The sequence below is a fragment of the Macaca nemestrina genome, unplaced genomic scaffold (genome assembly GCF_043159975.1).
Source record: "Macaca nemestrina isolate mMacNem1 unplaced genomic scaffold, mMacNem.hap1 Scaffold_60, whole genome shotgun sequence".
In the NCBI taxonomy this organism is placed as follows: Eukaryota; Metazoa; Chordata; class Mammalia; order Primates; family Cercopithecidae; genus Macaca; species Macaca nemestrina.
Window position 1 is genome coordinate 147,370 of NW_027257767.1, and position 72,089 is coordinate 219,458.

Here is a 72,089-nt window from a genome sequence, read left to right on the forward strand (position 1 = left end):
CAACCCCTTCCCTCTCCTCCAACTTGATGAGAACACACAGTTATCATTTTCACACTGATTCTCTACATGACAGGGGTGTTTTTCAGTCTCCTGCAGATAATGAGGCCCAGTGTGGTACAGGTTCTTGCCCGAGGTCACACAGCATGTAACTGGCAGAGTCAGGGTTTCACCCAGGTCTCCTAGCCCCACTGTACTACTGTCCCATAGGTGAATCAGCTCAGCATCTAGGGGCTGAACAGCTATTGCTTGCCAAGTCCTGTGGGGCCATCAGAGGGACTGATAAGGGCCTTGCCCTTGGGAGCCCTTGGTCTAGTAGGGGTGATTGACAAGTCAATGCCTTTCATCAGTGTGCTCAACATACACTGGACAAGTGCCTACTGTGTGCTGCAGAGTGAAGATGCAGCAACCTTAGACCCTTCCTGAGCTCACAGTGACTGCTGGCACAGTTGCCTGTGGGGCAGCATGCTTGGAACAGTGCAGGAGACACTGAGAAGGTGCCAGCATTGTACCAGATACAGGTATGATTGGTGCGTTTTTACAGAGTGCTGATTGGTGCACTGTCACGTCATAATTTGGGCAAGGAGTCAAGAGCCCAGGTTTCACTCCTTGTCCAACCTGTCCAGAGCCTTGGCACTGCCTGGCTCCCCAGATGAGATTGCCAAGTTCAGAATCCTTCCTAAGACAATCTTCTGTGAAGGGATCTGAAAGTTCTGGGCTCCCGTCCTGAACAAGGTGTCAGGAAACCCTGCGTCCTAGTCTGTCATCCAGGGCACCAAGAGGGAATCTGCCAGGTCAAGGTGGGAGGAAACTGGGCTGGCATGTCAGGACAGGTCTGATCAGGTTGGGCTGAAGCTCTGGTGGTGTTTGCTGCTCTGCTGGAAAATGGCTTAATAAGAGTCTCCCAGGCTCTCTGGTTTCTGTAGGCCATGAGCTTGCCCCACGTCATGTACAGAAAGTAGATTTAGCTCAGATGCTGAGGGGCAGGGCATGGCTGGGGTCGTACTAGGGTTGTTATGCATCTGCCCGGTACCATGCAGGGACCATCTGCTGCAGGGATCATCCACTGCAGGTTTCATGGGATTCTCTGGGCAACGACTCCTCTGTGCTCTGCCCCTCGCCATCTGAGCTAAATTCACTTGCTCTATCCTGGCCTCTCCTCTCTGTCTTGGTCCCTACCTCTGAGTTCTAAAGAACTCAGCCTACTCTACTGACCACTTCTTTTCTGCCCCATCCCCACTCCCTATAGCCCTGCTCCCTGCCTTCTTGTGGCCTCATGAATGAGGAGTCCTTCCTTAAATTATCTACTCTTCCACTTTTTAAAAGTTCTTGTTTGCCTCTTCCCTCCATTTGGAAGGGTCCAGGGGCTGCATTTGCTCCTGGGAAAGTGGACATCTCTCTGGGGCAGAGGGACCCCAGGTATCCGTGATCACCAATGCTCTGCAGGCGGAATCGATTCCTTAAGGGACAGACACAGCCCTGCCTGGGCTCCCTCCCTACATGGACTCCATCTTTGTCGCTCTTGCGTTATTCAGCCCAGTGTCTGGTCACATCTTCTGTCACTCAGGGGCCAAAGGGGCATGGCCTAAGACCTTATCCAATCACTGTCGCCGTGTTGGGAGCTATCCAATCAGGCACGCAGGGGGAGAGGACCTAGCGGCTTCAGGCACATGCTGGGGCCTTCGCCTCTCGCTGTGCCGCAATCTCCAGGTTCCGTTCTTTACTGCTGTGTCTCTGCTCCTTCAGGCCCAGCCTAGGTGGCCCTGTGACCTGCAGGTGTTGAGAGATCCATGCTTAAGACGCCAGGGCCCCCTGAAAGCCTAGAAATGGTGAGTGTGCGGGGCCTGGTATCCTGAGAAGCGGCGGGATGTCTGGAAGTGGCTGGAACAGCCTGTGGCAGGACCTGGGTTCCCTCAGGCCTCAAGATGGCGGCTGGGCCCACCTTGGGACCCGCATCCTGTCCCAACCTTGCACGGTGACCTCGCCCTGTCCGCAGCACTCGGTCGCCTGGATGGTGAGGGTGGGCAGGAGGGTCCTTGGGAGAGCTCCAATTGGGGGTGTGGGGCTTGTGCGAGGGGAGCTATCGTCCGGGGTCGCCTGTCCCTTCTTTCTCCTGTTAAACCTTAAAGGGCATCACTGCAAAAATGTTAAATAATTTATTGGAGCAAAGAGCAGTTCAAGAATTGTCCAGCACCAAGCCATGGTTTCTGGTCCACAGGAGGGGCTTGAAGGAGTAGCTTTTAAATAAGGTGCATGAGGATGGAAACCCAATTCAGTAAATGATTGGGGACAGTTATGTAGTTGTCTTATCTATACAATCGAGGTGGAAATTTTCTAGTTATGTGATCAGAGGTTAATTGGCAGTTTGTGGTGGGTTAAGCCTGAATTTTGTTTCCCTCTGAGGAAGTAATTTACAAGAAGAGTTAGATTATTTTTTTAACATAGGAACACAGGGCACTAGAGCTATCTCAGTCTAATTGCCTGCTGTTTAATTATTATAACGCTCCTCAGGGGAATGGTTTTCCCTTGCATTTTCAAAATGTGTCTCAAGCAGGATCTCAAGTCTAGCCGCCTGTTCCCCCAGTCTAACTCTGGATTGCAGTAAAATACTAAATTTCCGGTCGGGTGCGGTGGCTCACACCTGTAATTCCAGCACTTTGGGGAGCTGAGGCGGGTGGATCACGAGGTCAGGCATTGGATACCAGTGTGGCCAACATAGTGAAACCCCCGTCTCTACTACCAAAAAAAAAAAAAAAATAGCCGGGTGTGGTGGCGGGCGCATGTAATCCCAGCCACTCGGGACGCTGAGGCAGGAAAATCGCTTGAACCTGGAAGGCGGAGGTTGCAGTGAGCTGAGATCATGCCACTGCACTCCAGCCGGGGCAACAGTGTGAGACTGTGTCTCAAAAAAAGAAAAAAAAAAGGGGGGGTGGGGGAAAAAACAAACACCTAAATTTCCAGTTCCTTCTGACATTCCCAAATGCTAATTTTCCCTCCATAATTCACAAGATTATCAACTATTAGTCCTTTATTGTACATTTCAGACACACTATTGTAATTATTTTTTCACAAAGCATTGGATGGCACTTTATAAGATATTTGTTCTCTGTCTGTAAACATTTCATAGGAAAGCAGAGAACAATCCCCTGATACTGCTTTAAAAAATCTCTGTGCCTCTCTTCCTTTTATTTTCCGTAGGCACAAACTTCTTATCAGAATGTCTTTGGGTTGAGGTTTCTCTTTAGAAACTTTACAAGTTGATGTGTCCTCAGCCCCCTCCTGTCTTTTCCTGGTTCTGGGCTTCAGTACTATCTGGGGATGGCCCAAGATACTCATCATGGCTATGTCTGCCGGAGTGCGTAGTGTGTATCAGCCTCGGGGTTATTTCCTCACAGAGAACAACCTGAGAGGTATGGAGTGCAGTCTCTCCAGGGAGCAAGTGGAGGCCCTGGGTCTTAGACGAGTCTCCTCGCATATATATGGTGCCTCTAAAAAGCTAAGCCCTTGGGACATTTAGTTTGTCTTCACTTTACCCAGCTTCCGTTTCTTGAGACATGTTTTGTTGGTCAGCCAATCAGATGCTGGTTTTGAGGAGAAAAGAGAAAAATGATTCCTGCCCTCTGGATTCTCTCAGATTTCTGAAAGGAAAAAAAAAGTATATCAAAGGACAAGGAAAACCCATCCGAAAGAGATGGTGCAAGAACCTGCAAAGTAAAATGCACCTGGGTCGTTCACCCACTGGTGCACAGTGCCTCGTGCCCTGGGAGGGTGGGCACTGAGCACTTCAGTGAGCAGGATGCGAGGATCTATGTCACTGGATGGCCTGACCTCACATGAGTCACAGGTCTGTGTTGCACTCAACACTGCCACCACCTGGTGTTGCCACCTTGAAAGAATTTGCTCACTTATTTAAACTTCAGTTTTTAAACTGTAAATTTGTTTTATTGGTAGAACTAGGAAGATAAGACAACATTTACAAAGGGCATGAAAGAGGTGGATTTGAGAAAAAATTAGATATCTAGTCAGGAATTCCAATTGTTAAAAATATTGGATTTACCTTTTTTGTTTTCCAGAGGGAGTGTAGGAAGTTTCTCAGTCTGTTCTTGTTTAGGGGGTGATTTCAAATAGAATCCCAGGGCTTAGCTGTGGGAACAATATCAAGGAAAAGAGTAGTGAAAATGTCTTCCGCTAAGATTGTATGACTTGAATACCTTTCCATAAGAAAATGTGGTAGATTAATTGGTGAATTGCATAGATTCATGAAAACATCAGTTCCTCTTTTTGCAGGGTGAATTTGTGACAGTAGATAGCTCTGTCCCATGTCTGTTATCTTGATTTCTGAGTTTAATGCTGAATTTTATGAGATGGACTTGACACCCCCTAAAAGTGTTCTTGTGTAACAAATTGTTTACTAAATGAGTTGTTGTGGAAAAATTGTGTGTTTATTGTCTGAAAGGGATAAGTGCTTCTGCTTTTCTTGTTGAGGTATGAAATGTAAGCACATTAAAATGTCCTTCCCTTACATATAAACACTGTGTTTGAGAAATATTGTTGAATTTTTCAAAGACTGGTGTTTTCTCATTTAAAACTAAGTGAGTAACCCTAACTGGGAAGTTGAAGCCTGAGCCCAGTGATCCCAAGCTAAGGCCAATATTGAGTCTGCAAAAGGAGTTCACTGGAGGCCCAGTTAATTCCTCCTGGGGAGTCGCCCCTGCAGGTGTCCCAGTCTGGTCACTCCAACCATGGAAGAAGGTTTTAAACTGAGAGAAGCTACAGAGCTCTGGAAAAGTAGGTATCCACAGGCAGATGCAGTTGGGTTTAGAGTGGAAGGGGATTGAAAGGGTCGTTCTGAGGATGGAATTGTTATTTTCCTAGGGCTGTTTCTAGAGTTTGCCAAACAAAACAAAGTCGGATTTAGGGAAGAAGTTAGTTTCAAAGGAGTATTGCAACAGGGGGAAGTGCCAAGTATAAGATCTTTGCAGATCCCAAAAGTTAGGCAGACAAGGGCTTTCTTTCATAGGGAGGAACAGACAAGATTAGAATGAAGATTGGAGGAGGTCAGAACGGAGGATGACAAAACAGATTCCAGATCAGAGAATGTTTCACCCTAAAGTCAGTGTGTTCTTAGGAGGTACATACACCGAGGTTGTATGTTGACTCAGACTAAGGACAGGACAAAGTTCAGGGACCTGGGAGAGGGAGAGGAACATAAGCAATGTTTATATAAGAAGTATTTTGTTTTGGGCCAGGTGCAATGGTTACGCCTGTAATCCCAACACTTTCGGAGTCTGAGGGATGGATCACCTGAGGTCAGGAGTTTGAGACCAGCATGGCCAACATGGTGAAACCCCGTCTCTACTAAAAGTACAAAAATTAGCCAGGTGGAGTGGCACATGCCTCTAATCCCAGCTATTTAGGAGGCTGAGGCAGGAGAATTGCTTGAAACCTGGAGATGGAGGTTGCAGTGAGCTGACATTGTGCCACTGTACTCAGGCTGGATGACAGAGTGAGACTCCATCTCAAAAAAAAAAAAAAAGAAGAAGTATTTTGTTTTGACCACTGAAGACAAAATTGTTCAGCCTATTCTTCATGAGAGAAAGATGGAAATTTTCAGAGTGCGTGTGTGTGGCTATATGATAGGCAAAAAGGGAGCATCATCTAAGTCATAACTGGAAGAGTGTTGTGTTTCTTTTTATTAAGCTGTTCCTGGAGGACACAAAGGATGGGAATGTCATTAATCATAGTTATTAACCAGGATTACCTAGGAGTCGAGTCTTTCCCCACCACTTTTCTTTGTCCTATACATCTCTTCCATTTATCTCTTCCCAAGTCGAATCTGTTAACATAAACTGGTAAATATTAAGGGCAGTGTTTTTCTGAGTTCTGTGAGAAGTTCTGTCAAATTACTGAACTTGAAAGGGGATTATGGGAGTTGTCAGTTTAGAGGCAGTAGCTCAGATGTATAGACAGGGCCCCGGGGCTTGTGACTGGCATCTACAGTAAGGGTGATGGTGTGGAACTGAGCCCTGAACTTGTGGGGCCTGTGCTGACTCTAGATATTGTCAGAATTGAAATTTTGGCACCCAGCTGGTGTTGGGGAATTGCTTAGTGTTCAGCAAACTCCATAGATTTGGTGTTAGAGGAGCATCACAGGGGCCTGGGTTTGAGACTCCAGGTGTCCGGGGAAGGTCATCTCTGCTCTCCTGCACACAGCCTTTCACACTGCACATTATCCTGTGTTTGTGGGTCTCTTACCAGGGAGAGAGGGGACTGAGAACTTAGAGGAAAGGAGTGCTGATAACAAGCCCTCTCCTCTCACAGCTGCAGTCGCATGATTCCCACCCACTAGGGAACATACCCACTACGCATTCCTGTGGCCACACTTCTCCCAGGCCTAGGCCCCGTCCTCAGGAATTGTACTATGGCACTTTTGCTCCTTAAGTTTCTTGCCAGAAACCCACAAAAGTACTTAGAGGACTCCCGGTACATCTCCACCCTGACACCAAATTTGTAGCAGCAACTGATTAGCTCTGCCAAACTGGAGTTCTGGACAACCCAATTATAATCTCATCCACCACATGGACACAGGAGTAAATCAGAATATAGTCCCACGTGGGCCACTGTGTATAGCACAAACCAATCTTTCCACCTTCCTTGCACTCTCCCCAACCTGTGGATTTCTGATAGCATCTTTCTCTCTTCTGCTTCCCCTCTCACAAACCATCTTTCATGCGTATACTGTGTACCCAGGACCACCCCTTATATACCTGAATCCAGTGCCTACCAAATTTCAGATATCCAGGAGCCATGTCCCTAGACCTGGCCACTGAAGGTGAAAATGCGAGTCAGAAATAAGAGGATTAATCTTTGAAAGTAAGGGAAGAGATTTTGTTCTTTTTCCTTTTCTTAAAGCATTTATATGTATTTTTTCTGCTTTTTTAAATATATGAAAATTATTTTAACAGCTAAATCAACCTTTTGTCATTCTTTTTTGACTCAGGATTTTCTTTAGGACCTGAGAACCATGGCTTTGTTCTATTTCTGATTTGGCAAAGCTCATTTTATTTTTATTTTTCTATTTTCTATCTTTTAAAGTAGACATGGATTTGTTTAGGATAAACTCATTTTAAAAGCACACAAAACTTGAGCACAAAGAATAGGATTAAATTCAGCAATACAGAGTGATGAAGAGTAAAAGCCACTGAGTATCTTTCCTTTGACAGAAAACTGATCATCTAAGGTGATGACTTAGTATTTGGAGACTGTAGTACTTACATTGCAAAAGCAAGAAGAGTTTAGTGTATGAATCGAACAGTGGAATGCATAGCTGTACCTTTGTTTCTGTTTATTACATAAGATCAGTTTGCACAGTTTTGTGTAGTCTTTAGTAGACAACTGCACCCATGTAAATTAAATAGTATTTCATACAATAGTGTGAATATAAGGTCACAATATTTATTTTGGACAAACCCCTGATATTAAAATTATAGTAATTTTAATATCATTATTGCTTATTGTTTTGAAATATAAAGCATTTTAACTTAAGGTTACAGATAATTTTAGAAAATACAGCATAGATTAAGACTAGTCTGTTAAATATTTATAGTTATTTATATCTATTGTCTAAAGAAAATTCACTACCTCATTGTTACAGTAGATATTAGTCTGACATACTGCTTAATTGATCCCATAGGTATAATTATATGTCAGCAAGATTTTGGAGTCTATTCTTCTATTTTACTAAAGTAGGAATGCAGCTATTACAGAACAAATAGATACAGGTGATGCAGCCACCCACGGATCATAACAGCTCGTCAGCTGGCATTGTTGCAAGCTCAGATCTACTCATCTAGATGAACAAAGTCGGCTTCCAGTTCTTCATCAGAAAGTGCTGGTGGGGGTTGTCAGATGTGTTTCAATGTAGATGCCCAATCCAATGGCCAGCAGATGAGAGATCAGCATAGATGGAAGAAAAACTTTAAGACATTCTGCTGAGAATAATTTCCCTTTGTTCATAACACTAGTTTCTCATGCTGAGAGCAGCTGTGCACTTGGAGTGTTTAAAGGGGAACTGCTTCAGGGAATATTTTCTGGCCAACGTGACTAATCTCATATCTAACCTAAGTTTTTCTTTAAGATGCTTTCAACTTCTTTCTTTTCTCAATACAATCTTCCTCAGACTGAGAGCTGTTTTTCTCTCCAATCCTTTGGGTATCTGTTTCAGAAGACCTCTTAGTGTCTCTTGGTGCCTTTGAGAGGTGGGCTGTCACAGTGACAACCCTTGGAGCTGCTCTATCCAGACTCATGCTGGGAATCCAGCAGTTTTTTCCTTTGTCAGCCATATAAACAGAAACCGAGGCTGAAACTCTCCTGTTTCCATTATTGAGAAAATACAATTCTGCCCAGGAGCCCTTCAGCCTCTTCTCCTGCAGCTCAGGGACCCCACTCTATGATGTAGCACTGGGGTGCAGCTGTGACAGTTGGGGTTCACATGGGATATGGGCTGCCTGCTGTGGGCTGTGGACTGTGCCTCAGTGGCAGATAATAGAGGTCAAGAGAGGACACAGGCTGCCAGGAGCGGGCAAGCAGGAGTACTGCAGGCCAGCGCTCACGGAGTAGGTACCCATTGCTTTGATGTATAAATAGCCAAGAAGATAGCAAACTGTTCAATAGTACCTGTAGCAGAGTGGGAGGCTACCTTCTGCAGGCATCAGGCTCCAAGTTGCAAAACTACTTCCTGTCATAATGATGAAGTTTATTATTTTTTGAATATGGCCAACTAGCATACACAGATACCCACCCCCCATTACCAGGTAAATTTAGGGTGAACTATGTATGACAAATGGTGCTGTCAGGTCCTCCACTTGTGGACTAATGATGGTGACCTTGTTTCTATTTTTGCACTCTCCTAAGCAGATTGCCTTTCAATGAGCCAGTCACATTCCGGTTTAACTGTGTGATACAATAGCTTTTTTTCTGTTCTATTATTGTGGAGCTTTTCTGGGGTTTCCCCAATTTTGCTTTTAATTATATTCTCCAAACACTGTCTAGAATTGCCAGACATGATATAAACATATAAAGTTCCCACCACACTTCTCACTGGAGGGGCCTTTCCCTGTCAGGCTTCCAGCCAATCCACAACTGTGCTACAAAGTGCATGCTGCCCCCACAGTACACAGGCAGAATGGTGTCTCTGCCTATTTGGGATCTATAGTCCTCTAAAGTCACTTCTAGAGAGTTTTTAGACCATATTTCTACAAACTCCACAGGGCAGTGATCAACCATTCCACCTCTTTCAGTGACCCCAGTATCATCAGACCTGAAACTGATCCAGAGGCCACACGGCCCAGAAACAGTCAGGATAACCCATGTGCATTGATAGGAGAAGAATCTCAACTTTCTCCTTTCTCTTCTTGTCCAAATGCCCACACATGTGCAAATAACACCTGCTGCTTTTCTACCCAAGACCTAAAACTATGCTCTGAATTCTGATTCCAGATCTTGAGATTTGAGAAAAGAGAAAAACTTTTATTTGAGGAATTCAAATTTTAGGCCCAGAGAGATGCTAAGATGAGGCCACAATCATGTCGTACTGCCTTGAGCTATGCATTCATCTCTTGAAACTGGTTGCTATTGCCACACCTAGCTGTACATTAACCTAATAATCCCACACTGGACACTACACCCCACACCCGATAGCTTAACAATATATAGCCAATCAGTAATGTTATTTCTGTAAATCAGTAAGAATTCCTCACAAACAACTCTGTATCAGCCCACTACTTGTCCTTTACTTTTGCCTTTACAAATCCACTTGTAACTGCTGCTAATTGAAGTGTGTATTGAGGGCAGCTTGAATCTATGCTCCCAGGTTGCAATCCTCAAGCTTGACCCAAAACTCTACTTCTATGAATGTTGCCTCAGTTTTTTCCTCTTTTCTTTCTTCCTTTCTTCCTTTCCTCCTTTCCTCCTTTTCTTCTTTCCTCCTTTCTTCCTTTCCTCTTTTCTTCCTTCCTTCCTTCCTTTCTCTCTCTCTCTCTCTCCTTTTTTTTCTTTTTGAGGTGGAGTTTTGCTCTGGTGCCCAGGCTGGAGTGCAGTGGCACGATCTTGGCTCACTGCAACCTCTGCCTCCCAGGTTCAAGTGATTCTCTTGCCTCAGCCTCCTGAGTAGCTGGGACTACAGGCGTGTGCCACCATGCCTGGTTAATATTTTGTATTTTTAGTAGAGATGGGGTTTCACCGTGTTAGTCAGGATGGTCTCGATCTCCTGACCTCATGATCTGCCTGCCTCTGCCTCCTAAAGTGCTAGGATTATAGGTGTGAGCCACCGCACCTGGCTGCTTTTTTCCTTTTCAGTCAACATACTATTTAGAGGGTGCAGTCTCTTTGAGTGGATCTTTCCTTTGGTTTTACTCTGCTTGCTGTAACACCCAAGAATGCAGAAACAGGTGGATCCTACCTAGAACCTGCACGTAAGAACTGGCCACCATCTGGGATTTACAAAACAGGGCTAGACTAAAGATTGAGAATGTACAGAAAACCCACAGGAGACATTTTCTTCATAGTGAGGTCAACATTGACATCTTAAAGTCCCCCTTTCAGAATGTGTCCCTTTGAGCTTTCCAGATCTTGTCCAGTGACTTGCTGCAGATAAGCGAGGGGCTTCTGATGTATATAAAATCTGATGGCAGAATCTGTCAGTATAAACAAGCATCGTTAAACCAAAATTAAAATTCTGAGGCCTTCCCAACCATCTGAATGGACCCTTCCTCTTGGCCAGGGCATTCCAAAGTGAACGTGAAAGATTAGCTCAGGCTATGACAGGAATTGGGGGTTAGACATGCTTCGTTATGACCTCTTCCCTTTGGAATTTGGGAAAAGCCAACCAAAGTTAACATCAACACAGACCTTTAGTCTTATAAGAAACATTTATACTCTATTAGTTTTGAAGCCTGTGACCTGGAGGCTTCATCTGCATTATAAATCTGTGGTCTGCACAACCCCTTATCATGACCCAGACATTCCTTTATATTGATAATAACTCTTTCAACCAATTACCAATCAGAAAACTGTTAAATCTACCTGTAACATGAAAGCTCCAGTTTTGAGTTCTCGTGTGCTTATGGGCTGGCCCAATGTATATCTTATATGTATTTGATTAATGTCTCATGTCTCTCTAAAATATGCAAAACCAAGCTTCACCAAGACAACCTTGGGCACATGTTCTCCAGGTCTCCTGAGGGCTGTGTCGTGGGCCATGGTCACTCTAATTTTGCTCAGAGTAAATCTATTCAAATGTTTTACAGAGTTTGACTCTTTTTTTTCATCACATCTTAGCAGTGAGAGGTCAATGCCATATAATAATTAGAGCTATGACCACAACTACATCTTCCTGTAAAATGTGATACTAGAGTACAGTATTCTTGTCCTTCCTCTTTCCTAAGAACTAGCTAATTAGGATGGGTGATACCACATCTGGATCCAAGTTCTGGAGCTCCACCAGGACAATTCGATTTTCTGTTTAGAGTCAGGTTAAGTCTCTCTTGCCTGGATCACCATGTGGCTGTAATCTCAGGGTCACTGGGAACCGTCTCACAATGACCTGTGTGTCTGTGGGACATTTGAGGATGTCCTGTGCAGACTTGGACCAGGCTGACAAGAGTGTCTAATTCTGGTTCCATCTCAGAGTAAGATAAGTGAGGCACCCAGTGTTTGTTTCTCTCCTCATGGAAGGAAGCTCCTTGGTTGGTATCCGGAGGAGAGTTTCTCCAGTTTCTTGGTATTTGGGTGAAAAACAAGGAGGAGGTCTGGAGACTCAAACTGATAAACCAATTGCCTCCACCTCATATGCCATGAGAAAAACAGGTGAAGCAGTTATGGTCCCTACCATCTAGGAACTTTCAGTCTGGAGCAACCAGATAAATGGTAGAATTCAGCACCATGTGGTCAGTACAATGAAGGGAGGTGTGCAGGGGACTTGGGCTTCATTGGCACCACATCCCTTATGCTGTTGTGACTTCTGATGTCACCACCTGAAGGGCTATTCATACACAGAAGAGTTGTGATGGTTGTTGTTGCTATTTCTAGTGTTTTTTATGTGTTCTTGCTAAGAACACATATTTAGCTTTTAGTAAAATTGTCCTAGAGAACCCTAAGGGCTTTGGTTAAATTTCTTGGTATTATATGTTATAAAATAGACAAAGAGGTAGCTAAAATAGATTAAAATTACACAAACTCTTAGGCTTAGGAAAGAGAACTGGAAATACCCCGGGAGCTTTGAGAACATAATTCTACATAGGACCCTCTCCTTGCCCCAGCCCTGTCCAGATTCACCCTCTTCTGGGCCTCATCTAGTTCTGGAATCTCTCCTCACAAAACAGAGGAGATCAGAGTTTTGGGTGGTGGCTCCTGCTGCCTCTCCAGAACTTGTGCTCAAAGTTTCCTGAAACTCAAAAGTAGATAAATGGAATCAATTTACTGTATATTTTGGAGCCTTAATTTCTTTCTTTTTCATTGAAGCCAGGGCTTGTAGAGACATCCCACCCAGCAACTTATGTTCTATTTCTGCAGATCCAGTAATTGCTCCACAAGTCACAAGAAAGTAAACACAAACATAACAATGAGAAATCTCTCTGAACTACACTTTACCCTTCCTTTCTATATTCCTATGGTCTATATTTATCTTTCATTCTATATATTTTCTTTTCAAAATCAATGATGAGGAAACAGAAGAAGAAATAAAAATGCTGGGTCCTTCATCTAAATCCTAGAAATTATTGAACACTTAATACCCAACTCCCAGGCTGTTATGAGGATTAAGTCACATAATGTGGATTCCCAGAACAGTGCTCCTTAACATACTTCTGGGCACATATCATCTGCTTAATAAGCATTGCATTAGTGAATCTGTACGTGTTATTTTCCAAATGCAGACTTGCTCAGACATTGCTGTTTTTGCCTCCGTCTGTGAACCTTAAAATGCCATCAAAGAATGTGATCTTTCACGATGGAGATTTGTTGTCTTCATTTGGATCATATGTACTTGTGACAACAGTGCTGGGTGTAAGGGTCTCTGTGCTGTGCCTACTTTCTTCAGCTGAGTGCTGCTAATAGGTCCAGGGGGAACAACATCAGCATTGACAGGGGACCATTCATAGACCCTTTCAAAACCTGCAGAATCACATTACGTATGATGGGGCTAAGATTACCAAATGATTTATATGCACAGTGAAGCTGGAAAGACAATGCTTGGCAAAGTGGTTCTCAGCCCGAGCTTCTAATTAGGATCACACGGCCAGTTTGAAGAAACCTCTTGCCTTGTGCCCTCCCTCAGAGGCTGTCTTTTGGTCTGGGTGGAAGCATCCATGTTGTTTTAATTAAATGCCTCATGTAACTCTGAGGTGAGGCCAGGGTCAAGCACAAGGGTTTCAAGATACATCATGAGAGTTGAGTTCAACCTTTGCTCCAGAAAGTGGTCATAGGGCCTGCTCTCCTTGGGTTTGGTAGGGTCAAGTCAGTGCAGCACATATTCCCATTGCTGCAGCAGAAATTTCTGGCTCTGTGCTAGGTGAAGGCACCTGAGGGCAAGAAAAGAGAAACTGACATTTTGATCTTTGAGGAGGACCTCATTGTTCTCAAATCTCTTGTGTTATAAAAGACAGAAGGGGTGGGCTTTTTCTGAACATCTAGGTCCTTCTGCCTGTTGTGGTGACAGCAGGTGAGTGGATTGTGCTGATGCTTTTAAAGTCATAGTCTCAAGATTCAGGTGTGAGTTTTCCGAAGAAACCTGTGAGGGAATCCCAGAGGAAGAAGAAGAAGAAGAAATGGCTTGTTCTCTGGTGAATGTCTTAGATTGAGCTGCGTCCACTCTGCTTCCTGGAATTCCATGTGTTTAGAACTAGCAAACCTTTACTCCTCTATTTGTGCTGTTCCTCCTTAAAGAATTTGTTTCATCTATTTTTTTTCTCTTTTCTTCTAATAGTCAGGGGCTTCTGGAAATTTTCTTTGCTATATACCAGAGCCTTCTCCACATTCTCTTTATCTCGCCTTCTTACAAGCCATGCAGAATTCTCACCATGAATTTATGACCTGTAATATTTAAAATGTTCCCTTTATGGCTGTTGAACATGAGAAGGTGTGGATAATCAAGATTCCTATTGGGGAAGGGCTGGAGCCCTTGTATATTAGTGAAGAAGGAGAACATGTACTGTTTAGGTTCCATCTGTGTTTCTCATCAGCTCTGTGCAGAAGAGGATTAAGAAAATACACATTTGAACAGAATGGCATTTATTGCCCAGATTAATTCAGAAAGTTCTAAGAAAAATAAGTTGGAGATACTTACTCTCTAGGATGCTAAGTAAAGACTATTTAAATACACTATTAGAGATTACAGAACACGGGAGCTATCTGTTGCTTGGACTTTTCATATACTCGACGTCTTTTGATGATTAGATTGAGATTATAGCTTACCTTTTGGGGGGGTCAGTATCACAGCAGTGGTGATGTGTCCTCTGCCTCAGCACACAATAAAAACTTGTCCTGTTATAGTTGGTGTTAATTTCATTCACTTGGAGAAAGAGATCTCTGACAGATTTTTCTGCTATAGAATTAATTGCCTTTCCCTTTATTATTTAGTACCTTGGGGGCACTTACCAGCTGATGTGCATAAACCATCACATTTAATTTGGAAGCTCCCCTGTCTTCTTTGATTCTCTTTACAAGTATCTTTCTTTGAAAAATGAAGGATCTCATTGTTTACCTGTCAGAAAAACTGGGATAAGCCCAGGCTCTGCCACTGACTGGGTGTTTAACACAACATTCTTTGTAGGCCAGAAACGTTAGCATCACTGGTGAGTTTGTTAGAAATTCAGAAACTCAGGCTTTATCCCAGATCTCCTGAAACAAAATCTGCATAATCAGATCTTCAGTTTATTGTTGTGCATATTAAAATTTGAGCAGTACCCTCTATTTAGCCATGACTTTTTCATCTGAAAAATACATACAACTTACTCTGTACGATGTAAATATAGTCCTCAAAAATGTATGTCTGTGTTCATGCTCTTAATGTTATATTTTATTATACGGAAAAGCATACGCTGATACACTGGTGTTAGAGATCTTATTCCATCCTCTTTCCTCCAGGAGATAATATTTCTGTGTTGAAAAGTATTTTATTAGGTGACTCTAGGCAATCATACAAGTCGCAATCAGTCCTCTTCACTCTTTTCATCTTGAGTCAAATTAAGAATTATGCCTATGGCCACTTGATAAACATGTGTTTGTGTACATTTTTTTGTGTTTGTTTTTTTCAGAGACTGTTGACATTCAGGGATGTGGCCATAGAATTCTCTGTGGAGGAGTGGCAATGTCTGGACACTGCTCAGCAGGATTTGTATAGGAATGTGATGTTAGAGAACTACAGAAACCTGGTCTCCCTGGGTGAGGATAATTTCAATAAATTTTTCCTAATATACCACAAGGGTTTCATTTCCGTCCTTTGTAGAATGTTTTTTGTAGTTTCTGCTTTCCATGAATGTATTTTAGATTCCTTCTTTCAAGACCATCTTGGAGATTCGTTGTTGTAGAAAAGAAATTCTTGAAGATGTTCTATTTTTACCTGAACTTTCCCCTTTCCTGAGCTGATCTGTGTTTTTAATTATAGATAAGTGGTAATTCCAGAAGTTTGGTGGCCTAAAATATTGTTGCCCACACCTGAAAATCCTATTGCCCCCACTAATTTTTGATTCAGTAATAATGGGTAGTGGAGCTAAAGACCCAGAAATTTAAAATGTGTCCTAAATATTCTGGAGGTTCTGTCATGAAACAGTATTTGGGGATTTTCTAGACTTCTATTATGTCTTCTTTTCCCTACTAAAGATAGTACTAGGTTGATAATTGGAAAATCACAGCAACAATTACTTTTTAAAATAAAACAGGTATTGCTGTCTCTAAGCCAGAGCTGATCACCTGTCTGGAAGAAAGGAAAGAGCCTTGGAATGTGAAGAGACATGAGACAGTAGCAAAACACCCAGGTAAGTGAGAGTGAATGAAGCAGATGGCACAGCAGATGACAGATGAGAGGTCCAAGGTCAATGAGGAAGCCAGACCTTAAAATGTGATTTGGGAGGCCTGCCTTTCAATGGAAATAGTTTGTGAGAAGCCTGGGTTTCTTTCTCTTTCTCTCATACAGGGGCATCTTCTGTCTCATGCCCTTAAATGCTCTATGGATTCTACTTTCCCTTTAGTGATCCTCCTTCATGTTTACATTGAGAGGCAAAGTCCTTTTCATGGCATATGAGGGACTGCATGATCTGACTGCTTTTCTGTTGCCTTTAGGGACATACAAATATATATTTTTAGAAACCATGGCAAGCCATTTTTAAGTTCCCCTTTTGAATCATGGCTGAAATTTGTGAGAGTAGTGGTGATATTGGGATTTGTTTCAGAAATTCCAGGAACACCAGGGACAGGTGTTATGAGTTTTCTGCTTTAAAATTTTCTTCACCTATGAGGTTTCAAATGTGTTTCTACAGAAATTCATACTCGGTAATTTCATCAGAATACTAAGCATATGCCCAAACTAAAAAAAAAATCTAATATGATTTTACTTCACTTTTTTTAGTATGAACTGAGTTGGTCATTTAAGGTCTACATGCCCTAATTCCTTAACTGTAAGATAGTTTAATTTATCTACTCTGTACATTGCTCAAATATACTATGCCATTAGGGAGCTTACAACGTTGCTGAGCACATATTAAAGTCCCATTTGTGACCTTATTTTTAATAACTATTATTTTATAATTTTATCTTGTTTAATATGAAGCTTACCTGGACTGTGTCATTCATGTGCCTGTGTATATATGTATGTGCATATATATTGCGGATTTTTTACAAATTACTTTTGTATAACTACATATTTTTTGTGTATAATGTAATGACTTGCTATGTGTATACCCTGTGAAATAATTAGTACGATCACATTAACAGACATGTCTACTCTTAGTACCTTTTTTTGTAGTGAGAACACCTGTTTACTGCCTTAGCAAATTTTAAGCATACAAAACATTGTTAACAGTAGTCATGAAGCTATGTATTATATCCTTAAAACTTATTCATCTTATAACTGAAAGTTTGTATCCTTCATTTTCCTCACCTCCAGTCCCTGGCAACTAACACTGGACTCTGAGTTTATAAGTTCAGCCTTTTCATATTTCTTGTATAAGTGAAAACAAGCAGTATTTCTCTTAATGTGCATTTCTTATTTCATGTAGTACAATGTCCTTCAGGTTCATCCATGTTGTTGAAATGGCAAGATTCCATTATGTTTTATGGCTGAATAATATTCTATTGTCTATTTGGTCCATAATTACTTTATCCATTTGGCATTCACAAACATGTAGGGTTTTTTATATATTTGAAATTGTGAATAATGCAGTGAACTTGGGAGTGCAAATGTTTCTTGGAAATATTTGCTTTGTTTCCTTTGATTATATACCCAAAAGTGGGATTGCTAGATTGCCTGACACTTCTGTTTTTCAGATAACATTCATATTGGTTTTTATATTGACTCTACCAATTTAAAACTCTCCAGGAGTGTATAGAATTTTTTTTCACATTCTTATCAATAATCGTTATATTTATTTACATATATATGTAAAGATGTGTGTGTATGTGTGTATATGTATATAGCTCATATAGAGATAGATATATCTATACAACTCTATTCCATCCTAACAGATGTGAGGTGATAGCTCATCATGGTTTTGATTTGCAGTTGCCTGATGATTGGTGATGTTTTGTAACTTTTCATGTATTTGTTGGCCATTTGTGTCTTCATTTTAAAATATGAATTCAGTCTTTTGCCTATTTTTCAATTGGGTTATTTTTATTATTGTTTTGGCTTTGGATTTGCCTAGTTCCTTATTTTTCATATATTATTCTCTTACATGTATAGTTTGCAAGTATTTTCTCCCATTTCATAAATTTATTTTATTCTATTTTCTGTGCAAAAGCTTTATAGTTTGATGCAATTCAGCTTGTTTATATCTCTTTTTGCTGCTGTACTTTTGGTGTTGAGGCAAAAAGAATATATTGCTAGGACTATCAAGATTTCTTCCTATTTTTTAGGAGTTTTCAGGATTCATGTCTTGTATTTAAGTCTTCAATCAAGGTAATTTTTCATATGGTGTAAGAAAAAGAATCTAATTTTAATGTTTTGCTTGTGGGTATCCAGTTTCCCCAGATCTGAGTACTGAAGACACTATACATTTTTCACTGTGTGTTTTTGGTGCACTTGTTTAGGGTTGACCTTGTATGCATGGGTTTATTTCCGGGCTCTCTATTCTGTTCTGTTGGTTTTTGTGTCCATTTTTTTCCATGCTTATCATCCCATTTTTCTTAGTGTAGTCTTTAAATATAGTTTGAAATCATAAAGTATGATGTCTCTTTGCTTTGTATTTTTTCCTCAAGATTACTCTGGCTATTCAGATCTATTGTACTTTCATATACATTTTAGGATTGTATTTTGTATTACTGTGCAAAAAGCCACTGGAATTGTGATAGGGACTTCACTGAATCTATAGATGACTTTGGATAATATGGTACTTTAACAATATTTATTCTTCCAATCTATAAATGTGGGATAAATTTATGTTTCTTGTATCTTCTTCAGTTTCTTTCATCAATACCTATATCTTTCAGTATAAAGATCTTTTACCTCCTTGGTTAGATTTGTTCCTTAGAAATTTATCACTTTAATGTTATTTTAAATGAGATTGTTTTCTGCTTTTTTAAATCAGGTAGTTTGATGTTCGTGCATGAAACCATAACTGATATTTGTATGTTAATTTTATATTTTACTAATATATGGAGTGCATTTATTAGCTTAGACAGATTTTGGCTTACTGTTTATAGTTTTCTGTATATAGCATCATGTCATCTACAAACAGCAACATTTTTTCTTGTCTTCAACTTGAATAACTTTTCAAATAATTTTACTTGACAAATTTTGTCACATACTTTCAGTGCTATGTTAAAATAAAAGCATTGGTGGTGGGTACAATGTGGCCTTGCATTGGTGCCTGTGAATCTGAAGAAGCAAACACCTTTTCAAGTTTTTATAATCTGGTTCCAAGAGGTAAAGATCTTCTCTTGTTGGTTCCCCCAGGGGATGGGATGCCCTCAGGGTTTGTAGTGAATAGGGGTTGTAGCTGGGTCACAAGGCTGCTGGGTCTGCCTTCGGTTGTCTTGTTACCAGGGTCTTGGGTGATTGTGATCCCTGTCTTATTCCTGGGCAGACTGGATTTCCTTCAGAACTTGGGTCCATAGGGCAGAAACAAGGACAGATGTCTGTAGTTAAGTCTATATATGGTGGGTCTTATTATCAGGGTGTGGATGAGTGTGTGGCTCCCAGTGAGCACCTGGGCGGGTTTTCCCAGGTCACTGTGTGGCTTGCTAAATGGACAGGACTGGCCATGAGCTGTGACAAAGGAAGCTAGAACTGAGTCACTGAACTGTTTCAGGGACCACAGTAAAGGCCAAGGTCTGCAGGCCTTGGGTGTCTCTTCCAAGGTCTCTGGACAGACAGGACGATTCCCAGACTGTGCCTGAGTTTCAAATGGTTATAGAGTCTGTTCAGTATTCTCAGTGGGATCGAGTTGGGTAGACCATTTCTTGCTGTGTAGCCAAAACCAGGAGTCGTCTAGTTTGCCACCTGAATGAGGGCCTGCCTTCTACAATGGATGCTTCTCAATCTCGAGCTTTAGCAGGGTTTCACAACTTCCCCCCTGGATCCCAAATGTTTCTTAAAGGTACGCTTTTTGACATGGGACCTTGCTATATTTCCAGGCTGATGTGGAACTTCTGGCCTGAAGCAACCTTCCTGTATCATTTAGTTGTGATTACAGGTGTGAGCCATGCTCACTCTCTCATAAAGACACTTTTATCAGGGATAACCTACACTTTTTTTGTGGCTATGGGATCATACAGAAGCCAGGCACCATCTATTCTAACAGTGTACTGATGTAAGTTTCTTGAATGCTTTGTTTCTATTTTCTATTTCAGAGTTGTAATTTTATATTCAGACATTCAGAACAATATGCCAGAATTTACATGTGATGTCTGAAGCATATCAGATAATCAGTAGGCACCTCGTATTTACCAGTCACTTGTAAAATTTTTACTGCAGGCAAAAAGGAATCATAGGATTTCCACCCACTTTCTTCAGTCTACATCTAAATGATAATATGATTTATTTCCAAATACTTATTTTATATATCAGTGACTCTCACTTTATTTTACAAAACATATATAGTTTTTTCTATTTAGAAATGTAACACTATTATATGCTTCTAAAGGTTAAATTACAACAGTATTATTTTGTGTAAGAATAGCATCAATATATTAAAACATACTAAAAATTACCTTTCATGTCTTTTAAATGCTTACTCATTAAAATATTTTTATTAGAACCTTTTATTTATGGTATAGTGCAGTTTCTATGAAATTTTACTGCCATACACTCCATATCAATGATTTAAAATACCTGCTTTCCATGAGTGCACATGGTTGATAATTTTAGTTATTTGGACAAATACTTTTTAAATGGTACATCAATGTTGCATTTCACATTTTATGGGTAAATATTTATCTTACTAAATTTTGAAATTTCATTTTTTGTATAGAATTTTGACATCAGTTTACTGTTTTTTTGTTTCATTTATGTGTTACAATTTTAGACAATGTGCAACTTCGAATGTACATTTTATGTCAGTATGGGGTTTAATTAAAAGATGAATCAGCCATATGCCTATCATAGTTAAGTTATATGTATGTGATTTTACCTATAAATATGACTCTAGTTTTGTTATGGCTTATCTACTATATTTGTTTTCTTGGTTGACTTACCCTGTCCAGGTGACTGGTAGTCATTTAAATTATTTTTCACTTATTTTCACCATGTGTTTAATGAATTTTTTTTTGTACAAGAGAAACACTTTTGTGATTTGAAGGTAATTTTTGGAAAGTTTTATTTCTGTATGACTTTTTAGTTATCCTTTGAAAAAAGTTTAATTGTCATGAAAATACAAAACATAAAATTTACCATTTTAATTGTTTTTAAGTGTACACTTTATGGCCAGGTATGGTGGCTCATGCCTGTAATCCTAGCACTTTGGGAGGCTGAGGAAGGAGCATTGCTTGAACCCACGAGTGTGAGACCAGCCTGAGCAACATATGGAGACCCGATATCTACAACAAATTAGAAAACTTAGCTGGGTATGGTGGCGTGTGCTTCTAATTTCAGATACCTGGGAGGCTGAGGTGGGAGGATCACTTGAGCCTGAGAGTTGGAGATGGCAGTAAGCTGTGGTCACATCACTGCACTCTAACCCAGGCAACAGATTGAGACCCAGTCTTTAAAAAGTGTAAATTTCAGTCATGATAACTATATTGTGATACAAAAGGCCTCTAGAACTTTTACATCTTGCAAAACTAAAACTCAATACACGTTAAGTAACAACTGCCCATTTTACCCTCTCTCCAGCCCTGGACAAACACCCTTCCACTTTCTGTTTCTGAGTTTGACTACTAAAGATATCTCATATAAGTGAAATCAGATAGTATAATGACTCTGTTACTGGCTTATTTCAGTTGACAGAATATTTTCAAAGTTTATTTTGAAATGTGACAAGATATCCTTTAATAATATTCCCTTGTGTGTATACAGCACTTTTAAAAATGTGTTTGTCCAGGGACATAAAGATTGTTTCTGCCTTTTGGTTTTTGTGAATAATGATACAACAAACATGGATATTCAAATGTTTTCCAGGTCAGGTGTTGAATATTTTGGATGTAGATTCAGAAGTGGGATTGCTGGATTATAGGATGCTTTCCTTTTTAATATTTTGAGGAGTATTCATAATATTTTTTAGCTACATTTTTTTCACATGGGTTTTAATTTCTTCACATCCTCAACAAACTTGATATTTCTTTTTAAAGTTGTAATGGCCAGTCTAATGGTTGTGAGGTGATTTTGTTGCATTTATCTACAAATTAGTAATTTTAAGCGTCCTTTCAAATGCTTTTTGCCATTTTTATGTATTTTTGGAGAAATGTCAGTTCAGTCTTTTGTCTATTTTTAAATCAAGTTATTCAACTTTTGTTGATTTTTAAGAATTATTTATGCTACATATTAACTCCCATCACATGTGGTTTGCAAATATTTTCACCCATTTCTTAAGTGACATTGTTACTCCACCAAATGTTTCCTTCGATGTGCAGAAATTTTGAAGTATAATGTAATACAATTTTTCTGTTCTGTGTTGCTCATGAATTTGATGTCATATCCAAGAAATCAGTACCAAGACCAATGTCATATCTTACCCCTGTTTTTTCTTCTAAGAGTTATATTATTTATATATTTTGAAGTTTAGCTATTTTGTTAAAAACTTCTTTTGTATATGGTACAAGGAAAGAATCCAACTTAAGTTTTTCAGTGTAGATATTCAGTTTTCAGCATCATTTATCTGTCTTTGTTTCAGTAGCACATTGCTTTTCTTCTTGTAGCTTCATTCTTGTAGTTTCATTCCATTTTGGTCAGAAGACATACATTGTATGATTTTGGTCTTCCTAAGTTTAATAAGACTTGTTATGTGTCTTACCAGAATGAAGAATATGGTGTATTCTGTTGTTTTTGACTGGAGAGTTCCGTACATGTCTGTTACGTCTAATTGGTCTATGGTAAGGTTTGGATGTTTGTCCTCTCCATATCTTGGTTGAAATGTGATCCCCAGTGTTAGAGGTGGGGTCTGGTGTGAGGTGTTCGGGTCATGGGAGAGAATCCCTCATGAATGAACTGGCACCATCCCCTTGGTGATGAGTGAGTTCTCACTCTTTTAGTTCCCACGAGAGCTAGTTGTTTAAGGGCATTCGGCACATCTGCCTTGAACATGCTCCCTCTTTCACCATGTGAAATGTTTGGTCCTCCTTTGCCTTCTGTCATGATTCTAAGGTTACTGAGACCCTCACCAAAAGCAGATGCTGTCACCATGCTTCTTTTATAGACTGCAGAACCATGAGTCAAATAAACCTCTTTATAAATTACTCCATCTCAGGTATTCATTCATAGTAATGTAAAATGGACTAATAGAATCTGTAATGTTATCCAGGTTTTCTTTTGTTTATCTTCTTTTTTTTTATTTCTCATTTATTTATTTACCTTACAAGTTGAAACTCTTCAATTAAAACTATTGTCTATGATTGGAGTAACCTCACACAGTAGAGTAGTCTATTGTAGTAAATGCCTACTCTGTTCTTGCCATGTTTTATCACTTTAATGTATAAGGCAACCATATGTGATGGGCACTATCATCACAGAAAACAAGTGGCAGACCTGGGACTTAAATCTATAAAGTGTTGCAAACACAAATCTTTTCAGACGTGGCTAATATAAATGACAAAATTAGGCCAAGAGTGAGGCAGTACGAACTGGTGAGGACTATTACTTTTCCTTTTTGTTTTTATAGATTTAAATTATGTTTAACAAGGGCAAATAAAACTTAAGAAACATAGTAATTTATGTTAGCAAAACAATCATTGAAATACTCAAACGTAAGAAAATAATGAATGGATTTTAAAATTTCAGAGAATTTAAGAAGGAACTTAGAAAAATACCTTTGATGTTCAGAATCACTTATAGGAAGAGTCAGAAAAGTAGAGAAAATGAAGACACATTTATGTCATAAAGAATACAGAGTGGACAATACAAGATTAGAAGTCAAGTTTTGGGAAGTACCACTAAAAGGTGTTTATTTTATTCCCTGATAAAACTATCTCCTTGGTGACATTACTTGAAACATAGGCTTTTCACACACAAAGACAGGGTATTTTGAGAGGTAAAGAAATAGGCTTTCCTATCAGACAAAGAAATGGAATATGGAAGAAATGTACTGAAAAGAGAATGCTTTTGTTTATCTTCTACCTGATCAGCATTTCTCTCCTTTAGTTATATTTTCTGATCAAATTTTAAAATAAATTTTAAAATAAATTTCTACAAAACAATGTAACATTGGGATTTTGATAGAGATTATTTTGAATTTGTTCACCACTGTGGGTTATACTGACATGTTAACAAAATTAAATTATTTGACCCTTGAGCAAGAGTATGTTGTAGAGTGTGTTTAGTTTTATACTTTCTATTCTGGTTTTTCTATTCATTACTGAAAATGGGATCTTGGTGTCTGCAGTTACTATGTTGTTGTACATTTCTTTCTTCATATCTGTCAATATTTGCTTCATATATTTGGGAGCCTGATTTTATAGTTACATATACATATAGATAGTTATAACAGTTACAAATTCCTAGTAAGTAGACTTATTTTACCATTATATAATATCAGTCTTTGCCTCTCGTTCTGGTTTTTGACTTAAAGTGTGTTTTCTCTAATATAATTATGACCACATGACCCATTCATGGTTACTATTTGCATGGATTTTTAAAATTCTGCTTCCAGCCTGTTTGACTGTTTAAAGTGAGTCTCTTGTAGATTGTGTATTTTATAATATTGTTTGTTTAGCCATTGTATTTCTTTAAGTAGTTTACACTGTTTTTATTGAAACAATTTCTTAAGAAATGAATGTACTACTACTATTTTGGTTCTTACTGTTTTCTCTTTTTCTTGTAGATAGGTTTTCCCTCATCTCCTGTTTGACTGCCTTCATTTTTGTTCTGTTGTTTTTTAGTGACAAGTTTTGATTATTTTGTCATTTTATTTTGCATACTTTCTATGAATATTTTCTTTGCGAGCACCTTGAATAATGGAGATTACATAAAACATCTTAATGTTATAACAATGTATTTTGATCTCATAACAACTTCAATCAAATATGAAAACTGTAGCTCTTTACACCCTTTAGTTTGTTATTAAATTCACAAGTTATTTTTTATTGTATATCTAGTAACAGATTTATACAAATTTATATATTTTTTCAAACTCTATAGCAGAATTTTAGTTTTATGCACCATCATTACGATAGTAAACAATTCTATATCTGTTTATATATTTACATTTAATGAAGAGCTTTATATTTTGAATATGGATTTATGATATTGTGTGGCATTACTTTGATTTTCAACATAGTGGATTCTTTCTAGCATTTTTTAAAGGCAAGGTCTCATTATGTTGCCCAGACTGGTCACGAACTCCTGGCCTCAAGCAATCCTCCTATATTGTCCTTCCAAATTTCTGGGATTATAGGCATGAGCTGCTAGTTGTGGCGCAGTTTTGCATTTCTTGTGGGAGTGTACTAGCAGTGATGAACACCCTTACATTTTGTTTATTTTGGAAAGTCTTTATTTTTCCCTTATTTTTGAAGTAACTTTCTAGATCAAGTATTCTTGGTTGATAGTGTTTTTATTTTCATCACGTTCAAATACGAGAAACTCTTGGCCCCTTTATTCTTCAAATAACCTTTGTATTTTTTTTTTTCCTATGTTACCCTTCTAGGAGTTTTTTCATGAATGTATTTTTCTACTTGCTGGTATCTGATAAGTTTCAAATTTCATGTTTTAATTTTGTTTTGAAATTTTGTATTTCTGTGTTTTGTGTTTTACAGTATGCTTCTTGACATCAGGTAATTCTTTTAGTTTTTATTTTATAATTTTTTTTGAGATGGAGTCTCACTCTGTCACCCAGGCTGCAGTGCTTTGATGTGATCTCAGCTCACTGCAAAATCTGCCTCCTGGGTTCAAGTGATTCTCCTGCCTCATTTTCCCAAGGAGCTGGTATTTCAGGTGTGCACCACTGTGCCCGGCTAATTTTTTTTTTTTCTTTTTGAGAAGGAGTTTCACTCTTGTTGCCCCGTCTAGCATGCAATGGTGTGATCTCAGCTCACCACAACCTCCGCCTCCCGGATTTAAGTGATTCTCCTGCCTCAGCCTCCTGTATAGCTGGGATTACAGGCACCTGCCACCACACCTGGCTAATTTTGTATTTTTTGTAGAGACAGGGTTGGTCAGGTTGGTCTCGAACACATGACTTCAGATGATCAGCCTGCCTTGGCCTCCCAAAGTGCTAGGATTACAGGCATGAGTCACGACACCTGGCCAATTTTTATATTTTTAGTAGAGATGGCGTTTCACCACTTTGGCCAGGCTGGTCTTGAACTTCTGACCTCAGGGGATCCTCCCATCTAGGCCTCCCAAAGTGCTGGGATTATAGGCATGAGCCATTGTGTCTAGCCATTTTATATTGTCATTTTGTAAGGCAATATTCAGCTCTACACTTTTAAGACAGTGTGGGGCAAAAGTCAAATATGAGTCAGCCATATGTCTGTTCCCAATATAATTATCTCTGTGTTTATTTGCTTGTGTAAATATTCCCCCTGTAGTGTCTATGACTTTTATATTCTGTTGTTTGGTTTTCAGTGGTTGTTTTATGCTGCTCAGATGAGTAATCATAGAAATTATCTTAATTTCAATATCTATTGGTCAACTTACATTATTTTTGTGTGGGAGAAACACCTGTGATTTGAAGATAATTTTTAAAAAGCATCATAGCTCTGTATCTCCTTTAGGTATTATTATTTATTTTTAATTATCAAAAACACATAACTTGAAATTTACAATCTGAAATATTTTTAAGCATTCAGTTAATCATGCCAAGTATATTCATATTGTTATGCAACATATCTCTAGAATGTTTTCGTCTTGCAAAACTAAATCGCAATACACGCTAAAGTGCTACCAATTTCCCCCACTGCCTGGTCCTCTACAAATACTACTGCTTTCTCTGTGTTTCTACGTCCTTTAGATACCTCATATAAATGGATTAATACAGTCTCTGTCTATTTGTGGTGGTCTTATTTCCTTTTGCATAATGCTGTCAAGATGTATCTTTGTTATAGCTGTTAGAATATTTTCTACTTTTTGAAAACTGAGTAATATCCCATTATTTTTATATTCTATATTATATTTATCCATTCATTTGCTGAGGGAACTTTGGGTTGCTCTCATCTATTGGCATTCATTAATAAATAACACTTCATGTGACTGTATATGTGACAGTTTATATTTGTGCTGTATTATATTTTATTGGTCTAGTTATTCATTCACCTTTATGCCCATACTAAACTGTTTTAATTACTATAGCTTTATAATGTCTTTTGAAATCAAGAACTGTGATACCGCCAACACAGTTCCTGCTTTTAAAGATGGTTGGTCACTTCACTGTGCCTTGAAATTCTATATGACTTTTTGGTTGCTGTCTCTATTTCTGCAAAAATGAAATTAGAATTTTAGAAGGAATTGCATTGAACCTGTAGATCACATTGGGCAGTGTGGGCATTTTCACAATATTAATTATACCAACTTTTGAAGAAGAGAATGCTTAAGCGAGTGTTTCCGTGTATTTGTGAATTTTTCACTTTTCTTCCAGTTATTGACTTACACTTTCAGTCCATTTTGGTTATACATCTGTAAAATTTCAATTAAAAAAAAACTTTTGACTTCTTTTGTGGCCTAACAAGTGCTCTGTTCAAGATAATTTTTATGAGCTGTTGAGAAGGGCATGTAACCTGATGTCATTGAGGTATGATTTCTCTACTCCGTAAGGCATACTTTTCTTCATCTGCTCTGGAGTCCTCTGCCCTCCTATCAATTTTTATTCATATTTTATTATTCATTACTGAAAGTGAGATATTGAAATATTCTTTTACCTATCTATTGCTTCAATTCTGTTAATATTTGCTTTATATGTAACCATGTGAGACAGACACACACCCAACCCCCTGTACACGAATACATGTATACATACATTTGTCATAGGTTCCCAGTGAATGAACCCCTTTCTTATTGTTTAATGTCCTTTTTTGTCTCTTGTGACTTTTAACCTAAAGTATATTTTATAAAATATGATAATTTTTGACTTAAGGTATATTTCATGTAATATAATCTTGACCTCTCCTGATCTCATTTGGTCAATATTTACAGAGGATAACTACTTCCATCCTGCCAGTTTTAGTCACTTTTCACCATTAGATATAAAGTGACTCTTGTAGACAAACAAAATTGGTTTTGGCTTCTGAATTATTATTATTATTATTATTATTATTATTATTTTGAGATGGAGTCTCACTCTGTCACCAAGCTGGAGTACAGTGGCACGATGTTGGCTCACTGCAAGTTCTGCCTTCCGGATTCAAGCAATTTTTCTGCCTCAGCCTCCCTAATAGCTGGGACTAGGACACGCACCACCACACGCAGCTAATTTTTGTATTTTTCATAGAGATGGGGTTTCACCATGTTGGCCAGGATGGGATCAATCTCTTGACCTCGTGATCCGCCTGCCTCAGCTTCCCAAAGTTCTGGGTTTATAGGTGTGAGCCATCATGCCAGGCCTCTAAATAATTTTCATAAACCTTTTCATTTGGTGTATGCCTTTTGATTTGGAACTTTATTTAATTACTATTTCAACAGATTTATGAAAAGGAAGTACTTACTATTGCCATTTTATTGTTTTGGTTTCTTTAGCTTTTTCTTCTCTCTTTCTGTTTTCCTTTTTGTCTTTTTGATATTCATGTTGATATGCTTTCACTGCTTTATTATTTTCTTTTGTGTATTTATATAGGCATTTTCTCTGTGGACCCCTTGGTGATTATATAAAACTCAAAGATACAACAGAATATTTTAATCTGGTAAAAAATAACTTGAGTTGTGTGCAAAAATTTTTCCTTATTATATTTGTCCTCAACTTTATGTTACAGATATCAATTTTATCTTATGTTAAATACACACTGACAGATATTTATGATTATTTTTATGCTTTTATCTTTAAAATTTTAGAGAATAATTAAAACGGTTTACAACATCATTATGCTAATGCTACAGAATTTTATTTTTGTGTACGTGCACGTATTTTCTAGATAATTATATGTTTTTATGTAATTATGTGTTGTTTTCTAGCATCATTTTTTTAAATGAAAGTGATTCCTTTCATTAGTTCTTATGAGGCAAGTATAGTGCTGATATACTTTGCAGCATTTGGTTTTATAGGAAGGTTATTATATTTTTCATTTGGTAGAAAAGTTTTGAAAGTTATGTTAGCATTGCTTGAAAGCTTTTTTGTCAGCAGTTTGACCATATGTCACAATTCCCTTCTGGTCTGCAAGGTTTTCATGGATAAATTCAATGGTCATACGAGCACACTTACAAATGACACATCACTTTTCACTTGCTCTCAATAGTCTCAGCTTGTCTGACTTTTAAAATCTTCTCTTGTATATGTGTCTTGTTATGAATTTCTTTGTGTGTACTCTAGTTGGAGTTTGTTGAGCTTGATTTTTTACATCCCTTTTTCTTAAATTTGAGAATTTCCCAGTCATTATTTCTTCTTGTAATTTTCACCTCCACAATTTGTTTCTTTGCTATTTTAACTTTTGTTGATAATCTCATTTCCCTGATTTTTGAGCATTATTCAGTTTATTTTGAATTTTTAAAATTATTTTATACATCTCCATGTTTTATGGTTGCTTTCTGTAATTTTTAATTTTTTTATTGGACCACGTTATCCTGATATTTTGTACACATTGTATTCCTTGGTTGATTTTTTTTTTAACAATAAAAAAAAAGCTATATGTCACAATCTTTATAATGTGGTTTCATCCTGACAGTCTGAAACCTATTGTCTGTGCTAGACATTCTGAGAGCCTCTCAAATCTGTGGTTAGGATATGTCTGGAATGGTGTGATTATTTTTCAGTTAAATTCCATGTTTCTTCTTAAAAGGCTGTAATCATTTCCTACACATTTGAACTGTCTGTAGTAGTGCAGTCTCTCTGTTGCTGTAACAATCATTTACCACTGATAGCAGCATACCCAAGCTGTCTTTCAGGTTTATCCCACCATTCTTTTCAGTAGCCTGTTTCACAGGAGACCAAAACCCATCTTTTGAAACATCTAAGCCAGAAGTAAGCATACGTTTGTGAAAATCATCTTTCTCTTTTGAGGAAGTGGCCAGGAGTTGGCAGTTTACTCCTAAAGGCACCATGCTGTATTGCAAAGGAGGAAAGGGTGCCTTGGGTAAATGTAACAAACTCCTTCCCCTTTTATGTGGCTTTTTGCATTGTCCTCAGCTGGGGGCCTGGAAACACTTAACTCATTTATAGAGTTCCCAAATAGGCATTTTAGTCAGTATGTTGTTGTTACATATATATGTCTATGAAGCTATTAGGGCCTATGGTATTTTGTTTTGCCATCTTGCTAACGTACTTGATACAATTTTATATGTTAGAGTTATATAGTATATTTATCAAAGTCTAGTTTTGGGGTAATTTATTATTTTTATGTTTTGCAGCTATGTATTCTCAATACACCAAAGAGCTTTGGCCAGAGAAAGGCCCAAAATATTCATTGCGAGAAGCACTACTGAGAAGATACAGAATATGTGGACATGGGAATTTACAATGTAGGAAAGGCTGTAGAAGTGTAAGTAAGGTGCAGAAAGGATGTTATAACAGACTTAACCAATCTTTGTCAACTACACATAGTAAAATATTTCAATGTAATAAATGTGTGAAAGTCTTTAGTAAATTGTCAGATTTAAATAGACATAAGATAAGACATACTGGAGAGAAACCTTTCAGATGTAAAGCATGTGGCAAATTTTTTCACATGTTCTCACTCCTAACTCAACATCAGAGAATCCACACTAGAGAGAGTCCCTACAAATGTGAAGAATATGGCAAAGCCTTTAACTGGCCCTCAAACCTTGTTAAACATGAGAGAATTCATACTGGAGAGAAACCCCACAAATGTGATGAATGTGGCAAAGGCTTTTTACAGTCTGCAAACCTTATTATACACAAGAGAATTCATACTGGAGAGTCACCCTACAAATGTGACGAGTGTGACAAAGCCTTTAAGTGCATCTCAGTCCTGACAAAACATAAGAGAATTCATACTGGAGAGAAGCCCTACAAATGTGAGGATTGTGGCAAAGCCTTTAAATGGTTCTCAACTTTTAGTAGCCATAAGAGAATTCATACTGGAGAGAAACCTTACATTTGTAAAGAATGTGGCAAAGCCTTTAAAGAGGCCTCATACCTTAGTGGACATAAGAAAATTCATACTGGAGAGAAACCCTACAAATGTGAAGAATGTGGCAAAGCCTTTATGTGGGTCTCATGCCTTACTAGACATATGAGGACTCATACTGGAGAGAAACCCTATAATTGTGATGAATGTGGCAAAGCCTTTAAATACTCCTCAAACCTTAATGCACATAAGAAAACTCATACTGGAGAGAAAGCCTACAAATGTGGAGAATGTGGGAAAGCCTTTAAGTATCGCTCAACCCTTAGTAAACATAAGAGAATTCATTGTGGAGGGAAACCCTACAAATGTGATGAATGTAGCAAAGCATTTAAGTCCACCTCAGACCTGACAAAACATAAGATAATTCATACTGGAGAGAAACCCTACAAATGTGAGGATTGTGGCAAAGCCTTTAAACGGTTCTCAATCCTTACTAGACATAAGAGAATTCATACTGGAGAGAAACTTTACATTTGTAAAGGGTGTGGCAAAGCCTTTAAACAGGCCTCAGTCCTTAATGGACATAAGAAAGTTCATACTGGAGAGAAACCCCACAAATGTGAAGAGTGTGGCAAAGCCTTTAAGTGGTTGTCATGCCTTACTAGACATAAGAGGAGTCACACTGAAGAGAAACCCTGTACTTGTGACGAATGTGGCAAAGCCTTTAAATACTCTTCAAACCTCAATGAACATAAGAAAATTCATACTGTAGAGAAACCCTACAAATGTGAAGAATGTGGGAAAGCCTTTAAGTGTCACTCATCTGTTACTGATCATAAGAGAATTCATACTGGAGAGAGACCCTACAAATGTAAAGAATGTGACAAAATCTTTAACTGGGCCTCCAGCCTTCTAAAGCATAAGAGAATTCATACTGGAAGGATATCTTAAAAATGTGAAGAATGTGGCAAAGCCTTTACATCTTGTTCAAGCCTTTCTAATCATAAGATACTTCATACTTGAGAGAAAGTCTAGAAACCTGAAAAATGTGACAGAGTTTTATCCAGAACTCAAACGCTTCTAAATATAAATCATAATGGAGAGAAACCCTAAAAATGTGAAGAATGTTACAAAGCCTTTAAATGTTTGTCACATATTACTGTACACTGTACATAGGAGCATTGATACTGGAGAGTGCCCCTACCAATACAAAGAAAGGGGTATTATATTTAGTCAGTGCTCACAGCTTATACTATATGAAAGCAATTATAGTTCAGAAATATTGTAAAAACACAAAGAATGTGGCAAAACATTTCTGTATAAATTCTACTCAACTTTAAATACTTCATACTTAATTAAAGCATTATACATGTAATTAAGACTTTTTAGAAAACATAAGCCTTTAAAGTGAACAAGAGTGTTGATTCTGAAGATAAATATTAAAACTGTAAAGACGGTGTAATCACCTCACTTTGATCACAGATATTTTTGTACACATATTTTATGCCAGAGGAAAACCCTGAAGATGCTTCGAAAACTTTATTAAACATCAGAAAATTTGTATTCAAGAGAAACACTATAAATATATTGAATGTGGAAGAACATTTTTTTCTTTGTCATTTATTATTTTTGTTGGGACAACATATATACATATGTACAAAATACCTACTGTCAGAATCCTCTTTTATAACTTCATTTGATTTATAAAAACGGGACAGCAAAATAACTTAGGTCACTAATACTGTACAAAAATAAAACTGATTAAACAATTCTAAAGATCAGCATCTTACAGTATTACAGATCATTTGTTGTGAAAGAACATCTCAGTCTATCCAGAGTACTGTGCTAAATCTATCTGAAACTGACAAACTAATCAGTTTCTGTAATACCAAATTCCACATAGAATTCTCAAAAGCAGCATGATGTGGAGCTAAACTTTAGACTTTAAAACTTTAAGCCAGGGCATCATTCCACAATGGTGAAAGGCTATTTTATTGCCTAACCAAGGAGTGGAGATATATTAACTCTAAAACTATTAAATTTTCCAGAATATGACAACTACTTACAGTATTAGATAAAACAGCTTTTCTTTCTTGTTAAACACCTGCAATAGTCTTTCATAAATTCAGCTAGGTTAAAAAAGTAAAGAAAAATCACTATCCTGCATTTGAATTTTCATAAGTTATATCCATGGTCTTTTTAATATAAAAAGTAATTGTTTCATAGTTTTAGTGTTCAACGAACTCAGTAGTCCTATTTGAACCGTATCTTTATATAGTAAATCTAATTTGAATGCTGTTTCCTGTTTTGTGATGTTTTAAAACAGAATTTAATTACAAAGAATAAAAAGTCTTGAGTTCATATGTTACATAACTATAACATATAAGAGCATATCAAATGTATGTTTGTCAATAACTTGAAAAGGCAAATAACAACGTTTTGGGGAAGCAAATTGTACATTTTTTAAAAACAAGTTGATGCATTTATATCCATCTAAGTGCTGGACAAGGCCACATATAGATTTACTCCTGAAACTATATAGACTGTCTTTCACTGACTTTGCTTTGCTTTCTTTCATTTCTTTGAGGGAAAGATGACTTTACAAGTTCAACCCCAAACTCTTCACTCACTAAAAGGCAGCATGCAGAATTTCATAAGCAGAACCATTCTGTGAGCTGAGTAAGAAATAGGCAGCCTAACATATTTCGTATGAAAGAACAGATGCCCTTAAAACTTATTTTGGACACAAAAATTAAAATTTGGTTTAAAAATAAGTGTTTCTAAAATCTGAAACAGAGGTAGAAAGTGTTTGTTAGTGGAAACACATTTGTTTAAAAACCACAGCTTAGATGAAATCAGACAGACAAAATGTCTGCATTTAGGCATTTGACAGAATCAGTGTTGAATATAGAAAAGAAAACAAAGCTAAAATTATTACATAAATTGTTTTTATGTAATTTTAAAAGGAGATTAATGTTGAAGAGGTGTATTTACATTCAAAGTGTACCTTTTTCCATCGAACTGTAGAATTCTCCATTGAATTTTAGAATTTTTGAAAAGCAAATGTTGATCCAATTCAAATTTTAAATACCTTCATGCTTTTCCTTGATACCTGTTGTTCATGTAATAGCACTGAGTCAACAACTGTTGCTGCATCAGAGCTATGAGGGTTTTTTTTTTTTTTTTTTGTATTAGATGGGCATCATTCATAAATTATTCCGTGGATGAGTGAGGACAGTGAAATGCAAGATCTCTGATGAAAATATAAATGGAGAAGTTCTTTTTGGTTGAGTTAAGCCTGGTAAGAGATGCATGAGGTGGATGTTTAGAGTAATATTCATCTGCATTTTAATGAAAAGGAAACATTTTAAATGTTTGTAGTAAACAGTTTTACCAATTGCAGTTTTATGTAATAAAATGAAGTTAGTGTTGTAACACTTTTTTTTGAGATTATGTGTGAGCCTAATTTGTTTTAAATTCAAATTGTGTTTAATGTATTAAGACTATAATGCATGTAATGAAGTGTTATCTTGCCACCAACATTAAATTGTCCTCTTACTCAAGGATATAAAATATGGTAACAATATATTATTTGGTAACATAGTGAAATGACATATCCAGTAATCCCTGTTCCCAGTGACTTTACACATAACTTAAAGAACTTTGCTCCCATAGATTGTATTTTATTTTTATTTAAAGTTATGTTTAATTTTTGTGAGTATGTAGATGTATATGTTTATGAGCATATATGGAATATTTTGATACAGTCATTACATGTGTAGTGATCTCATTAGAGTAAAGGAGATAGCTATTATCTCAAGCATGTACCCTTTGTGTTACAAATAATCTAATTATACTTCTTATTTTTTAAATGTACAACTAAATTTTTAAGGATTACATGATTATTATGATCACAATGAAAACTTGTAGGAGTTCAAATAAAATCTATATATTTTTGAGTCCTGAATGACTATTAACAAAATTTTGTCCTGTATTTTTATTTGAACATGTGTCCTCTTTCCCTACAAACATATAACATATACAGATTTTTAGTTTTGATTTACATAGAGTTAAATGTACAAAGCCCTTACTCTAAAGATAATCTTTAGATGTAAGGGAATTATGAGGCAAGTAATTGGGTTCATGTGCGTGTGTGTGTACCTATTTTGAAAAGAAAAGAATATTGAAAGAAAACAATTTTTGTAGGGTTGGTAATTTACTAGAAAACTAATAGTGTGATTTGGCCATGTGTCCCCACCGAAACCTCATGTCGAATTGTAATCCCAAGTGTTGGAGGAGAGACCTGGAGGGAGGTGATTGAATCATGGGGACCTACATTCACCTTGCTGTTCTCATGATAGTGAGTGAGTTCTCATGAGATCTTTTTAAAAAGAGTGTGGCACTCTAACCTTGTCTTTCTCTTTTTCCTCCTCTGGCCATGTAAGTTGTGCCTCCTTCCCGTTTGTCGTCTGCCATGATTGTAAGTTTCCTGAGGCCTCCCCAGCCATGTGTTCTGTACAACCTGCGGAACTATGAGTCAATTAAACCTCTTTTCTTTATAAATTACTCAATCTCGGGTAGTATTTTATAGCAATGTAAAAGTGGACTAGTACAACTAGCAACTTCACAGATTCTGAAAACAAATCTGTATTCTCTGATTTGTATTGAACTTATTTTTGTAAAATATTATGGCTCATGATTCAGAATCTCCCCATGCAAATTCTGTCTTTATTTGCCTGCCACTCATGCTAGAATCATAATTGTTTTGTTTCTTGTAATATTTTTGCTTCATGAAGTATTCTTTATATGAACTGGTCAGGGATTATAAAAATAATTTTTATGAAATTTAGAAGTGCACAGAAAATAATTTTTAGAGCAAGTAATACCACATTGATTATATTATTTTTCACTGTCTTATGAGCTACAGTGGGCCATGAAGATATCCATTAAAAACAAACATTAAAATATAAAATGTGGCCTAAAAGTATCAAAAGAAGAGAGGGAGAACCTCACAGCAAAGCCCACATTAGAGCTGGGTGTAGCCCAGCAGTTGTTGCTGGACTTTCCTGTGGGTGAAAGAAGCTTAGGGTGGGTCCCTCTACTGTTGTTCACTGCTGATGGGTGCAGGAAGAGCTGCTTGGTGTCTCAGGACTTTTGCCTACCTGGTCTTGGCTCTGCTAAGAGTTTCTTTCCAGTGGGGAAGTTGTGCCCCCAGCCCATGTCCACCCCTCATGGGGAGCCATGCTCAGTGTCTGGGGATGAGGACCGTCAGTCCACTAACTGGGGGTCCACCTGGCCTGTGCACATGGCTGCCTCCCAGGCCCAGGCCCACAACCACTGGCAACCCTTGACCAGTCATTCTCAGCCAAGTCCCCACATCATGGTGTGCCCATGTCACAGGGCTCAGGAGTCCCCCAGGACACAATTGCTCACTCATAGAATCCTGCCTCAAAGTCTCAGGTTCTCATGTAAGGCAGGATGATGAGGGGGCAACCAAGCCTTTGACTTGTCCTGCATCTGAACTGGGCACAGTTCTTTCTGCTCCATGTATGTTACCTCATCAAATAGCAGCCCCATGCTGGAGGTAGGCACAGGGAGGTTAAGCAACTTGCCCAAGGTCACACAGCCAGGAAATTGACCAGTTAGGATTTGAACCTGGGTTGCCTGGCTCTGGAAACCTAAGGTCCCTGAGAACTCCGTTATGGTATAAGTGTGGCACCTCCCAGGCCCCCAGCTCTCACTCCGTCAGGCCCTGCTTGCCTCTCAAACACCCCTAAGACCAGATCACAGGGTTGACTCCAGGCATTGAACCAACACTGCACCCTACAGGCTGGGTCCACTGGTTTCTTCCCTGGGCTTGGGACTTAACCAGCTGCATGTAGCTGCTTGGAAGGCTCTGGCAACTGAAACCCTCCAGTTCCAGTGCACTCATCACCACCCCCGACCTGATTGTTCCTGTGACCTTGTTCAGCTTGACTCAGATGACGCCATCTAACACAAGGTAGCTCCCCATGCTGATCAGCCCCGAGAGGCCCTCCCCTGCTCCCCACCTCCACCATTGGTCTCTCTCCCCCAATATCTTCAAGTTCTCAAGGTTGCAAACTTTTCTGCCTGTTCCCAGTCCTAGCCGCTAGATGGCACGTCCCAGCACTTGTCTGTAATCATCCCTCACCTCTCTGACAGATTCTTGGGTTCATGTCCTCTCCAAGGACCCTTCCTTGCAGCATTTCTGGAAGCAACATTTGAACTGCAAGCTTGCTATAGACACAGGACAACAGGCAACCTCTCACTTCTCACCAACTCACTGATTTCTGCCTCAAAATCAGCCATTTTCAGTTGTTGCAGATTTTTATCTGTATTTAACTTCAGATTTTAAAAGTACATAATTATATCTTATGTAAACATATGTAGTGCCTTACATTTAAAGCTTTTCTATTGCATTTGTGCTGTTGGAAAATAGAGTTGTAACCCTCTTAACACACACACTTGGCAGTCTAGTTACTTCCCAACAGGGTTTCTACTGTTATGAATGCGTAAATAATGTTCACACCCCAGCCATGTGCAGAACTGTGGTTTCATTTTCTCTTAAGTAACCTTTTTTTGCCTGCATTAACAAATGTTTTGTTATTTTATTTGCAACAATTTCTAGGCAGCTGCCACTCATTAAGTTCTACCTATTGTAAAGAGACAAAATTTCTCTGAAAATGGGCTACTGGGTTCTGTTTCTTTCATTGGCTTATTTCTCTTGGATGCATTTTTGTGTTTTCTTCACTGTGTTCTGGTTGCTCTCTAGTTCTTATGCTAACCAGAACACGTTGGGGAGTGAGACGGACAGCTATTAATCATTCCACTGAGAAACAGGCAGGAATCAGGACTGTCAACCTACCTGTAGGCCACAGGGCAGTCAGTGGCTGTCTTGGGACTTGCTTTTGCCATCAACCAGGGGATTCTTGGGCCTTGCTTGGGTTTGCATTTCTTGTCCTGGTTTTTCCTTTTGTCCATGTCCTTTATTTCCTAGAGCACATCCTCTTGTAGCTTTCTGAGAAATGGTTCATGGGAGTTAAATTTTGAAACATTTTTATCTTTGAAATTGTCTGTGTGCAACAAACACTACTGATGGTGTGTTTGAACATTGGTGCCTAGATTGGAAATTCTTAATCCTCAGGATTTTGAAGGTGTTGGTTCATTGTCATCAATATTCTGGTTGCTGTTACGTGTAAAGCCATTTTTATTCCTGGTCCTGTGTATATGGTCTGCTTTGTTTTCCTCACTGGAAGCTTCTGAATGCATCTCTTTTCCTCAGTGTTATGACACATTATGGTGCTATGTCCTGGTGTGGGTTAATCCTCATTACTTGGGCTGAGTATGTCTGTACTCTTTCTCAGTTTTTTTTTTTTTGCTCTCCCTTTTTGGTCAGCTGCAGGACTCCTGCATCCATCTTCCAATTTTATCCCATTTTCCATCTCTCAGAGGAGGCTGAGCAGTGCATTTGGGGAGAGTGTGGGCTCCTGGGTTGGATTCCAGTTCTGCCAGTCACTCTGTGTAGGACCTTTGGAAAATCATTTCAACTGCTTTTGCCTCAGTTTTCTCATCTATAAAAGGAGATTCATAGACAGAAATAGAGTTATTTGAGATTAAATGGAATTGATTCATAATAATGATGATGAAGATGATGATGATGATTTTAAATGGGTCTCCTTTAAAGTAGTCTCTTAATAGGCATTTGGGTATTACCAAGAACCCAAAAGAGAGAGGCTCTGGAGGGGGGCAGCTTGGCTCTGTCCTCACATGTCACTGCCAGCAGCTGGGCCCATACAGAATGCCCACCTGGAGGTTCCTGTTCCTGCAGCAGCAGCCCAGGCTGGTCCCCACTTCCCAGCCACCTAGCCATCCCCCTGTGATGCATCTCCCTTCCTGAGCAGCTGTGTTTGGCAGAGACTTACTCGTGGGCATGCTTCTGTCTGGGTGCTTTTGTTGGAATCACATACCCACGTATGTTAATGTAGGTGAAACACAGGGTCAGAGGCTAAGCGCTAGTCCTAGGGCTGCTGAATGACTTTGGATAGGTAACTTCCCAGCTGGCCTCAGTTTCCCACTCATAACAGAAGCCTGGCCTTGTTGACCCCAAAGTGTCTCTCACCTCCACATCTTGGATTAGGTGCACTTGAGACCATGTTCCCGGCCAACGGAACCTCTGTAACCAGTGGCCCCTCCAAGTGTTGACATTCCCATCCCCTGCACCACATTCCTTCATTATGAGCTTCTATCCCCAAGCTGACCACAAATTTTAATTGGAGACAAATCTAATATATTTCTCCCCTTAGTCCCACCATAACCCAGTCCAGAGCCATCCTGGACACAGGCTGTCATGGCTTCTGATGTGCTTGGCTCCTCTCTCTAACTTGGCAGGACACCATCCTTGAAAGCCCTTGCCTTATTATCTTTGAAATAATCTGTATTAGTCCATTTTCACAGTGCTGTAAAGAACTACTGGAGACTGGGAAATTGATAAGGAAAAGAGTTTTAATTGAGTCACAGTTCTACATGGCTGGGGAGGCCTCGGGAGACTTACACTCATGGCAGAAGGGGAAGCAGGCGTGTCTTACATGGCAGCAGGTGGGAGAGAGTGAGTGTGTGTAGTAGGAACTGTGAAACACTTATAAAACCATCAGATCTCAAGAAAACTCACTCACTATCATGAAAACAGCATGGGGGAAAGTACACCCATTATCTGATCACATCCCACCAGGTCCTGCCCTTGACACATGGAGTTCTGGGGATTACAATTCAATATGAGATTTGGGTGGGGACATAGAGCCAAATCATATCACAGCCCAAAGATGTAGGCGCTCATGCTGGCTGTGGCCAATTAAAACATGCAAGGGCACTGGCCCTCCTGGCTTGGCCCAGCCCGGCCTCCCTCCCTGGCTCTGAGGGACCATTGAACCTGGAGTTCAGAATTGGATCAATCACAAGTGCTGGGTTGGTCATGGAGCAGAGTGTGTTGACCTGTTGGGCACCTTCCTGGGACCACTGGCCTCCAGGGGCCAGCAGGAGGGAGTGACCCAGACCCTGGCAGGAGGAGCCCCAACAGTATGCAGCTCTATCACCAGTGAATGTCTGTCACCAGCAGGAGCTCACTGGCCTTGATGCAGTCTTCGAGGGCCTCACTTTGTCCAGGATGTCCACCTCCACAACCCTGAGGACATCAGTGATGGGAACCACTTATTTCGATTTGGTGGCACAATTCCAACCTCAGGGAAAAATCTAATTATGTGGGGAGGGCTTGAGAATAAAATACACATCATGTGTGCATGCAAGTGTGTGATACCCTGCACAGTGTCTACAGGAAGCTCTGAGAATAACAGTATTTCCTGAGGGCTTGTGGTGGCTGCCACACCCTCTTTAGCCCTTCTACCCCCCATGGTGCTATGCAGCATCTCATGGCTGATGCTGGGCTCGGCTGGGCTTCTGGGCAGAGACCACCCATTACACAGGCACCTTGGGCTTCCCCACACTGTCTGGAGTTCCTGCAATCTTAATTTAAAAGATAAAAGTGACTCATTAAATAAAGAAATAACTGCTTGTTACTTAAAAAAATCAATGCACCTTTTTATGAATAAATCCACACATCAGGACACTGTTCTTTGTCAAGCATATGTACCCTTTGGTTGCCAATGACCCCTGTACAGAGAGGTAAGCTGCGTGGGATTTGTTGCCAGCGCAGGGGCACCAAAACTTCACCACCAAGCTTGTCCAGTTCCCTCTTCATTCCTGTCTTTCAGGAGATAGGGTCCCTCCTCCCTACTGACTTCAGAGGACATCTGGCTGCTGGGGCCCTCTGCTGAGGGGTGCTGTGGGGCCGTGGGGCTCTGCTTCAGTGCCTGAGGCCCACCTCCTTGCTCACTAGTATGACAGCCTCCAGGGGAATTTCCATCACAACCAGAAGAGGAGTCCCCCAGGCGGTCTTTCTAGGGAGTCCCCCTCAGATGCCCTGTCCTCCACTACCCCCTGGAGAAGAGACCCCAGGATGCTGGTTGTTCCTGGACAGGCTTCCCTCTGTCCTGCCCCAGGCTGGCTGCCTGCCCTGGATGGCATCCTAGGGAGCAGGGCCAGGTCAGAGTACCCAGGACTGAACACCGTGTCCCCAGCAACAAGAACAGCTGAGGGGCTCAGGGAGCAGGGGGACTGAGAGCTGAACACAGGCTGAGCACATCAGTGTGTATTACTATGTGTGCAGGTCTGTGTGTGCTTTAGTATTGGCATGCATGTCAGTGTATGTTAGTGTGTGCACACGGTTCTGTGTGTTAGTGTGTGCATGTGGTACTGTGTGTATGTTAGTGTGTGCACACGGTTCTGTGTGTTAGCGTGTGCATGTGGTACCGTGTGTATGTTCGTGTGTGCCCATGGTTCTGTGTGTGTGTTAGTGTGTGCATGTGGTACTGTGTGTATGTTAGTGTGTGGATGTAGTACTGTGTGTATGTTAGTGTGTGCACATGGTTCTGTGTGTAAGTGTGTGCACATGGTTCTGTGTGTGTGTTAGTGTGGGCATGCATCAGTATGTCTGTTAGTGTTTGCACACATGTCAGTCCATGTGGCATTTGGGGTTTCCTGTGGGACCCCTCCTGGCACAGACTGGCTTTGGAGCTCTGCCCAGTGCTCCTTGCTGTGGCTTCTGTCAGAAGGAATATGAGTAAAAGCCATCACCAGAAGATGCCTGAAATCATAATCTGGCCCGAGCAAAAATGTAATGGCCACAGAAAAAGCTTTTTAATTTTTCTCTTAAGATTTGGCAAGTATTTTGTTAGTAAAATGTGCTCATGCATTTCTGTAAACATACAGGTAGGATTGGTCTTCCATGGCCTTCTAGTCATGGGCTCTCAGCTCCTATAGGCAGCGGGTCAGGGCTGGCCTGGGCTGTGGGGAGGGCCCAGGAGCCTTGTTGAGTCAGCTCCTCACATACCCTGCTCTTGCAGGACTGCTGCTTGTGTGCTGTGCTCCCGCTGGCATGGCGCACATGGTCAAAGCTTCCTAGTAGACACCACCCACTCACCCCCAAGAAGCCCCATGAAGGGCAGCTGGTCTCACATTAGGGAGTCTTTGTCCAGAGGGAGGGGAGTACCTAGTGTGCTGAGTGCTCCTACATTACCCAGGAGGAGAAACCACATTGATGGGGCATGGAGGGGGCAGATTTCAGCCCTGCCCATCACATCACACACACTAGGGCTCCTTCTGTATCCCAGAAAGAAGCACCTAGGTACTCACCCCGACTGTGTCACCAGCCCCAGCCCCCTGATCCCCAGCCCCGCCCTGTCACACTTTCAGATCTTCAGACACACACTCTCCAGCCTCACTGCAGGTTGGGATGGAGTGGGCCCCCTTTTCCTCCCTCTGCAGAGTCCTCATAGATGAGGCTGGATGGCCCCAAACAGGCCACCACATAGTCACCATGAATGGGACAACTAGAAGGATAGGGGACACAGAATTCACGTTGTGTGGCTGGCAGGCTGGAGTTCATTTTCCCAGGAAACGTATATTTTGCAAATCAGGGAGGGTGGACTGAATCCAAACGCGAGCACTGTACCTCAGCATGGTGGGCAGCAAGCCACAGCGCCACGCCTCACCCAGTCATCCCACTGTGTCAGGCTCACCACGGGCTGTCCTGCTGCTGAGAGGCCAGCATAACCAAGGGATAGTGACAGAGCCCCTCACTCACCCCATCCTAAGCCTCTAACCACAGAGAAATCCCCCTCCCTGCAGTGTTAGAATTTTTTAAAAATTGAATTCATTAAGAATTTTCCTGCACATACAACAAAAAGGCCCCCAAACAACCAAAGTGAAATAAAGTTAAACAAGTGAAAACCACAACCACCACCCTAAAATAGTCTTGTGGAGTCCGCCAAGCACCTGGTGCCCCACGCCATATGTTTTTGTAATATTTTCAAAGTTAAGCTGTTTTCTACTCTTTGTCTTAAAGGGGGCCCTCAAATTGTACACAATGAAGGCCCACAAACCCTGGCCCTGCCCTGGTGAGGGGAATTCTCACTTGTCTTAGGTCCCCATGGCATGACTTAAGTAATCTGTTTCCTTGGCCAGGAGCAGGGAGAAATCAGAGGAACAGGAAAAGGTTCAGTTCCTGGGTGAGGCTGCAGCCTCAGGATCCCGGGTCCCGTGGCTGCAGGTCCCTCATCCTTGGAAATTAAAGTGGCATTCTGAGTAGAAAAGACACTGCTTGGTCTTCCCCCACCCACAGAGTCAGGAGCAGGTGACAAGGGTGCAGGGCCCTGGCCTCTGTTCCAGAGACCTGGTTTCATTGGTCAGGGGCACTGCTCACAGCCTCTGAGCAGCACCAGGCGGTGTGGGCGCCAGGGAGTTGCAGCTTCTGTTTCTGATAGAGGCCTGGGGACCAAGATTGAATGGATTAGCTAAGACGGTGTAAAAAAAAAATTGATCTGTGACCTATGATTTATGGCCTCTGCTCCCTCTGGCCTTTTGGCAGTGAGGGCTGGCCAGGAAATGGGACTGGACAGTTGCCTGCCCTCCTGTGTTGGAGAGTGGGTGGCAAACAGCTAGAGAAGTCCAGGCCTGCAGCTTGCCCTTATATGAAAACAAGCACATCGCAAGACAGGATCATTAACATAAAACATTTACAAAATTAAGCTCATGTAGGGTCATCTATCAAGTTTCAAACACTTCCAAGGATTGAATTTATAAAGATAATGTGTTCTGATCATGTAGAATTAAGTTAAAAATTAAAACAAATAGATAACCAGAATAAAAATATTTCAAGTTTGGGAATTAGGAAAACTTTTTTAAATAAAATATATGTCGAAGAAAAGAGGCACACTGGAAATAAAAATATTTTAAATTTAATGACAATAAAAATATATTATACCAATATGTGTAATATGAAGTCAGACGTTTTTGAAGTAGACTTATACTACAAATGGTGATAAAGAAGAAAGCCTGAAACTCACTTATCTGCAGTTTTCTCAAGAAGTTAATTTGAAAACCTCAAAGTAAGAAGAAAGTCATAAAGATAAGAAATTGATTAAATAGAAAACAATCCTATAACTGTTAAAAAAAATAATAACCGGGGAAGGTGATTTTGGTCTCAGGGTTTTTAAGCAGTCCCCCAGTTACGGAGGATTCAGGAACCACAGAAAAAGGACACGATGCGACGCAGCCCAAGCAGAGCCACGGAGACAGGCGATCCAGAAGGTGGGGCGAGTCGAAAATGAAAGCGATGCAGTATGAGACCCACATTGTTTTCAGGAGACGTCACTCACACACACACACACACACACACACACGGAAACATACATCACTTGCAACATTCCCATAGCAACACACAGCCCAGCAGCTTCTGAGACTGAGCGGTACTGCTCTGCCACGAAGCCCTACCAGGGAGAGCAGCCCCAGAAAACAGGTGAGCTGTACCTAGAAATGACAGGGGGAAACCCTCAAGGAGACTCACCCCCACACGGTCTAGGCAGGTCTGACGCCTCCCGCAGGTCCTTTGGATCCTCAGGGATTTCACGCTGTTATTTCTGAAGCTCGGCTGGCTCGCCATTGCCATCTGCTAGGATTGTGGGACTATCACGTGGATCCTTCAAAGAAGACAGGCGAGAGTCCACCGCGGACGCACGTGCACAAACGTCTCCTCCGCCAAGCCACGGATACTTGTCGCCAGGCAGCAGTGGCAGTCACTGTGACGCGAGCCTTCCCTCACCACACGCACATGGGGGCCCAGAGACTGGCGCATGCGCATTCGCGAGGCAGCCTCGGGAGCTGAACTGTCAGGGCTGTCAGCCTGCCTAAGCAGCGGAAAATGGGACAGGCCGAGCCAGCCTGGTCTCGGGGAAAAGGCTGCCTGCGACAACCACTGCGGGACCCTAAAAGTCTTGACCATAGGGCCTCCTCCGGCCATCTCCGTGGCCGGGTCCTGCTAAAGGGGGAGGAGTTTGAAGAATGTGAGGTGGGCGCTGGAAACCGCTCTTCGGGTTCCGTTGCCGAAAGAGGCTGTGTGCAGGAATTGGGTCCCATGGGGATGGGAATACAGTCTGGTGAGTTGATGAGGAGTCTCTGGGTGATTGAATCATCCCTGATACCCCTTAGGCGGGTGTCACTGACAGATAGCCGGGCCCTTGAGCTCATTGCCTCCCTTTATCCTGGGCCTCCCAGACGCTCGTGCTTCTCAGCACAACTTTTTTGGGAATGGCAGGGACCGAGACAAAAACAAGGGCAATCTGGTACCGGGTCTTTGAAGTGGAAATGGTAACCCACAAGAGCAAATGAAGATGAGAGAGTGTCTCAGAGGCCGTCTGGGGTTGATCGCAAGCCTGAGGAGCATGTCCAGGAGTGCCGGTGAGGGTCACCGTGGACCACCCACGGAAGATAAGGAAAATCAGTGCTCGCCTAAGAGAACCAGAGGCCCTGTGCCGGAGTCCAAGCCACATTCAAAGACTCCTGCCAGAAGACCCAAGAGCCTCCTGCAACGTGAAAACCACCCCAGTCCCCACAACTAGACCACTACCCACAACCAGGAGTGCAGCCAGCCACTCCAATGTCCCTTTTGTTCCCTAAAATCTCTGGCAGCCAGAGTTCCATGGGGAGAGTTAGGAGTCAACTAAAAGCATAATTACTAAGTCACAACAATTGTGGACAGCAAAAAGTTTTAGGATAGCCACTATTAATAAGCCAAAATTAAATAGAAATTTTTATTACTTCTGTTCCATACAAGAATTTTACAGAACAATTATAATTATGTATAATGTACACTAAGAAATATTACATTAAGCTTCCCATAACTTTGGAATATATAGTAATAACATATTTTTACAAATAGAGCACAAAAATTCTAACACCATTTCATATTTGACAATGCTTCCTCTATGATTTATATATTATATAAATTAAATATGTCATTTTTGGACTTTAGGAGAACTAATATCTAAAAGTTGAATCAGGTAAGAAAAAGAGACAATTTATAATATGATTATGGAAAGTTTGTCAAATATCAAAGGTTTAAATCATTTTATAAAATAGAATTCTAGGTTACCATAAGTCATCCATTTAGCCAAAACAACTCAAAACTTTTTAAAGGCAAAAACCTACACTCATTAATAGAGGGAAAACTTAGCTTTCTAAACAATCTGTTTCTTTTCTTTTCCTTATTTTTCTTATAACTTATTCAAAAGGCAAACAGAAACTTTTCCTCATTACTTAATATCACATAAAAATCTTGTTCTAGAGAGAGAGCCAAATTTCACCTTTGCATCAGGGTACTATTAATGTCAAACTCAATTCTTAATATAGCTTTACAGACAAATCTACCCAATTTTAATGTTTGACCATGAGGTAAGAGTGTCATTAAACTCTCCTATAACTCTTTACAATTTTCTGTTAAAGAGCAGATCAATGTTCCAAGAAAACCATGTTGTGCTTTTATTTTAAGGTTCAATTTATGAAAAATCTGAATACTTTTCTAACATTAGCCAATATGCACACACACAGAATTTCTTTTACAATATTAAATGTTTTACAAACTTTCCACAACTTACTCAAACCTTTGGCTTAAAACAATCCTGTAACCCTCTAAACAAACCTGCCCCCACCAAATTTGCCATATTATCTTTTGCCAAAATACCTTGGATGTAAACCTGTTTCTTAAGTAGTCTCAATTACATGGAACAATGCTAACTCTTAGCAACTTTTAGTTTTGGTGAAAAACTTGGCAAATGTAAACCAAATATGAAATTGTAAGACACCTCCCCCAATCATCTGAATGAACTCCTCCTCTCGGCCAAGAACATTTCAGAGTTAATCAGGAAATCTAGTTCTGGCATTGTGGAAGAAGGGATTAGACATGCCTCATTATATACCTCCAGCATTAACATTACCACAAACATTAAGTCTGATAAGAAACATTTACAATCTATTTCCTCTGAAGCCTGCTACCTGGAGGCTTCTTCTACACAATAAAACCTTGGTCTCCACAACCCTTCATCTTGACTCAGCCACTCCTTTCTACTGTTGATAACTCTTCTAACCAACTACCAATCATAATATGTTTCAATCTGGCAAGTGTGGTTGCTCACACCTGTAATGCCAGCACTTTAGGATGCCGAGGAGGGTGGATCCCTTGAGCTCAGAAGTTCCAGACCAGTCTGGGCAACGTGGTGAAACCCAGCCTCCACCGAAAAAAAAAATAGAAAAAACTTGGCCAGGCATGGTGGCAGGCATCTGTTGTCCTATCTACTTGGGACACTGAAGAGGTAGGATCACTTGAGCTCAGTGGGCAGAGGTTGCAGTGAGCCAAGACCACACCACTGCACTCTAGCCTGGGTGACAGAGTGAGACCCCATATCAAAAATAAATTAATTAATTAAAAAGAACATGTTTAAATCTCCCTATGACCTGGAAGCCCTCACTTAAGTTGTCTTGCCCACTCAGATCAAACCAATGTAAATCTTACATGTATTGACTGATGCAGTATGTCTCCCAAAAATGCATAAAAACAAGCTGTGCCCCGACCACCTCGGGCACATATCATCAGGACCCCCCTGAGGCTGTGTGACAGGCATGGCTTTAACCTTGGCAAAACAAACTTTTTAAATTGACTGAGCCCTGTCTCAGATATTTTGGGTTCACAATTAGTAACCACAGGGATTCTGAGTGGAGGTGCCCCTGATCTTTCACAAATCTCCTGTCAGTGCTTGATACCAACTTGATCTATCCTTATGGCTCAAACCAATGAGACAATTTGCAGAGACCTGGGGGTCCCCTCCCTCAAGAGAATCCCTAATATCCCCAAATTTGGTTGACATCTCAAGTTTATTTTCCTGTACAACTTCTTTTATGGAGTGTTGCTTGCTTCCGACAGTGAAGGCAAGTTGTCCTGCTTCCATACTGATAAAAGGCAGGTAACTCCTTTCTGGAGTTTCAGCTCACCTCCGATAGAAAAGGTGAGTTTGAGTTTCTTCTTGCTTCTAAAATGGCAGAGAGCAGTCTTCAGCCAGGGCCTCATTCCTAGGTCACACTGTGAAGTCCTATCCACAATCAGTACATTTTGATCCACTCCACTAAATCCTAGGCCACAGCCCAGTTCCTCCTTTTAAGAAAAAATGTGGAATACAAATTATCTAAGAATAAAGAAAGACAAGGAGAACAACCTCTCTTGGGCACCCCGTTTGGATTTATGGTGCCTCTACTTACAAGTGGTTGTGTAAATGGAAGGGCATGTCAGGTTTTCTAAAACTCCAGATTGTTACACATCAGGTATGATCTTATGCACATTTTAAACTGACAAGCCAATTACATCAAGGAAAATTCAGAGCTCAAAGGTTGACTTGCAACTATTAAGTTCTCTATTTCTCTGCCTTTTTTCTGCCTGCTTTAAGTCTGCTTTTAGGCTATTAATAGTCTGCTTTAAGACTTCACTTTAGACTACTAATAGTCTAAAGTAAACTAGAGTTTACTATCAAAGGAAACTACTGAGATAAAAATCTGTTTTCATCCAACTTTTTCTGTTACTGTTTTTGCTAACCAATGAGTTTGTATTAACATCTCATTACTAGAGTTCTGAAGTAAAAACTATAGGCTACTAATCTTTGTATGAGTGTGTATGTGTGTTTATGTGTATGTGCACTTTTTTTTGTATTTCAGGCCACAAAGTACCAAACTTGGCTTAAACTTAAAGAGTACTCATAAATTTAATAAGAAGCCTAAATGCTTTTCAACTTCACAAGACTTAAGCAAAACCTTTAATAAGTAAACTAGCTTCAAAATTTTGGTAAATCAATATTAGAAATGTCAATAATTGGCAGCATACATTTTTGTTTGTATTTATTGATTAAGCCATTTCATACTTATCCCTGTGAAATACTATATAAGATATCAAAATTTGGCATAAGGGTTATAAAACTGTAAACCCAGCCAAAATCAGAATGATCTTTGCTTGTGTAATTTTAAAATACATAAGACATTAATATCATTTTTGCTGAAAAGTCAAATCTTGAATATTTTGCAAACATATAAACATATATTTAATCTTTTTCTTTTTTCCTATTTTTTTTTGTTTGTTTTGAGACCGAGTCTCTTTCTGTTGCCCAGGCTGGAGTGCAGTGGCATGAACTCAACTAACTGCAACCCCTGCCTCCCAGGTTCAAGTGATTCTCATTCTTTAGCTTCCCAAGTAGCTGAGATTACAGGTGTGTGCCACCACAGCTGGCTAATTTTTGTATGTTTAGTAGAGACAGGGTTTCACCATGTTGGCCAGGCTGGTCTCAAACTTCAGGCCTCAAGTGACTGACCTGCCTCAGCCTCCCAAAGTGCTGGGATTACAGGATTGAGCCACCACAACTGGCCTATATTTAATCTTAAGGTTCTTACTTAGGTTATTACCTGAAATTCACAGGCTATAAAAATGGTTGAGAGAAAAACAACTTTAAATGGTAACTACCACAGTTTTTATGAATAATCTAGGCAAACTATTAAAATAACAATGTGATATGGTTTGGTTGTGTACTCACCGAAATCTCATCTTGAATCTCCATGTGTTGTGGGAGGGAACAACTGGGATGTAATTGAATCATGTAGGCAGGTCTTTCCCCTGCTATTCTCATGATAGTAAGTCTCACGAGATGTGATGATTATTATAAGGGGCAATTTTCCTACACAAGCCCTTTTTGCCTGTTGCCATCAATGTAACACGTGACTTGCTGCTCTGGCCTTCTGTCATGATTGTGAAGCCTCCCAAGCCATGTGGAACTGTAAGTTTAATAACCTTTCTTTTGTAAATTGCTCAGTCTCGGGTATGTCTTTATCAGCAGTGTGAAAATGCACTAAGACACTAGGTAAATGAAATGGAATAAATATTTAGAAACAAATTTGTCATAATTCAGGATCTAAACTTATTTTAAATATTTTATTAAATGTCTGAAATTTCTAGGTATTTTCTAATTTAAATGTACATGTATTAGTAAATCATTCTTGTTTTACTAATGTAAATAACATTCTTGCTACTAATGTGTTCTTAGTAACAAATTTTGGTCTAATTCAAAACTTCTTTAAATGTTTCATATAAATCAAGGTTAAAAAGGAATCAGCAAATGAGAGCAATGTTTAAAAAAAGTTAAAAAAATAAGGATTTCTTTTGTAAGAAAGCTTAAACAAAGGTAAATTTATATGAGAGTCTTGGATGATAAATTTTTTTCCTAAAATAAAATGACGGGGCTGTTCAAGAAAGATAAATATTTTTTTTTTTTCAAGCCAGAAAATCCAAGCATTTTCTGAATGGCTTAAATCATATCAAGGTTAGTAAAAAACAGAAAAAAAAAGAATTTTTAAAAATATGTGATTAATTGACTATAATTAAGAAAAAATAGGCCAGGCACGTGGCTCACACCTGTAATCTCAGTACTTTGGGAGGCTGAGGTGGGCGGATCACGAGGTCAGGAAATTGAAACCATCCTAGCTAACACAGTGAAACCCATCTCTACTAAAAATACAAAACAATTAGCTGGGAGTGGTGGCAGGCACCTGTATTCCCAGCTAATTGGGAGCCTGAGGCAGAAGAATGGCGTGAACCCAGGAGGTGGAGCTTGCAGTGAGCAGAGATGGTGCCACTGCACTCCAGCCTGGGTGACAGAGTGAGACTCCATCTCAAAAATATAAATAAATAAATAAATAGAAAAAATATAATAAAGTTCTTCTAGAAATTCAACATTGATATTAAAAATATACTTATACAAAACTAAATAATTGGATAAAACAAAATTTCTTTAAAAATATTGTTAATACAAGTAGTTTTTAATTTTTAAATTCTAAAATCTATTTCTTTTTGAAATTATTCAAATTGCTATCTCAGAAGCTGTACCCAGCTGCTTCATCTTCTCTCTTTTAAGAAGGCCTTGGATGGTAACTCTCTCCTTTAGCATTTGCTGTAGCTTTTTAATTAATAGTCTAAAGTAAATGAGATAATTTTTGAAAACAGGGAAATGAAATATCTTTTGGGTCTTATGTACTTGTTTATATGTGTCACTGCTAAGTGATACTTCACTATTAAACTACATGAAAGAGCATGAATCAATCAACCTAAAGAAAGGGCCAATCAGACTGATAGAAGCTAGCTCAGATGCTTTTTAATTCACATGACTTCAGTAACCTTTGGTAAGATTAATCTGGTAAATTTAATCTTAAAATTCTCCTCAATAGTTTAAAATCTTAAAGCCGCACACCAACATGGCACAAGTATACATATGTAACAAACCTGCACGTTATGCACATGTACCCTAGAACTTAAAGTATAATAATAATAATAAAAATAAAAAAATAAAAAAATTTTAAAAATAAAATAAAGAAAATGTCACTTTTTCCTAGTTAGAAAACTATTTGAGTCACTTTAAAATAATGTATATTATTTATATGTAATATATATACATGTATATACACATATAAAACTAAATGGATAAAAGAAAAAAATTAAACACCAGGGTACACCTGTGATGACCAAGAAGATCCTCAATGTGGCGTAAAGGCAAAACCAAGTAACTATTAAACCATAGGATATAATGTAAAGAAATTGTTCCATACTGTAGGTTAGTATCAGATTCTTGAGCTTTGGTGTAATGGACTGTAAACATAACTACTTTAAGAACAAAATCCTTAATTGTAAATGCTACAGAATAAAAGCACTTGTTTGGGTTGATGCAGGACCCACAAGTCACTATTAAACAATCACTAATGAGTATATGTGATCCAAGTGCACAGGAGGTTATGCCTGCAACCAATCTAGTGGACCCGATAAATACCATTGTAAGGTCTATTCACTCTGAGAAGGGGACTACCCAACTCTCCCTACAAAATATCAAATGGAGCACCCCAGATGAAGCAGTTAATATGCTTCATATGCAAGCCCTGTGGGACTGGCCTTTATGATGTCTGGGATATTTCCCCACCAAATATGACTATTTCTTAGGAATTCCCAGTGTAAAAAACTGCAATTTTAATTTCACATTGGCTTGAAGATTTTAAACTATTGAAGAGAATTTGAAGATTAAATTTATCAGGTTAATCTTACCAAAGATTACTAAAGTCATATGAATTAAAAAGCACCCGAGCTAGCTTCTATCAGTCTGATTGGCCATTTCTTTAGGTCAATTGATTCACGCTCTTCTTGTAGAACAGAAGATGGCTTCCTGTTCTGATAGCTGATGACTTGGCTGACACTCACCCCTTACCTCAGCGCCTGGACCAATTTCCTTATATGGTGCTCTATTTTCTTTTTTTCTTTTGTTTGAGACAGAGTATTGCTCTGTCACCCAGGCTAGAGTGCAGTGGTGCGATCTCAGTTCACTGCAACCTCCGCCTCCCGGGTTCAAGTGATTCTCCTGCCTCAGCCTCATAAGTAGCTGAGATTACAGGTGTGTGCCACCACACCCAGCTAATTTTTGTATTTTTAGTAGAAACAGGATTTTGCCATCTTGGCCAGGCTGGTCTTGAACTCCTGGTTTCATGATTCACCCGCCTCAGTCTCCCAAAGTGCTGGGATTACAGGCGTGGGTCACCGTACCCGGCCACTCTATTTTCAATGTCTCTTTCGGTTACCTTTCAAAATGTTCAACAATTAGACATATACCTCATTTATTTATTTATTTTTAATTTTTTCTATTTTTAGGTTTAAGGGATATACGTGCAGGACTGTTACATGGGTAAATTGCATGTCACTGGGGTTTAGTGTACAAATGAGATCGTCACCCAGGTGGTGACCACAGTACCCAATAGTTTTCTGACCCATAGCCTCATGCCACCCTCCCCACTCAAACAGGCCCCAGTATCTACTGTTCCCATCTCTGTGTCCCAGTGTACTCAATGTTTAGCTCCCACTTATAAGTGAGAACCTGGGGTATTTGGTTTCCTGATGCTGCATTAATTCGTTTAGGATAATGGCCTCCAGCTGCATCCACGGTGCTGGAAAGGACAAGATTTTTTTTCTACGGCTATGTAATATTCCATGGTATATATGTACCACATTTTCTTTATCCAGTCCACTGCTGATGGGCATCATATATGCAACTTCAAACTATCTAGGCTACAGTAAGCAAAATAGCATAGTAGTGTTACAAAAACAGACACACAGACCAATGGAACAGGTTAGAGAACACAGAAATAAAGTCACACACCTACAACCACCTGGTCATCAACAAAGCCAACAAAAATGAGCAATGGGGAAAGGACTCCCTATTCAATAAATGATTCTGGGATAACTGGCTAGCCATATGCAGAAGACTGAGTCTGGGTCCCCTACCTTTCACCATACACAAAAATTAACTCAACATGGATTAAAGATTTAAATATAAGACCTCAAACTATAAAAATCCTGGAAGACAACCTAGGAAATACTCTTCTCAACATCAGCCTTGGCAAGGAATTTTTGGTTAAGTTTCCAAAAAACCAATTGCAGCAAAAACAAAAATAGACAAGTTGTACCTAATTAAACTAAAAGCTGGGAGGCTAAGGTGGGCGGATCACAAGGTCAGGAATTCAAGACCGGCCTGACCAACATGGTGAAACTCCATCTCTAATAAAAATACAAAACTTAGCTGGGCGTGGTGGCTCACACTTGTAATCCCAGCTATTCAGGAGGTTGAGGCAGGAGAATCGCATGAACCCAAGAGGCAGAGGTTGAAGTGAGCCCAGATCACACCACTGCACTCCAGTCTGGGTGACAGAGCGAGACTCCGTCTCTAAATAAATAAATAAATAAATAGTAAAATAAAAGCTAAAACACAACAAGATGAACTATCAATAGAGCAAACAGACAACCTACAGAATGGGAGAAGATACAAATGATGTATCCAACAAAGGCCTAATATCCAGAATCTATAGACAACTTAAACAAATGGAGCTTAAATAGAACCCTTACTATGTAGCAGGTTCTGTATGCATAAGCCTCTCTTTTTCTTATTTTGGTGGCCTCTGTTTACTTACACAAAGAGAAAGAACTGCTATTCCCATAAATCACAGCTTTGAAAATGGCCACAGTTCCCTGGGTGCGCTTGCTCATGCCTGTAATCCCAGCACTTTGAGAGGCCGAGGTGGGCGGATCACGAGGTCAGATCGAGGCCATCCTGGCCAACACGGTGAAACCCCACCTCTACTAAAAATACAAATAATTAGCCAGGAGTGGTGGCATGCACCTGTAATCTCAGCTACTCAGGAGGCTGAGGCAGGAGAATTGCCTGAACCCAGGAGGCAGAGGTTGCAATGAATCTGATCATGCCACTGCACTCCAGCCTGAGTGACACAGCAAGACTTCATCTCAAAAAAAAAAAAAAAAGAAAAAGAAAAAAAGAAAAGAAAATGGTGACAGAAAGTTATAACAGTTGGATGATCTTTGCATTTATGTTAGTGTGGTAGTGGCAGTATATGGGGCAGCAACATTTTGTTGTAGGCAAAGATGTTAAATTTGATTGTGGAAGAAAGGTGTATCTTATGGATGAGATGTCAAAAGACAAAAGATAGGAGGCATTTGTTCATTTTTCTGGCCACTCAGTACCTTTCAAAGATTTTTGAAATTTTTTTGAGACAGGGGCTCACTCTGTTGTCCAGGCTTGAGTGCAGCGGTGCTGTCACAGCTCACTGCAGCCTCAGACTCCTGGGCTCAAGCGATCCTCCCACCTCAACCTCTCAAAATGATGGCATCACAGGCATAAGCCATACTCCCTATCCATTTTGAACATTTTTACCAGATCTAGGAAATTTCTTCAGTTCCTTGGGCTCCTTTGAAGTAGGGCATGTGACTAAGTCTTGTTTCTAAGTTTCACCAATGAAACTCATATCAAGATATTTCAAAATTGATCAACTTAAGGTTTCAAATGGAATTCGTTTTATGGGCAAGGGTGGAGGTGGAGGTTCCAGCTTTCACAGGCAAGAGTAGTTGCTCATGTACACGTGTCAAGTACAGACAGCACATCAGTGTGGCAACAGTGGCAATTCCCATAGTTCTTGTGCCAGCAGGAGAGGCAGGTGACTTACTCACTATACCTGTCCCATGGCATAATTTTGGGCACAGTTCCTAGAAGCCTAACTGTGAGCCTGGATTTCTATCCCTCCCAATCATTCTATGAGCTACCTACCTTTTTGGCTTAATTATGCAGAGGCTGGGACTGCTGCTGTCAACTGAAAGCCTTGAATGTTCAAGTATTAAACAATAAAACAGGCCAGGCCTGGTGGCTCACACTTGTAACCCCAGCGCTTCGCAAGGCTGGGGCGGGTGGATCGCTTCAGCCCAGGAGTTTGAAACTAGCCCGGGCAACATGGCAGAACCCGGTCTGTACAAAGAAATACAAAAATTAGCCGGGCATGGTGATGTGCGTGTGTAATCCCATCCACTTTGGAATCTGGGGAGGGAGGATCATCTGAACCCGGGGAGGTCAAAGCTGCAGTGTCATGAATGCACCATTGCACTGCAGCCTGGGTGACAGAGAGTGACCATCTCAAAAAAAAAAAAAAAAAAAAGCAAATAGTAAAAATCATATATCTCCTCCCTTTAACCCACCGCCCTCCAGTTTTTGGTTGTTTTACAGGTATTTCATTATTGGATGATGATATTCACTTGAGTGACTAGTAGGGTAGGATACAAATACAATTGGTATCTTAATTGAATTGGGGGAGTTGTTTCATTAAAACTGCATAAAACTGGCTGGGTGCCATGCCTCATGCCTGTACCCAACACTTTGGGAAGTCAAGGCAGGCAGTCACTTGAGGCCCGGAGTTTGAGACCAGCCTGGCCAACATGGTGAAACTCCATGCCTACTGAAAATACAAAAATTAGCTGAGCATCATGGCCAGCCTGGCCAAGATGGTGAATCCCCATCTCTACTAAAAATACAAAAATTAGCCAGGCGTGGTGGCACGCACCTGTAGTCCCAGCTACTTGGGAGGCCGAGGCAGGAGAATCGCTTGAACCTGGGGGAAGGAGATTGCAGTAAGCCAAGATCATGCCCCTGCACTCCAGTCTGGGCAACAGAGTGAGACTCTGTCTCAGAAAAAAAAAAAAAAGAGTATAGGAGAGATAAAAAAAAGGCCAAGAACTTAGGAAATTCCTGTGAAGGTCACAACCTAAGCCCTCTGGTGCATGGTAGGGTTGGGGGAAGGGTGTTAATCATAAGATTACAGAGAACTTCCCCTCTGCAATACCTTACCTCTATCTCAACAGAGCTACAGTATAAAAATTGGATTCCCACTGAGAGAGTCTCCATTTAAGAAAGAACTGTTAAGGAAACCCCAACACAAAAGAGAAGACATGAATAAAGACTAGAAGAATTGAAGCTGCAACACCGACAGCACACAATGAACACAACCTAACTCCTAGGCAGACAAACCTCAAACTTTACACTGAAGGTGTATTCACCTCAGTTCCTATTGTGGGATACATCATGTCCAGCTTTTTCTAACAAAAATTACAAGGCATGCTGAAAATAAAACATCTTCCAAAAAAACAAAGCAAGCATTGAAACCAGACCCAGATAAGGCAGAGGTTCTGGAATTATCAAGCTGTGACTTTAAAATAACTGTGATGACTGTGCTAAGGGTTTAATGTAAAAAGTGGACAAGTTGCCACAAAACTGGCCACACCAGATGGGTGATATGAGCACAGATATGGAAATTCTAAGAAAGAATCAAAAAGAAATGCTAGAAATCAAAGATGCTGTATTAGACATAAAGAATGCCTTTAGTGGTCTCACCGGTAGACTAGGAAAATCAAGGAAAGACTCGGTAACCCTGAAGCTGAGTCAACAGAAACTTCACAACTTGAAATGAAAAGAGAGGGGGAAAAAGTGAAACCAAATATCCAAGAACTCTGGGACGATTACAAGGTGTAATATATATGTAAAGAGAATACCAGAAGAGGAAGACAGAAATGACCAACAGAACTATTTGAAAATTAATCACTTAAAAATTTTCTAAATAAATGGCAGACCCAAACCACAAGTCCCAGAAGCTCAGAGAACACTAATGAATATAAGTCTGAAAAAAAACTACCCCTAGGCATATTATATTCAAACTGCAGAAAACAAAAGACAAAGACAGATTCTTGAAAGAAGCCAGAGGGGGAAACCACCTCACCTAAAAAGGAACAAGGACAATAATGACAACGTATAATATTTCCCTTCAGCAATCATGCAAACAAAGAGTAAAATGTTTAAGTTGTTAAAACAAAAAACAAAACAAAAACCCCACACAGCTAGAATTTTGTATCCAGTGAAATTATCCTTCAAAAGTAAGGGAAAAACAAAGACTTTCAGAGACAAAAACTGACTGAATTTACCACCAATAGACCTACATTTCAAGAAATGTTAAAAGAAGGTCTTCAGAGGGAAGGAAAATGACATAAGTCAGAAATACCAAACCATGGCCGGGTATGATGGCTCACGCCTGTAATCCCAGCACTTTGGGAGGCTGAGGTCAGGAGTTTATGACTAGCCTGGCCAACATAGTGAAACCATATCTCTACTAAAAATAAAAAATTAGCCAGGAGTGGTGGCACGCACTTCTAATCCTACCTACTCGGGAGGTTGAGGCAGGAAAATTGCTTGAATCCAGGAGGCGATGTTTGCAGTGAGCTGAGATAGCGCCATTGCACTCCAGTGTGGGTGACAAGAGCAAGACTCAGTTTCAAAAAAAAAAAAAAGAAATTACAAATCTTTGTAAAGAAGGGAAGAGAAGAGAAAGTCATTTGTGGAGGAATAAAGATAAGATTTTTTTAAAAACCTAAAGTATTATATTGAATTATTAATCAGGAATAAACTAGCTTTTCCTATGTCTATTCAATGTTCTACTGACAAAAAGATTAGAAAAGAAGCATTGAAAGTGTCTCTATTTGCAAAGTTTCTAAGGTTCTACTTGTTTTTTACGAAGTTTTTTTTTTTTTTTTTTTTTTACAGGCAGGTTCTTGCTTTAAAAAAGATAGCCTCAAACTCCCGGGTTCAAGCAATCCTCCCACCTCAGCCTCCCAAGTAGCTGGGACTACAGGTGAGTGCCACATGCCTGGCTAATTTTATTTCTTGAAGAGACAGGGTCTCACTAAGTTGCCTAGGCTTGTTTTGAACTCCTGGTCTCAAGTGATTCTCCCTCCTCAGCCTCTAAAAGTGCTGGGATTATAAGAGTGAGCCACCATGACTGGCTTGTTTACACAGTAATTCTAAGCCATATACAATACAGCCACAAGAACTAATGAGTGAATCCATCAAGGTCACAAGATGAAGGCTGACATAAGAAACAATTGGTCAGGCATGGTGGCTCATGCCTGTAATCCCAGCACTTTGGGAGGCCAACGTGGGCAGATCACCTGAAGTCGGGAGTCTGAGACCAGCCTTACCAACATGGAGAAACTCCATCTCTACTAAAAATATAACATTAGCTGGGCTTGGTGCTGTGTATGCCTGTAATTCCAGCTACTTGGGAGGCTGAGGCAAAAGAATCGCTTGAACTTGGGAGGCAGAGGTTGCAGTGAGCCGAGATGAAGCCATTGCACTCCAGCTTGGGCAACAAGAGTAACATTCTGTCTCAAAAACAAACATTTTAAAATAAAGTTTAAACAAAAGCAATTCCATATATAATAGCCTCAAAACATAAAATATTTAGGAATAAATCTTACAACAGATGTGCAAGACCAGTATATGGCCAACTGAGGCACATAACTGAAAGAAGACCTACATAAATATGAAGACAGATAAAACAGTCAGGCACAGTGTTTCATATCCATAATCCAAACACTCTGGGAGACTGAGGATGGAAGGTTGAACCTGGGCAACATGGCCAAACCCCCTATCTACTAAAGATATAAAAAATTAGCCAGGTGTAGTGGCAAGCGCCTGTACTCCCAGCTATTCAGGAGGCTGAGGTGGGAGGATGGTTTGACCCTGGGACGCAGAAGTTGCAGCGAGACAAGCTCTCACTGCTGTACTCCAGCCTGGGTGATAGAACCAGACCCTGTCTCAAAAAGAAAAAGAAAAAAGAAAAAACATATTTAAGAATCTGAAGATTGAACATTGTTACATTTCAATTATTCCCAAATTTGTCCAAGCATAGTAAGAGCAGGCTTTGAAACATAAACTTAAGAATATCCAAAGCCTTCTATATCAGAAGAGTCGAATTGGGAGGCCAAGGTGGGAGGATCACCTGAGCTCAACAGTTCAAGACCACGCTGAACAAAATAATGAGACCCCCACCTCTGCAAAAAGAATTTTTAAACTAGTAGGGCAGGGTGGTGCATGCCAGTAGTCCCAGCTACTCAGATGGGTGAGGTGGAAGGATCACTTAAGCTTAGCAGGTCAAGGCTGCAGTGAGCTGTGATCATGCCGCTGTACTCCAGCCTATGAAACAGAGTGAGACCCTCTCTCAAAACATAAAAAGAACAGAGTTGTAGAGGACATACACAACTTGGGTTTAGAACCTAGGAGTTAGCCGTTAGCTAGATAATGTGGTATTGGCACAGGCAGTCACTGATGAGCTTTAACGTGCCATAAGAATCACCTAGAGTTCTTGTCAAACACAAACTGCTGCACCCTGCCCCTAGAGTCTCCCAATTAGTAAGTCTGAAGAGGAGGCAGAGAATCTGCTTTTCTCAAAGATTCCAGGTGACGATATGAGGTTAGATAGCTAGATCATTGAACCAGAACAGAGACAAGAAATAGACACAAATTTACACATCAATATGGCTTCTGATAAGTGTGCTGAACAAATCCAGTAGGGAAAAGAAGTTGGGTTTTATTTTGAGGTTTATTTGTTTGTTTTATGCAGAGACAGGGTCTCACTATGTCACCCAGGATGGTCTCAAACTCTACTAGGATTACAGACGGGAGTCACTGTACTGGCCAAAAACTTTTTTAAATGGTACTAGAATAACTGGATATCCACAGAGGAAGAAATGAGTCCTGACACCTACTCACCCCACATCTTAAAAATTAACTCAAAATGGATATAGAACTAAACAGAAAAACAAAAATTACACAATATCATGAAAATATAGGCAAAAATCTTTGCCACTTTGGGATAGGCATAGATTTCATGTAATGGACACAAAACCTACAAATCATAAAATGGGAATTTATAAACTGGAATGTATCAAGTTAAAAATGTTTGCTCCTTGTGAAACATTCTTAGTCAAGTGAATAAATAAGCTATACTCTGGGACTCTGTAGTCCCAGCTGCTTGGGAGGCTGAGGTATGAAAATTCCTTGAACCCCAGAGGTGGAGGTTGCAGTGAGCTTAGATCCCTCCACTGTACTCTACCCTGGGTGACAGAGTGAGACTCTGTCTCCAAAAAAAAAAAAAAAAAAAAAAAAAAAAAAAAAAAAAAAACAACAACAACAACAACAGAACTTGTGTCCAAAATAAAGAACTTTTACATTTCAAATGTAAGATATTAATGTGATTTTAACAAATACTCTAAAACATGTAGATGCCCAGGAAGTGCATGTAAGTGCAGTGAGTGCTCAGGATCATTAGTCACTATGGAAAGGAAAATTAAAACCACAATAAGCAGCCAGGCGCAGTGGCTCACACCTGCAATCCCAGCACTTTGGGAGCCTGAGATGGGCAGATCACAATGTCAGGATATCAAGACCATCCTGGCCAACACGGTGAAACCCCATCTCTACTAAAAATACAAAAATCAGCTGGATGTGGTGGCCCGTGCCTGTAATCCCAGCTATTTGGGAGGCTGAGGCATGAGAATCACTTGAACCCAGGAGGTGGAGGTTGCAGTTAGCCAAGATCATACTGCTGCACTCCAGCCTGGTGACAGAGTGAGACTCTATCTCAAAAACAAACAAACAAACAAAAATCCCACAGTAAGCTACTACCAGCTATGAATTATAATAACTAAAACTAAAAGGACTGGCGATAACAAGTATTGGAGAGGATATGGGGGAGGAGGTGAATTTGCATATTGGTAGCGGAAATGTAAAAGGGAATAACTACTCTGGAAAACCCCTGGAAGTTTACAAAAAAGTTAACCACACCCTTATTACTTCTCAGTTCCACTCCTAGGAACACAAAATCTATGTCCACCTAAAAATATGTAAGCAAATTTTCATACCAGCTACACTCATTATAGCCCTAAACTAGAAAGAAACAACCCAGAACGCCATCAGTAGTTAAATGGATACAAGAATGGTGCTATACCCATACAACAGAACACTTCTTAGTGAAAACAAAATGAACTACTGATACTTGCAACAATACACATGCATCTCAATATCATTACACTGACTACTGGCAGAAAAATAACAGAGTATATACTGTACAATTCCATATTTATAAAAATCTACAAAAGGGGCCAGGCACAGTGGCTCACTTCTGTAATCCCAGAACTCTCGGAGGCCGAGGCAAGTGGATCACTTGAGGTCAGGAGTTTGAGATCATCCTGGGAAATATGGTGAAACCCTGTCTCTACCAAAAATACAAAAAATTAGCTGGGTATGGTCATGTGTGCCTGTAGTCCCAGCTACTTGAGAGTCTCAGGCAGGAGGATTGCTTCAGCCCAGGAGATGGAGGTTGCAGTCAGCCAAGGAGATGGAGGTTGCAGTCAGCCAAGATCATGCCACTCCACTCCAGCCTGGGCAACAGAGCAAGACTATGTCTCAAAAAAAAATTCACGCCTGTAATCCCAGCACTTTGGGAGGCCTCAAGTGGATCACCTGAGGTCAGGAGTTCCAGACCAGCCTAAAAATACAAAAATTAGCTGGGTGTGGTAGCATATGCCTGTAATCCCAGCCACTCAGGAGGCTGAATCAGGAGAACTGCTTGAACCCAGCGGGACAGAGGTTGCAGTGAACCGAGATCATGCCACTGCACTCCAGCCTGGGTGACAGAACAAGACTCCATCTCAAAAAATACAAAAAGAACAGAGGCAAAACCAACAAGTGAACCACATGGCATGTCGGAGGACAGAAAGGACTAAAGGAGAAAATGCAGCTGGAAAGGAGCCTATGGAAGGCTAGTATGAGGGGGAATGGCTCACTGCAAAACAGCCACATTTAGGAAAAGACTTGAAGGCAGCGTAAGGAAGGGAGCATGTACTGCCAGGTCCCATCGTAACTCTATGTTTCATATTTTAAGGAACTGACAGGCTGGTTTTCTTACTTGCCTATTTTACATTCCCATTAGAAGTATGTGAGTATTCCAATTACCCCCAGTACTCAGAACGTTTTCTTCTACTTCTGTTATTGTAGCCATCTGGGTGGGTAGGAAGTAGTATCTAATCCTGGTTTTGAATTGCATTTTCCTAAAGACAAATGTTAAGCATGTTTTCATGTGCTTGTTGGCCCCTATTGCCTATCTTCTTTGGAGAAATGTCTATTCAAATCCTTTGTCAATTTTTCACTGAATTGTCTTCACTGAGTTGTAAGAGTTCATTATGTATTCTGAATACTAGACCCATAGATGTGTGGTTTGTGCATAATTTCTCCCATTCTGTGCATGGTTAACCTTGCTTCTTTTGATGCAGTTTTTAATTTTGATGAGGTCCAACTTATCGATTATGTCTCTCCTTACCTCTGCTTGTGCTGTGAAACCATTTGAGAAGATTTGTTCCTCTATTTCCTTGTAAAAGTTATTTTTCTTTACTTCTTACAATTAGGTCTTTAACTCATTTTGAGTCAATGTTTACATATGGTGTAAGGAAAAAGACTAACTTCATTCTTTTGCATGGAGATAACCTTTTCTTCCAGGATCATTTTTTGAAATGACTATTCTTTCCTCCATCGACCTGACTTGGCTCCCTTGTCAATAAACAATGAACCATACATGTTGGACTCTTGATTCTACTTCATGAATAAGTGTGGGTCCATCCTTATGTCAGTATCACAATCTTGATAACTGCAGCTTCCTAGCAAGTTTTGAAATTGGAAAACATGAACCATCCTACTTTCTAGGGTTTTTTTTAAACCACTTTATTGTACTATGACTGACATACAAAAACCCATATATATTGGATGTATACAACTTGATGACTTTGGATACACCCCTAAAACTATCAACACAGTCCAGGCAACGAACATATGTATCACCTGCAGAAGCTTCCTCCTGCTATCTTTGTGTATGTGTATTTTGACAGCACATAAGTTCCACCCTCTTATGAAACCTTTAACTATGGTATTACAACAATAGGTACTCTGTTGTACAGTAGATCTCTAGGAGTTGATCATCTTGTATAACCAAAACTTTATACCCCGTGACTAATAACTCTGTCTAGGAAAACTGGGAGATATTAGCCAGCAAACTTTCTAATTTTTTTTCCTTTTATGTTTACTTATTTTGGCAATTCTGACTCCATTGCATATCTGTATATATTTTAGGATCCACATGTCAATTTCTGCCATAAAGCCAACTGAAACTGATAGGGTCACAATGACCCTACGTCAATTCCAAAGATACGACTACCTTGACAATATTAAGTGCTCTGATCCATAAATCTGGGATGTCTTTCAATTCATTTAAATGAAATATAATTTCATTCATGATATTTTCCAGTTTTCTCTGTACAAATATTACACTTTTGTTAAATTCATTCACATATATATATGTGTGTGTGCATATATATATGTGTATGTATATATATAAATTTTTTGAGATGGAGTCTCACTGTGTCATGCAGGCTGGAGTGCAATGGTGCAATCTTGGCTCACTGCAACCTCTGACTTCTGGGTTCAAGCAATTCTCCAGCCTCATCCTCCGGAGTAGCTGGGACCACAGGCATGCACCACCAAATCCAGCCCAATTTTTGAATTTTTAGTAGAGACCAGGTTTCACCATGTTGGCCAGGGTGGTATCGAACTCCTGACCTCAGGTGATCTGCCCACACTGGCCTCCCAAAGTGCTGGGAGCAGGGATTACAGGAGTGATCCACTGTGCCCAGCCTCATTCCTATATATTTTTATTGATACTATTATAAAAGGATTTTCTTAACTTTGATTTTGGAATAATTGCATACATACATAAATACAATTTTTTTACAATCATTAATTCTTCTATATTGGTAAACAAATTTATTAGCCCTAATACTGTGTGTGTATGTCTGTGTGTGTGTTCCTTGGCAGTGGTGCAATCTCAGCTCACTGCAACTTCCACCTCCTGGGTTGAAGTGCTCAGCCTCTTAGGTAGCTGGGACCACAGGTGCATGCCACTACACCCAGCTAAGTTTTGTATTTTGGTAGAGACAAGGTTTCGCCATGTTGCTCAGGCTGGTCTCCAACTCCTGGCCTCAAGTGATCCACCCACCTCGGCCTCTCAAAGTGCTGGAATTACAGGCATGAGCCACAATGCCCAGCCTTTTTTTTTTTTTCTTTTCTAAGATAGTGTCTCAAACCATTGCCCAGGCTGGAGCACAGTGGTGCAATCACAGCTCACTGCAGCCCTAACTACACAGACTCAAGTCATCCTCTCACCTCCTCATTAGTAGCTGGGACCACAGACTCATGGCAACACTCCCAGCTACTTTTTTTTCTTTTTTGGTAGAGAGTGGGCCTCACTATGTTGCCCAGGCTGGTCTTGAATTCCTAGGCTCAAGTCATCCTACTTCAGCTTCCCAAATTACTAAGATTAAAAGCATGAACCACTACGCTTGGCCCCGGGTATTTTCTATAGTCAAGATCCTATCATTGCCTAACAGAGGTACTGTTTGTTCTCCCTTTCCAATCTTCATGCCTTTTATTTCATTTTCTTGCTTAACTGCCCGGGAACAACCTCCACTACAAAGCTAAATAGAGATGTAAAGAGTGGACATCTTGTTTCTCATCTTTGGAGAAAAGCTTTAAGCCTTTTCCCATTAACTATGTTAATTCTGGGCTTTTGTAGATGGGCTTAAGGTTTGTAGCAGGTTAAGAAAACTGCTTTCTATTCCTATTTTATTGTTTTCATCCTGTTCCATTTTCAGGAAATGTCTGTTCTGCATCTATTAGAATGATCATGAAGTAGTCATCCTTTATTATAGGAACAGAATATGCCCCCTTAATTGATTTTCCTTTATTGAGCTAACCTTGCCCTCTTGAGATAAATCCCACTTGGTTACAACGTATACTCCCTTTTATATGTTGCTGCATTTGGTTTTCTAGTTGTTTCCACACCTATGTGCACAAGAAACATTCGTCTATATGCTTTTGAGTTTGTCTCATTTTGCTATCATTGAAATACTGCTCTTGAAGAGTACCTTCAGAAATGTTCCCTCATCGGTTACTTTTGGAAAACTTTGTGAACCATTGGTGTCAATTCTTAGACAAATGTTTGGTAGACTCAACCATGAAAACCACCTAAGCCCAACCTTTTTGTTTTGTTTTGTTTTGTTTTGTTTGAAACAGGTTATCGCTGTCACCCAGGCTAGAGAGCAGTGGTGTGATCATAGTTCACTGCACAATACCATGCCTGGCAAATTTTCTAAAAATTTTTTGTAGAGAAGGGTCTTGCTATGTTGCCCACGTTGGTCTCGAACTCCTGATCTCAGGCAATCCTCCTGCCTTGGTCTCCTAAAGCACTGGGATTACAGGCAAGAGCCACTGCACCGGGCCTCCACCTATTTTTATAGGAAGTTTTTGGGTTATTGATTTTATCTCTTTATGAGTAAAGAGAGGAGAGGTGAGTAAGTGCAGGGAGACAGAAAGAGAGAAAGAGAGAAAGGAAGAGTTTTTTTTTTATTTCTTTTTTTTTTATTGGGGGAGGTGTTGCAGGGCGGAGAATTGCTCTGTTGCCCAGGTTAGAGTGCAGTTGTGCAATCTCAGATTACTGAAACCTCTACCTCCCAGGTTCGAGTGATTATCTTCCTCAGCCTCCTGAATAGCTGGGACTACAGGCGTGCACCATCATGCCTGGCTAATTTTTGTATTTTTAGTAGACACAGGGTTTCATCATATTCGTCAGGCTGCTCTCAAACTCCTGACCTTGTGATCCACCTGCCTCGGCCTCCCAAAGTGCAGGGATTACAGGTGTGAGCCACTGCACCTGGCCAAGATTTTTTTCTTTTTCAAATTTTCTATTTCTTCTTAAGTAAAATTTGGTAGTTTGTATTTCTGTTTGAAGTTCAACATTCATCTAAGTTTTCTAATTAGTCAGCATTCAGTTATTCTTAACTTTTCCTTATAATTCTTTTTATTTGTATAAGTTCAACAGACATGTTCCTCTTTCATTCATGATTTTACAAATTTGGATCTTCTTTTTATTTTGGTTAGTATATCTAAAAGTTTATCAATTTGCTGTATTTTGGCTTATTGAATTTTTATATTCTCCTTTTATATTCTATTTCATTTATCTCTGTTCTAATGTTTACCATTTCCTCAGTTCTAGTTATTTTGGGTTTAATTTGCTCTTTCCTTGTTTTTAAGAAAGTTGGGTTTAAGAAAGTTGGGTTTTAGAAAGTTAGGTTACTGATTTAAGATCTTTACTCTTTCTCAATGTGGGCATTTATGGCTATAAATTCTGTCTTAGCACTGTTTTAGCTATATACCATAAATTTTAGTATGTTTTGTTTGCTTATCCTATTCTCTAATTTTCCTTTTCATGTCTTCTCTGTCCCTTTGAATGTTTAGGCTTGTGTTGTTTACTTTCCACCTATTAAAAAAATTCCCAAATATCTCTCTGTTACTGTTTTGTTTTTGTTTTTGTTTTGTTTTGTTTTTTGTGATGGAGTTCCATTCTTCTCACCCAGGCTGGAGTGCAATGGCACGATCTCAACTCACTACAACCTTCGCCTCCCAGGTTCAAGTGATTCTCCTACCTCAGCCACCCAAGCAGCTGGGATTACAGGCATGTGTCACCATGCCTGGCTAAATTTTTTGTATTTTTGGTAGAGACGGGGTTTTACCATGTTCTCCAGGCTGGTCTCAAACTCCTGACCTCAGGTGATCTGCCAGGCTCAGCCTTCCAAAGTGCTGGGATTACAGGCCTGAGCCACCATGCCCTGCCACTGTTACTGTTTTTGAGGATGAAAAAAATCCCTTTTATTTTTTTATTTTATGGAACATTTTACAGGAACAGTTTTTGAAGTTCAGACACACTGTGATTTACAGAAAATTCAAGGGGAAAACTGAGAGACATGAGGTAATCCCTGGGATGAACAACAGCTTTTAATATTTCTACTTATTCAAACATTTTTCTGGTGAGTTCATTTTTTTAAATTATAGTAGGGACACTTAAGATGGTATCTAGCCACTTACATTTTTAAGTATACAACCCTTAATTTTTTGACTATTGGTAAAATGTGGTACAGCAGGTCTCAGGAGCTTATTTATCTTGATTAAAGAAACTTTGTGCCCATTGAATAGTGTCTCCCCATCTCCTGTACACCCAGCCACTTGCAATCACCATTGTACTTTCTATCTATGAATCTGACTGCTCTAGCCACCTCTATACATGCAATCATATAGTATAGTATGGCTGACATTCTGCTATTTTCTATATGTCTTACATCTCCTTTATTCCTCTATTCTTCTATTACTGGATAATTTGCTATTAAATAGATATTTCCCATGATAGCTTTTTAATTCCCTTGTTTTTTTTACGCAATATATATGTTTTCAGTTATTTTCTTACTGAATTCCCTGGGAATTAAGTAACATCATAATTTGTAACAATTTTAAACTGGATTAATACCAATTCAATGACAACACTACACAAAACTCTGCTCTATACCTCCATTCACCTCTCAACCATGATAATTTGAATACAACAAAACAAGATAATAGGGCACACTAAAATCACAAACTTAGAAATAATATCCAGAACTACAATACCTTGCCCAAGATTGAGAAAAACTAATCTGAGATATAAATGTCCAAAAAAGAAATGCAAGTTCAAACCCCATCCAAGAGAGTATAAGAAAAAAGAAAATAGTGAATGTCATAGAGACAATTTAAATACACATGAAACAAATGCCTCAATACAGAAAAAAAGTATACCATACTACTTAAAAATATGCTATAAAACAATAAAATACTATGAGATGTGATAGAACAGAATTCAGAATTACAAAAACTAAAAACTGAAGTGTTAGACTTGAAGACTACAATGAAAATGAAAACATTAATTTCAGAATAGCAAACTCAAAAGGAGGAAGAATTCAACCCATGAGTCTTCAGGAGTATTTTTAAAAACAAAAGGAAAGAAATATGCCAAAAGGACATGAAAGTCAATAACTGATCCATTTTATTCGTTTAATCTGGATTTTGCATATGTCTAAACTTTAATTAAAAGGTTTATATCTTTTAAAAATTAATAAAAGTTCTACATCATCAGTTAATGGCAACTAATTACATTTCACAGACAATGCTAATGCTTAACAATGAAACAAAAAAATCGTATAGGACTTGATACTTCCTAACATATTGACTTCTTAGCCTATAAATCACCCCTCACTAACTCTGCTCTGCTCTAACAGCTGCTCCTCAAACACACAAACCCTATTCTCCATTTAGGGCCCGTGCACGTGTTGTTCACTCTTGTTGGAATGCCCTTCCTCAAACAGTCCAATGACCTAAAGCCTCTGCGTCTCTGGACAAATGCTATCTACAGGGAAAAGAATCCCTGAACACCCTACATGTGTGAAGGTGCCTATTCTTGTTTATTGACCTTTGTATTTCATGCCTGATGTGATTTATCTGTTTGTTTTCATGTGAATTTTATGTCTTCTTTTTTTTTTTTTGAGACGGAGTCTCGCGCTGTCACCCAGGCTGGAGTGCAGTGGCCGGATCTCAGCTCACTGCAAGCTCCGCCGCCCGGGTTCACGCCATGCTCCTGCCTCCGCCTCCTGAGTAGCTGGGACTACAGGCTCCCGCCACCTCGGCCGGCTAGTTTTTTGTATTTTTTAGTAGAAACGGGGTTTCACCGTGTTAACCAGGATGGTCTCGATCTCCTGACCTCGTGATCCGCCCGTCTCGGCCTCCCAAAGTGCTGGGATTACAGGCTTGAGCCACCGCGCCCGGCCCCATGTCTTCTTTAACATACTCAAATCTTATAACGACAGAAACATTACTCAGTATTAGCACACTGATTGTGCCAAGCATGGCCCCAGGCAGAGAGTATTCAAGTATTTGCCATATATACAAACGTATTTTAGGGAATTGGGCCATATATATGAATCTATGTGCAACTGTGGATTGCAATATGTGGATTTTAATCCAAAATCCATATAAAATGATGGCATCCTGGAAGGACAGTGCTTGTCCCTCAACTGGGAGGGAAACAGAAGAAAAATAAGATGGCAAGTAGGTACTGAAGGAAACACACAGTTCACTGGCTGTCTCACACTGAAATATCCATTTCTTCTCCACATCACAAGCCTCCTCACTGAGAAAGGAAGTTTATGACCAATGAAAGTGTTTAATGGTGCTGTCATTCCTGACTCAGTAAAGCTCAAATCACTTCAATAAACACAAGGAAAACAAATTTAAGCTAGGCCTGGTGGCTCACGCCCATAATCTCAGCACTCTGGGAGGCTGAGGAGGGTGGACTGCTTGAGCCCAGGAATTTGAGACCAACCTGGGCAACATAATGAGACCCCCCTCTCTAAACAAAAGAAAGGAGAGAGGGGGGGGGAGAGAGAGAGAGAGAAAGAGAGAGAGAGAGGAAGGAGAAGAAGGAGAAGAAGAAGAAGAAGAAGAAGAAGAAGAAGAAGAAGAAGAAGAAGAAGAAGAAGAAGAAGAAGAAGAAGAAGAAGAAGGAGGAGGAGGAGGAGGAGGAGGAGGAGGAGGAGGAGGAGGAGGAGGAGGAGGAAGAAGAAGAAGAAGAAGAAGAAGAAGAAGAAGAAGAAGAAGAAGAAGAAGAAGAAGAAGAAGAAGAAGAAGAAGAAAGGGAGGGAGGGAGGGAAGGGAGAAAGGCAGGGAAGGGAGAAAGGGAGGGAAGGGAGGGAAGGGAGGAAGGGAGGGAGGGAGGGAGGGAGGAAGGAAGGAAGGAAGGAAGGAAGGAAGGAAGGAAGGAAGGAAGGAAGGAAGGAAGGCTGGCTAGTTTCTTGAAAGGTAGCCCTGAAAATCACAATGGAAAAAGCACGCATCCTACAGATGATAAACACATCCAGTGAGACCAAGTTACCATAGTTCTTCACCTGTACCTCCTGGTACAAGGTCTTCTGAAACAGGTCAAGGTATTCCCGCTCCTGATGGGAGAAGTCTAGGGCCACATCCCTGAATGTTACGAATTCCTGAAACAGCAAACCCACATATTACTGGGGAAATTAAAGAAAAGACTTAGAAAATGAAAGACTGCATTGCAGCAAAAGGGCAATATAACCAGCACCTAGACTAGAAATCTGTGCTATCAGGGGAGAGGAATTCAGCACAATGTCTACTTATTTTTGAAGAAGACTACATCACAGAAAAAAACTTTCTGCCTGCTTTGGGACACTTCTTAAATATCTGACCCTTTTGAAAATGACAAAATAATAAAGTTCTTCTGTTAAATCCTAATTACATATGTAATAACCAAGAGGTATCTGCCTCATAAATTCTGAATGAATGTGTGCTAATTGAGAATATTTTCACTTGGAAGGAATTTAAAAATTTAATCACGAGATATTTTATCTAAAATATGGTATACAGTCTCAATTTTAGAAAACTATTCATAAAATTAATAATGTCTTTAAGCATCACGTATTTCATTATGTCAAATCTTACCATAAGCATTTTTCTTTCTTTTGACAAAACATAAGGATTCTTGGGCACGTAACATCATTATTTTATGGTATTTATTTTTCAGGGTTTTCTATCCAAATCCATGACCTCCGTGTTTATAAGTTTCAATCCAACAGACTAATTCACACAAAGCATGTGATTTTACCCTACACGAAGATTTAGATCCTTCAATGCCATTTTCCACTTTACCTAGCTGAAAAACTCAGGTATCCGGAAAATTTCAAAGACTTCTCATGAATGATCAAATGGAACCACTGCCTTGTCCTCAACAAATGACAAACCTGACCTGAAATGTGTATATCTGTACATCAAAGAACTTGACTGCTTTCCTACGTATCACTGCCCAAAATAGAAAAATGGGCACCTAGAGGACATTGAGTAATTTGGTCAATAATGACAGGAGTGCTGGTGAATTTACAGCGGCCCACAGAGGGAGGATGCCAGGTGATATGGCACACATTTGACAGGAAGAGCAAGAACTGAGGAACTGGTTAACTGAGCACTTTCTCATGGTAAATATCTTTAGGGAAGATGATGACAAGACTTACACGGCCCAAAAAATAACATATACACATCAACATGGAAAGAAGTATTGACTTACACAGGCCATTGTTTTAGACAAGCAAGAGTCAATCAGTGCTCAGGGTTTCTCTACCAGAGAAGCAGATTTGGGAGAACCCAGACCTGAAAGAGGAGAAGATCTTGAGACCTTTAGTGCTCCCCACAGGACTTCAGTGTCCCCCAAAGGACTCGGGGTAACAGTATTGTCCTGTGCTGCCATTCTAGGTTCCAAACCGCCTCCCATCACATACAATTTGGGAAGTTTAGAATTCTGGAATAGCTAATTTCTTCCCCAAATTCCCAGATTTCTCACCTATACAGAGTCACAGAACAGAAACATATCATCACTGAAGCCAGACCCAGAGAATTCAGTAGGAAATGCTCTGGCCAATGCACTATTCTGGTGAGGCAGATGTGGACCTAAGACAAGGGAGCTCTGTCCTGCACTGAGCAGATGCACCTACTTCCCTTCCCATCTTCAAGGCCAAAGACAGAGCACAAGATCCACACCAGAATCTCTCTTTAGTCTTGAGACTGGGCAAAATTGGTTAAGATAGAGGAGTTGGATGGCAAGTGCTCAGCATTGTGACCCTAGCAAAGATTCCTATTTTTTTCCAATACAGTTTTATTTTGGATCTTGACAGAAGGGTTTATTTTGTTTCTAAACCTGACAGGTTGGTTAAGATATCCTCCAGATGGCTGCTGAATTTCCTCATGCAAATTCCTAGGTAAATATAGAATAGATTATCACTGTCCTAGAATGCAAAGGAGTCATTAAATGTGAAGTTCATAAAAGTATTTAAGGACATGGACAATATTCTA

The 72,089-nt window shown here is 39.9% G+C and overlaps 1 protein-coding gene, 1 long non-coding RNA gene and 1 pseudogene across 5 annotated transcripts; 1 reads left to right on the forward strand and 2 right to left on the reverse strand.

Annotated features, from left to right (window-relative positions):
* Window positions 1-3,339: 3,339 nt before the first annotated feature.
* On the reverse strand, window positions 3,340-44,642 carry LOC139361552 (uncharacterized). Of its 4 annotated transcripts, XR_011619114.1 has the most exons (6): window positions 35,433-35,523; window positions 33,090-33,152; window positions 14,650-14,755; window positions 5,759-5,846; window positions 4,055-4,140; window positions 3,340-3,635 (listed from the first exon to the last, which is right to left on the reverse strand). It is a non-coding gene; the product is annotated as an uncharacterized lncRNA (long non-coding RNA). The 4 variants fall into 4 exon arrangements; XR_011619113.1 differs by lacking the exons at window positions 14,650-14,755; window positions 33,090-33,152; window positions 35,433-35,523 and adding exons at window positions 37,910-38,615; window positions 44,501-44,642; XR_011619115.1 differs by lacking the exon at window positions 14,650-14,755.
* On the reverse strand, window positions 7,791-11,256 carry LOC139361549 (BCL2/adenovirus E1B 19 kDa protein-interacting protein 3-like; annotated as a pseudogene).
* LOC139361554 (zinc finger protein 722-like) lies at window positions 14,966-16,117 on the forward strand. Its single transcript, XM_071090141.1, has 2 exons — window positions 14,966-15,435; window positions 15,933-16,117. Exons 1-2 carry the CDS (start codon window positions 15,270-15,272, stop codon window positions 16,034-16,036), a joined length of 270 nt encoding a protein of 89 aa, XP_070946242.1. The 5' UTR covers window positions 14,966-15,269; the 3' UTR covers window positions 16,037-16,117.
* Window positions 44,643-72,089: the final 27,447 nt, after the last annotated feature.

Excerpts from the sequence above, each read along its gene's own strand:
- LOC139361554 (XM_071090141.1), top strand. The coding sequence starts at position 15,270 with ATGTGTTTGTGTACATTTTTTTGTGTTTGTTTTTTTCAGAGACTGTTG. Across the intron at positions 15,436-15,932 it reads CAGAAACCTGGTCTCCCTGG|GTATTGCTGTCTCTAAGCCA; the intron begins GTGAGGATAATT and ends AAAATAAAACAG.